The sequence below is a fragment of the Tachyglossus aculeatus genome, chromosome 10, assembly GCF_015852505.1.
Source record: "Tachyglossus aculeatus isolate mTacAcu1 chromosome 10, mTacAcu1.pri, whole genome shotgun sequence".
Lineage (NCBI taxonomy): Eukaryota > Metazoa > Chordata > Mammalia > Monotremata > Tachyglossidae > Tachyglossus > Tachyglossus aculeatus.
This window is the reverse complement of record NC_052075.1, coordinates 24,805,369-24,877,457: the sequence shown is the minus strand read 5'-3', so window position 1 is coordinate 24,877,457 and position 72,089 is coordinate 24,805,369. Positions and strand designations below refer to the sequence as shown.

The following is a 72,089-nucleotide window of genomic DNA, read 5'->3' as shown; positions in this document are numbered from 1 at the left end:
GCATCAGCTTGGCCACAGAATGAGAGTCATTCAATTTCGGTGGTATTATAAACTGAAAATCGGTACTGTTTTGCCTGCTTGTGTTTCAGCGGTTTCGGCTGTGTCCATGTTTCCAGAATCAAGTCTTAAATTGGGGGCTTTATAATCAGATGTGAAGGAGAGCTAGCTGGCTGTGCCTGCACTAGACTCTATAAGGAATTGGTGCCAGACTGACCCAAAAATGTTTTCCTGAAGGTTAATGACCTGTATTAGGTACTGGACTCAGGGGGGTTTGGAAGCATATCAGGAAAAGAGTTCTCTTCAGAGAAGTTCAGTTCTACATTCCTCATCTCAGAAGCCTTGAACAGTGACTTCATTAAGTGGCGTGATGTAATGGAAAGAGCACAAGGACTGGGAATCAAGAGACGTGTGCCTCAGTTTCTGACTCTGTAAGATGGGGATAAAATACCAGTTTCTCCCTCCCCCTTAGAAGGTGGACCCCACGTGGGACAGGGGCTGTGTCAGAGCTAATTGATTCAAATCTACCCCACTGCTTGACAAATAATAAGCACTTAACCAATGCCACAATTGTTATTATGAATGAAGACGAGTTGATGCCTCCACAAATGAGAAAAAAGTGAATTTAACACTCCCAGTTTGTGGAGGAGGAGTTGAGTGATCGATTTTGGCATTTCCTGGGGTTTTGTAGCAGATGCAATCAATTAATAAATAATAATAATAATAATGGCATTTATTAAGCACTTACTATGTGAAAGGCACTGTTCTAAGTGCTGGGGAGGTTACAAGGTGATCAGGTTTTCCCACGGAGGGCTCACAGTCTTAATCCCCATTTTGCAGATGAGGTAACTGAGGCCCAGAGAAGTTAAGTGACTAGCCCAAAGTCACACAGCTGATAATTGGTGGAGCTGGGATTTGAACCCATGACCTCTGACTCCAAAGCCCACGCTCTTTCCACTGAGCCACGCTGCTTCTCTCAATAAATGGCACTTATTGAGCATTTACTGTGTGCAGAGCACAATACTAAGCCCTTGAGAGAGTATGGGCCTAAGAGTCAGAGCACCTGGGACCTGGGAGCTGCTTATTATGTGCCAGGGACTGTACTAAGTGCTGGAGTAGATAGAAGCTAATCAGGTAGAACGCAGTCCATGTTCCACATGGGGCTCACTGTCTTAATCCCCATTTTACAGATGAGGTAACTGAGGCACAGGGAAGTGACTTGCTGAAGGTCACACAGCAGGGAAGTGGCAGAGCTGGGATTAGAATCCAGGCTCTTCTGATTTCCAAGCGCATGCTCTATCCACTAGGCCACGTTGACTGGTATCTACCCCACTGCTTAGAAGAGTGATGACCCATAGTAAGGACTTAACAAATAGAATACTCATATTAATACTAATAATGGTACATACAACCCCTGTCCTCAAGGAGTTTACACTCCAGAGGGAGAAATGTTCACCTCCATCATGGTAATATAATAGTCTACAATAGGGCCTTTCCCCCTTCTAGAACGTGAGCCCGCCGTTGGGTAGGGACTGTATATGTTGCCAACTTGTACTTCCCAAGCGCTTAGTAGAGTGCTCTGCACACAGTAACTGCTCAATAAATACGATTGAGTGAATGAATGAATGAATGAATGAATGAGGGCCCTCAGTGTAAGAGTGGCCCAAAGTTATCAGGGTGAGGGTGGCCAGGACCCAGACAGCTAGCTTTTGTTGTTCCACTCCCAATCCACCTGGTATTGCTGTTTTGGAGAAGGATGAGAATTTGGGGCATTGAAGATAGCTGCTGCTCCAGGAATGAGTCTCTCTGATATCAGAAGAGAGCAAAAGAGAAGCAGAATAATGATAATAATAATAATAATAATAATAATAAATAATGACATTTATTAAGCACTTACTACATGCAAAGCACTGTTCTAAGCACTGGGGAGGTTACAAGGTGATCAGGTTGTCCCATGGGGGGCTCAGTCTTAGTCCCCATTTTACAGATGAGGTAACTGAGGCACAGAGCAGTTGAGTGACTTGCCCAAAGTCACACAGCTGATAATTGGCAGAGCTGGGATTTGAACCCATGACCTCTGACTCTAAAGCCTGTGCTTTTTTCCACCGAACCATACTGCTTCTCATAATAATGTTGGTATTTGTTAAGTGCTTACTGCGTGCAAAGCACTATTCTAAGCACTGGGGAGTTACAAGGTGATCAGGTTGTCCCGTGGGGGGCTCAGTCTTCATCCCCATCTTACAGATGAGGTAACTGAGGCCCAGAGAAGTTAAGTGACTTGCCCAAGGTCACACAGCTGACAAATGGCAGAGGCGGGATTAGAACCCATGACCTCTGACTCCCAAACCCGTGCTCTTTCCACTAAGTCACACTCAAGCAGGTTGTTTCTCCACCACCACTTCAGGGATGGATGTTACATTCTGGAGAACCTGGGCAGAATAGGACCCAAAAAGAGAAATGGAAGGATATTTTTATGTTAGCAACACGATCATTCACGTGATTTGGTGTAGACAAGAATTGCATCTTCCTTAAAATGACCTACTCTGCCCTGAATACAATGCTCCATGGGCAGGATGTGGACCCTCAATAAATACTTGTTGACAGAGACATACATTCCACCTAAGCATGGGCTGAAAGCAAAGGAGCTGCTTGGCCTACTGGGTTCTAATCCTGGCATCATTACTTGGCTACTGTGTGACCTTGGGCAAGTCACTAGACTTGTCTGAGCTTCATTTTTCTCATCTGTAAAATGGGGATTAATTATCTCTTTTCTCACACTCTAACGCTGCAAACCCCATTTGGGATAGGGACTCTATTCAACCTGATTATTTTGTAACTACGTCCATACTTAATATAGTGCTTGACACACAGTAAGCACTTAATACCACAATACCACAAAAGCTGTCCCACCAGCTTCAGGAAACATTTCCCCAACTAGTTTATATTGCCCCAATTCATGTTTCCCCAATGTGTATCCTAGATGTGTATACATTCATTTGTGTACCTTACTCATTTAAGCGTTTACTTCATATTTCTATATGTCTATATGTGTTTGTCTTTTTCTTCCTGCTCTATGTGTGTGCATGAATACATTTTTAGATTATTTAGGTATTCTTGTCACCCCTGCTAGATCAGAAATCCTTGGAAGTAGGGGGGGTGTCTTTCAATTTTGTTGTACCCTCCCAAATATCCAGTGCAACGCTGTGCGTACAGTATGTGCTTGATAACTATTACTGAATGAATGAAGAGGATGATTGGGAGATTGGAGAAGAGTGGCAGTAACTGATTCAAATATATGTATGCTGGGATTCCTGTTCACTGATACTGCCAATCAACTAAGTGATTGAGAAGCAGTGTGGCCTAATGGATAGAGCGCAGGCCTGAGAGTCAGAAGGACCTGGGTTTGAATCCTGACTCTGTCACTTGTCTACTGTGTGACCTTGGACCAATCACTTCACTCCTCTGTGCCACAGTTACCTCATCTCCAAAATGGGCATTAAGGCTGTGAGCCCCATGGGGTACATGGATTGTGTCCATTTTTATTACCTTCTGTCAACCCCAGCTCTTAGTACAGTACCTGACTCATAGGAAGCACTTTACAAATACCACAATTATAATTATTATCAAACAAAACTCCTCACCATTGGTTTTAAAGTGCTTAATCACCTTGCCCCCTCCTACCTCACCTCACTACTCTCCTCCTGCAACCCAGCCTGCACATTTCATTCCTCTAATACTAATCTTCTTACTGTAGCTCAGTCTCACCTATCTCACAGCTGTCCTTTCTCCTACATCCTACCTCTGGTCTGGAATGCCTTCCCTCCTCATATCAGAAAGATCAGTGCTCTCCCTTATTGAAGCCTTATTCAAGGAAGACACATCTCCTCCAAGAAGCCTTCCCTGACTAAGCCCTCCTCTTCTCCCACTCTCTTCTGTGTTGCTCTGACTTGCTTCTTTCATTCATCCTCCCTCTCATTGCTCAAACACATATTATATGTATGTATATATATATATATATCTGTAATTTATTAATTTTTTTTATTTTAATGTCTGTATGTTGTGGGCAGGGAATATTTCTGTTGTTATACTCTCCCAAGCACCTAGTACAGTGCTTTGCACACAGTAAGCACTCAATAAATACAACTGAATGAATTATTATTCTTATTTAATGTTGAAGATGGAGGAGTCTCCCACTGTTATGTACAAAACCCATGTTATATTAAACATATCACAATTGTATTTATTTATTTATTTTATTTTGTTGGTATGTTTGGTTCTGTTGTCTGTCTCCCCCTTTTAGACTGTGAGCCCACTGTTGGGTAGGGACTGTCTCTATGTGTTGCCAATTTGTACTTCCCAAGCGCTTAGTACAGTGCTCTGCACATAGTAAGCGCTCAATAAATATGATTGATTGATTGATTGTCAGGATCATTCCCTAGGGACCAGCTACTGTCTTACTGGACCGTGTTAGCCAACTTTTTTCAGGATTGCTGCTGAGCCAGTCCAAAAGGCTATGAGGCATAGTAGGCATCACCTCTACTTTCTGCTGCTTCACCCATCCCCTGCAGTAATGGATTTGAGGTGATCCAGCCAATTACACGATGGCACCGAGAGCTTCCTTGCAAAACCAAGTCAGTATTGCTACTGCTCTGATACTAATTGCACGTATGAAACACAGATCAATCGTATTTAATGAGCACTTACAGTGTGCAGAGCTCTCGGGAGAGTATAATGTAACAGAGTTGGTAGACATGTCCTGCTCACAAGGAACTTCCCATCAAGAGAAATGCTTACTATGTGCCAAGCACTTTATTGAGCACTGGAGCAGATTCATTTCAATCAGATCAGACACAGTGTCTGTTCTACGTGAAACTCCCAAACTAAGGAGAAATTACTTAATCTCCACTTGGGAGATGAGGCAACAGAGGCACATAAAAGTTAAGTGACTTGCCCAAGGTCACACAGCAGGCAAGGGATGGGGCTGAAATTAGAACCTAGGATCCTGACTTCCAGTCCTGGGCTCTTTCCACTGACCACGCTGCGTCCCCCGGTTCTAGTTCATGGATGAATTGTCTAGCTCTCCGTGCCACATGATAGCATTGTAAAGCTCCACCATTTCTACACACAGAGGCCACGTTTCAGCAAACCAAGCCTTCATTTTTAGGCAAATTGATCAGAATTAGTATTAGTCTGATTAAGACTGAAGTTAATACATTTCAAACATTCTCATTTTGTTTTTTTCAAAATCCAATTAACTCATACAGCTGATTATCACTTGCTACTCTGTGATTATACAGCTGGCAAATTTCCCTCACTATTACCGTCACTTTAATTTTCTGTCTGTAATCCAAATATTATCCAGAGATTTGACAAATTATTTGAACATTATCCAGCTTATTCTCTGGAATTCCTTGTAGAGCTATCATTAGTTATGTTTCTGAGAGCTGAAAGACCGTCTTTAAAATAATCAGGAGAAACAAGGGATAAGAAAAGTAGCCAGTGGGATGTTCACTTGACTAAGTCAAAGGATCTGGGGAAAAGAAGAGATTTGTCTATTTCATAATGTCCCTATTTTATCCCCACAGTGACTAATGGAAAATGACAATTCGAATGATAAGTATGACCAACATAGGTCTCAATTGTCTCCTTTTTCTCTACCAGCATTTCTTCCTCCTGTGCACCTAGAAGGGAAACCTGTGGAGAGAAATTCTAGTAATTAAAAATTAAAAAGAACTTCACCTGATCCTGTACTCTCAAAGTGTCTACCTGGAAGGAACACTGGGGCCTACTGGATAAAACACTAGACTGGGTTCAGGAGATTTCAATCAATCAATCAGTTGGATTTATTGAGGGGTTACTGTGTGCAGAACACTGTACTAAGTGCTTGGGAGAGTACAGCACAGCAATATAACAGACACATTCCCTACCCACAGTGAGCTTACAGTCTAGAGATGTTCTAATCTTGGCTCTGCTGCTTGTCTGCTGTGTGACTTGGGTCAAATCACTGAACTTCTCTGAAGTTCAGTTTTCTCATCTGTAAAATGGGGATAAGATTCCCTACTCTCTCTCCCTTTAGATTGTGGAACTGTCTGATTTGTTTTTCTTGTTTCTACCCTCATTCGGCACACAGTAGATGCTTAACTAAAGCCACAGTTATTATTAGTGGGGGTTAAATACCTGTTCCTGGTCCTATTTTTTATGGTAGTAAGCATTTACTGTGTGCCCAGGAACTGCACTCTGATTATTATCATTGTCATCATTATTATTATTATTATTATCATCATGGTATTTGTTAAGTGCTTACTCTCTGCCAAGCACAGTTCTAAATGCTGGGGTAATCAGGTTGGACACAGTCCCTTTCCCTCATAGGGCTCAGTCTCTTAATCCCCATTTTACAGATGAGGTAACTGAGGCCCAGAGAATGTGAGACAGGGACCACCTGGTCAGGAAGAACTGACAGATTAGGCCAGGAAGCAAAGGTGGGCAGCAGAAACCACCACGTGCACCCCTCAGTCTCACCCCCACCCCTCCAGTCTCACCCCCACCTGCCCAGTGCAGGGTTGGGTTGGGGATTCCACAGCCCTGCCCTGGGGTCGGGGGTGATCAATCAGTCAATCAATCGATCGTATTTATTGAGCGCTTACTGTGTGCAGAGCACTGTACTAAGCGCTTGGGAAGTACAAGTTGGCAACATATAGAGACAGTCCCTACCCGACAATGGGCTCACAATCTAACAGGGGGAGACAGAGAACAAAACCAAACATACTAACAAAATAAAATAAATAGAATAGATATGTACAAGTAAAATAAATGAATAAATAAATAAATAAAGTAATAAATATGTACAAACATATGTACATATATACAGGTGCTGTGGGGAAGGGAAGAAGGTAAGATGGGGGGATGGAGAGGGGGACGAGGGGGAGAGGAAAGAAGGGGCTCAGTCTGGGAAGGCCTCCTGGAGGAGGTGAGCTCTCAGTAGGGCCTTGAAGGGAGGAAGAGAGCTAGCTAGGCGGATGGGCAGAGGGAGGGCATTCCAGGCCCGGGGGATGATGTGGGCCGGGGGTCGATGGCGGGACAGGCGAGAACGAGGCACGGTGAGGAGATTAGCGGCAGAGGAGCGGAAGGTGCGGGGTGGGCTGTAGAAGGAGAGAAGGGAGGTGAGGTAGAAGGGGGCGAGGTGATGGACAGCCTTGAAGCCCAGGGTGAGGAGTTTCTGCCTGATGCGCAGATTGATTGGTAGCCACATGCTTTGCATGCTTCAACTCTGCCCGGTAAACTATTTCTCCACTGTTATTGACACCCATCACCCTCGCCAGTTGTTCCATACATTTAACTGTCTCAGACCCAATGTCCCCCCTGCTTCCCTCATCCTTTGCCCCCAATGACCTGGCCATCCACGTAATTAAGAAAATTGATACCATCAGGTGTGAGCACCCTAAAATCTTCCCTGCCCTTCCTCAGTCCTTACCCCTTATTTCCCCCCCTTAACTCTCCCATTCTTCCCAGCAGTATCTCTAGACGAGATCCCCTGCCTCCTCTCAAATGCCACCCCCTCCACATACCCAACCCTACTCCTCAAAACTCTCAGCCCCTCCCTTCTTTCTTCTCTGACAGCCATTTTCAGCCATTTGCTCTCCAATGGCTTCTTCCCCACTGCTTTCAAAAATTTTCATGTCTTTCCTATCCTAAAAATGAGAAACAGTATGGTGTAGTGGTTAGAGCAAGGGCCTGGGAGTCGGAAGGTCATGGGTCCTAATCCTGGCTTTGCCACTCATCTGCTGTATGACCTTAGGGAAGTCACTTAATTTCTCTGGGCCTCAGATGCCTAATCTGTAAAATGGGAATTGAGGCTGTGAGTCCCACATGGGACAGGGACTATGTCCAACCCAATTTGCTGGTATCCACCCCAGATCTTAGTACAGTATCTGGCACATAGTAAGTGCTTAACAATATCACAATTATTATAATTATTATTAATAAACCCTGTTTTGACCCCACGGCTGCCTTCAGTTATTGCCCCATTTTCCTCCTACCTTTCCTCTCCTAACTCATTGCGTGAGTTGTCTAAATCTAATGTCTCACATTCTTCTCCTCCAATTCTCTCCTTGACCTCCTCCAATCTGGCTTCCATCCTCTTCACTCCACAGAAACCGCCCTCTCAAAGGTCACCAGTGATCTCCTTAATGTCAAATCCAACAGCCTCTACTCCATCGTAATCCTCCTCGACCTCTCAGCTGCCTTCCACACTGTGGACCACCCCCTTCTGGAAACGCTACCCAACCTTGGCTTCACTGACTCTGTCCTCTCCTGGTTCTCCTCTTATCTCTGTGACTGTTCATTCTCAGTCTCCTTCACAGGTTCCTCCTCTGCATCCCATCCTCTAGCTCTGGGCATCCATCAGGGTTCAGTTCTGGGTCCCGTTCTATTCTCCCTTGATACCCACTCCCTTGGAGAACACATTCATTCCCATGGCTTCAACTACCACCTCTACATGAATGATACCCAAATCTACATCTCCAGCTCTTGATCTCTCTCCCTCTCTCCAGTCTCGCAACGCCTCCTGCCTTCAAGACATCTCTACTTGGATGTCCTCCTATCACCTCAAACTTAATTCTGACAGTTTTGACACCTGTCTACATGTTTTGTTGTCTCTCTCCCCCTTCTAGACTGTGAGCCTGTTGTTCGGTAGGGACCTTGCTATATGTTGCCGACTTGTACTTCCCAAGTGCTTAGTACAGTGCTGTGCACACAATAAGAGCTCAATAAATATGATTGAATGAATGAATGAATGAAAGTCCAAAACAGAGCTCCTTATCTTCCCATCCAAACCCTGTCCTCCAACACTGTAGATAGGACCACCATCCTTCCTGTTTCACAAGCCCGTAACCTTGGCATTATCCTTGACTCCTCTCTCTCATTCATTCATTCATTCAATCGTATTTATAGAGCACTTACTGTGTGCAGAGCACTGTACTAAGTGCTTGGGAAGTACAAGTTGGCAACATAGAGAGATGGTCCCTAACCAACAGTGGGCTCACAGTCTAGAAGGGGGAGACAGAACAAAACAAAACATATTAACAAAATAAAATAAATAGAATAAATATGTACAAATAAAATAAATAAATAGAGTAATAGATTCCCTCCGTGGTGAATCTGTCCATCTCTGCCTTTACCTCATCTGCGAAATGGAGATGAAGACAGCGAGTCCCATGTGGGACCTGGACTGCGTCGAACCTGACTAGCTTGTATCTGCCCCAGTGCTTAGCACAGTGTTGAGCACATAGTAAGTGCTTAAATACCAAAAGACATAAGCTTGAGAGCCTACAGGGAAGTTCAGCACTGCCCTTGAAACAAAACTCTCAATCCCAGCCCCATAGATTTAAGGGGTACTTAAGTACTGAAGTGGTTGTTGGGGGGAATTGGAAAGACTTTGAAGATGGTGGTCAGGTGGGTATTGAGGTTTGGGTTGGAGTTGAGCCTGGTGTAGCTGGGGAACTTCATTCACTCAAGTCGTATTCATGAAGTGCTAACTGTGCAGAGCACTCAACCCACATATTCAATCTATCACTAAACACTGTCCATCCCACCTTCACAACATAGCTAAAATCGCTCTTTCCTCTCCATCCAAACTGCTACCATGTTAATACAATCACTCATGCTATCCCGCCTGGATTACTGCATCAGCCTCCTTGCTGACCTTCCAGCCTCTTGTCTCTCCCCACTCCAGTCCATAGTTCGCTCTGCTGTCCAGATCATTTTTCTACAGGAACATTCAGGGCCATTCACCCCATTCTTTGAAAAACTCCAGTGGTTGCCCATCCACCTCCGCATCAGACAAAAGCTCCTAACCATTGGCTTTAAAGCACTCCACCATTTTGTCCCCTCCTACCTCACCTTGCTTCTCTGCTTCTACAACCCAGCCCACGTACTTCACTCCTCTAGTGCTAACTTTCTCACTGAGTCTTGATCTCACTTGTCTTAATGCTGACCCCTAGCCCACATCCTTCCTCTGGCCTGGAACATCCTCCCTTCTCAAATCTGACAGACAATATCTCCCTGGCTTCAAAGTCTTACTGAAGGCACATCTCCTCCAAGAGGCCTTCTTGGACTAAACCCCACTTTTCCTTATCTCCCACTCCCTTCTGTGTCTCCAGGACTTGCTCCCTTTGCTCTTCTCTTCTCTGCTCTTAGAGAAGCAGCATGGCTAAGTGGAAAGAGCACGGGCTTTGGAGTCAGAGTTCATGGGTTCAAATCCCGCCTCCATCAATTGTTAGCTGTGTGACTTTGGGCAAGTCACTTAACTTCTCTGGGCCTCAGTTCCCTCATCTGCAAAATGGGGATTAAGACTGTGAGCCCCCTGTGGGGCAACCTGATCACCTTGTACCTCCCCAGCACTTAGAACAGTGCTTTGCACATAGTAAGCACTTACTAAATGCCATCGTGATTATTATTATTCTCCCCCACCCAGCTACACAGCACATATATGCATATCTGTAATTTTACTTATTTGTACTGATGTCTGTCTTCCCACCTCTAGACTGTAAGCTCATTGTGGGCAGGGAATGAGACAGTTTATTGTTGTACTGTACTCTCCCAAGCACTTAGTGCAGTGCTCTGCACACATTAAGCGCTCAATAAATATGACTGAATGAATGAGTGAAAGGAAAAGCTCAGGCAAACAAGCAGAGGAAGGAGGAGGAGAATTGGGGGGTGGAGGGGAGGGAGTCGGGGGGATGCAGACACATTTCATCTTGAAGGTGTTGAACTGAGATTGTTCTTCTTGCAAATAATAATAATAATGATAGCATTTGTTAAGCACTTACTATGTGCATAGTGCTGTTCTAAGCACTGGGAGGATACAAGATGATCAGGTTGTCCCACGTGGGGCTCACAGTCTTAATCCCCATTTTTACAGATGAGGTAACTGAGGCTCAGAGAAGTTAAGTGACTTGCCCAAGGTCACACAGCAGACATGTGGTGGAGTCAGGATTCAAACCCATGACCTCTGACTCCAAATAATAATAATAATGATGGCATTTACTAAGCACTCACTATGTGCAAAGCACTGTTCTAAGCGCTGGGGAGGTAACAAGGTGATCAGGTTGTCCCACAGGGGGCTCACAGTATTAATCCCCCTTTTACAGTTGAGGTAACTGAGGCACAGAGAAGTTAAGTGACTTGCCCAAAGTCACACAGCTGACAATTGGAAGACCCGGGACTTGAACCCATGACCTCTGACTCCAAAGCCCGGGCTCTTTCCACTGAGCCACGCTGCTTCTCTGCTGCTTCAGATCAACAACTCAGGCATTTTTCTTGCCTGCCCGGCACTGCGGAACAGGGAAAACTATCAGTCTCAGGGACCCTGCAAAGCCTCAGCCCCCTCCCCGATTGTGTCCAGTGGGGGAGGAAGGGAAGGGGAAGGGGGCAGAAAATGCCAGCAACCCAGCAGGGAACCAGCAGTAGCTCATTATGGGTAGGAAACAAGTCGTCTAATTCTGCTGTACTGTACTCTCCCAAGCAACTCTTGGACTTTAGCAACTGTACTAATCACTGTGGTAGATACAAGCTAACCAGGTTGGACACAGTCCATTTTCCACATGGGGTTCACAGTCTTAATCTCCATTTTACAGATGAGGTAACTGAGGCACAGTGAAATGAAATGGCTTGTCTCCCAGCAGACAGTTAGTGGAGTCAGGACAAGAACCTTCCAGACAGTAAGCCTGGTTTGGGCAGGGATTGTCTCTCTTTATTACTGAATTGTACTTTCCATACACTTAGTAGCTCTGCTCTGCCAATTGTCAGCTGTGTGACTTTGGGCAAGTCACTTAACTTCTTTGGGCCTCAGTTCCCTCATCTGTAAAATGGGGATTAAGACTGTGAGCCTCACGCGGGACAACATGATCACCTTCTAACCTCCCCAGAGCTTAGAACAGTGCTCTGCACATAGTAAGCACTTAATAAATGCCATCATTATTATTAGTAGTAGTAGTTGTACAGTGCTCTGCACACAGTAAGTACTCAAGAAATACGATCAAATTAATGAACGAATGAATGAATGTACCCCGGTCCTTCTGGTTTGTAGGCCAGTGCTTTATCCACTAAGCCATGTTACTTCTTCTCCGAAGTAGCGTGGCTTAGTGTCAAGAGCCTGGGCTTGGGAGTCAGCAGTCATGGGTTCTAATCCTGACTCCACCACTTGTCTGCTGTGTGACTTTGGGCAAGTCACTTCACTTCTCTGTGCCTCAGCTCCTTCATCTGTAAAATGGCGATTAAGACTGTGAACCCCGCGAGGGACATCCTATTTGCTTGTATCTCCCCCGGTGCTTGGAACAGTGCTTGGCACATAGTAAGAGCTTAACAAATGCCAACATTATTATTATTATTATTATTATTATTATTATTATTATTATTATTAGACTATGAGCTCCATGTGGGGCAGGGACCAGGTACTACCTGATTATCTTGTGTCTCCGCCAAGTGTTTGACACATAATAAATACTTAACAAATGCAATTATTTGCATTATTATTGTCATTTCTATCATTATCATTATATCATGCAATTATCATTATCATTATTGCCATTGTCATTATTATTATTACCCTCATAATTCTATCTGAGCTCCAGAGACAACATTCATAGAAAGCCATCCTACAGAGATAACGATTGAATTTGAACCACTGAACTAACTAGATAACTAAATATTCAGAATGCAGAGCATATTTTCCTGAAAATCTGAACAAAAAGTAAATTATTCACCCAAAGCATCTTGTTATCTCTGAGAAGAGGATGTTATTGATCTTTTTAATCTAAGCGGCAAGTCCTCTGTTGAACTTGCTACCATTTTAACATCTGCATCCGAATGCTATTAAGTTGAGTGACACCTCAGTGAAAAGAGTGATTGACAGAGATGACAATTTCTGGATTATACTAGATCGTGAAGGTAGTTGGAAATGGTCCCAGAGAACAGTTTGGAGTCTCTGAATACTCTACACCCAAAACCTGTTCCCTTTAACTGCTGAATTTAACCAAATCTAATGGAAGAATCTGACTGGAAAATCAAAGCAGTAAAATCTCTCATGGGAAGAGGCGTGATGCCATAAAAAAGGTGCCGGTAGAGACTCACAGAGCAATATCAGTCAGTCAGTCAAACAATCAATCATATTTACTGGGCACTCACTGTATGCAGATCTCTAATAACTCCCCTCCCCATCCCCCCCCGCCTTACCTCCTTCCCCTCCCCACAGCACCTGTATATATGTATATATGTTTGTACATATTTATTACTCTATTTATTTTGTACACATTTATTCTATTTATTTTATTTTGTTAATATATTTTGTTTTGTTGTCCGTCACCCCGTTCTAGACTGTGAACCCACTGTTGGGTAGGGACCGTTTCTATATGTTGCCAACTTGTACTTCCCAAGCACTTAGTACAGTGCTCTGCACACAGTAAGCGCTCAATATATACGATTGAATGAATGAATTAATAATAATCACTTGGAAGAGTACTATAGAACAGAGTTAGTAGATATAATCCCTGCCAACATGGAGCACACAGTCTTTGGCTCAGTGGAAAGAGCACGGGCTTGGGAGTCAGAGGTCATGGGTTCAAATCCCAGCTCTGCCAATTGTCAGCTGTGTGACCTTGGGCAAGTCACTTAACTTCTCTGTGCCTCAATTCCCTCCTCTGTAAAATGGGGATTAAGACTGTGAGCCCCGTGTGGGACAACCTGATCACCTTGCAACCTCCCCAGCGCTTAGAACAGTGCTTTGCACATAGTAAGCACTTAACAAATGCCATCACTATTATTATTATTACAAGGGGAGATGGGCATTATAATGAATTACGGATATAGTAATAGTAGAATATGGAAATAGTAGATGATAAGGACATGTATGAAATGTTATGTGACTGAGGTGAGTATCAAAGTGCTTAAAGGCAACAGAGCCAAGTGCACAGAGGACAAGGAGGGGAAATTGGATGGGAAACGAGGCCTTGTTCAGGGAAGACCTTTTGAAGAAACTAATTTTAGGAGGGTATTGAAGGTAGGGGGAGTGGCTAAATGTCAGATTTGAAGGAAGTAAGGGGGAGTTGCAGTCCTGAGGGAGGATATGGGAAAGGGGTCAGCAATGGGATAGACAAAAAGGTATGAAGCTTCTGTTTGGTGCTGAAATGGATGGGCAACCATTGGAGTCCCTTGAGGAGTGAGGGAACATGCACAGAACAATTATTTGGAAAAAATGACATGGGCAACAAAGTAAAGTCTGGGCTGGAGAGAAGAGAGGCTGGAGGCAGGGAGGTCAGTGAGGAGGCTAAATCAGTAGTCAAGGTGGGAAATAAGGAGTGCTTGGGCCAGCCAAGTAGCAGACTGGATGCAGAAAAAGAGGTGGATTTCGATTGTAACATTTTCAGAATTTGATTGTAGCATGTTTATTTGTTTTCATTGTGTTTGCACAGTATTTGTCCTATGTTTCTGTCCTCCTCTGCTTTGATGTGATTCTCTCTTCATTAGTCACAGTATTTCTAAGTACCTACATGAGTAAGGCACTGCCCTGGGAATGAATATAAGAAGAGAAAAAGTATCTTGGAAACCTTAGTCATGTGTCTTCGGTCATCCAAAAGGGTGAAACTGCACAAAATCTCTTTTTGGTCTTGTCCAGCTCCATTGGGGTGATTAGAGTTCAGCCACTTGGATTCATCTTCCAACTCCTTTCAGATTCAGTGTTCTCACATTCTTGTGGTTCTAGAGAGCTGAGGGTCCTGGAACAGTCATCTCCATCAAGAGATGATGGTGAAATTTTTGATGATGGTGAAATTTTTCAGGATGGATCATTATTTTTTCATCAGAATAGATGGCACTATCCCAGTGAATATCATTAATAAATAAATCGAACACGCTCTCCCACCCACAGCCCAGTGCAGTTAGGGAAGAGGGATAATTTCCAGGATGACTCTCTGGGCTAATTCTGGTGTTTGTGTGGTTTGCTTGTTTGTTTTATTGCATTTGTTATTGTACTTTTAGACTGTGAGCCCACTGTTGGGTAGGGACTGTCTCTATATGTTGCCAACTTGTACTTCCCAAGTGCTTAGTACAGTGCTCTGCGCACAGTAAGTGCTCAATAAATACGATTGATTGATTGATTGATTTGTTAAGCGCTTACCATGTGTCAAACACCTTTCTAATCCCTGACTTAGATTCAAGTTAGAGAAGAGAAACTTGTTCCTTCCCCAGTCTGCATGGATGGAAAGGCAAAAGCTAGACAAGCAGATGCTAAAACAATGTCTGGCACAGAAAGAAACCAACATAGTCCACCAAGCGGCAACTTTTGTGTGTGGGAATGCAACACATTCCCCATTCCCCATTTCCCGTAGTCTTGCCATCTTATCTATAAATAGATTTATTTATTCCATTTATTTATTCACATTTTTGCACTCATTTTTTTTGCTACTTTTTACAAATCCAGTAGACTGCAAGCTTCTCAAATTCAGAGACTTTTTCTATGATTCTCATGTGCTGAAGCATCAATTTCAGTGGTCTGCCACACAGTGGGCACCCAGATAGTGCTCTACAAACACTAAATCTCTGCCTATGGTAGAGGGATAGAGATGTGTCGCTTATACCCAAGAGGATGTGCCACTTATGTCTTCCTGGAAGCAAATTGAGCACGTGATTCACTTCTGCTCCAAAGACTTCTCTGATAAAGATTTTGTAGAAACGCCCAAGGAGCCTGAAGTCAGTACCAAGAAATACTCACACGTCTAAACTGATGGGACTACCTCACATTTTTAAGGAATCTATCAAATGCTCCAATTAACCAAATAATATAATCAATTTAGGAAAGCAGTAGCGAATAGTGGAAAGAGCATGAGACTGGGAGTGAGAGGTCCTGGGTTCTAATCCAGAATCTTCCCCTTGCTTGCTATGTGAACTTGGGCAAGTCATTTATGTGTCTGTGACTCTTTTCTCATTTGTAAAATAGAGATTCAATACCTGTTCTCCTTCCTTCAGATAGTTTGTCTCATATGAGACAGGAACTGTTTCCAACCTGTTTACCTTGCATCTATCCCAGCACTTAGTACATATTAGCACATAGTAAACACTTAAAAATACCAAAACTATTATGATTATTATTATTGTTAACTCTTCAGCCCACTGTTTATTCAAAGCATATAGGCACTTGTCTATGAGATGTCTTTTCCAAGCAAACAGATAATTAAGGCACAATAAACATAACCCTCCTGTCTGAACAACTAAATCCCAATCTGGGTCTTTGGCAATTGGCACATGATTTAAAAAAATTGAAAATAAAACTAAAGTTCCAAGGGCTCAATGCAGGTAGATGATAGCAGCATATGGACAATCCAAAGCATCCATTTGGGAATTGGTCTAAAACTCAGTAAGTTTGAATAATTTTTGAACCTATCTTTTATTAGGGAGGGGTTTCAACCAAAATCCTTCAAGAGGGCCTTAGATAGCCTGAGTGTCATTTACTTGATAGATGTTGTCAACAATTACAAAAAAGAAGAATAAAAAAGAATAAAACATCCTCAAGAATCTTAATATCTGAGTGGGAAGCCAGGCAAACACAAAAAAATAGAGGCAGTAAATTAGCATTAATTTTGACCCCAACAATCTGGAATTTATACTATTTAAGATGCTCTTCATATTCTCCCCTTCTTCCCTTTTTCCTTTCTAACAAGGATAAAGGAAGGAAGGTTTTGGTTTAAAGTGAGAAGCTTTGGATCAACCTTGTCAAGTTAATGAAATCACAATTACCAAAGCAGTAGATTATGCAGTGGGGGTGGGGACTAGAAGTGGGTGAGAGCACAAAACATTTCCTAGTGCACAAGTTGCCCCAGAGTCGAATTTAAAGAGAAAGCCAAAGAAAAAGATAGTACAATAGTAACAAAATGAAGGATTTCTAAGCTGTTGAGCACACAGAGAAACATATATAATAATAATAATGGCATTTGTTAAGTACTTACTATGTTCCAAGCACTGTTCTAAGTGCTGGGGGGATACAAGTTAATCAGGTTGTCCCACAAGGGGCTCACAGTCTTAATCCCCATTTTACAGATGAGATAACTGAGGGACAGAGAAGTTAAGTGACTTGCCCAAAGTCACACAGCTGACAAGTGGCAGAGCTGGGATTAGAACCCATGATCTCTGACTCCCAAGCCTGTGCTCTTTCCACTAGGCCACACTGCCTCTCTTATATGTGCACAATGCTACAAAAAACTCTTTCAAGAATCCTACAATTCAAACTTTTCATTAATTAAGACCAGAGCTCCCATTTGTCTGAATTATTGAAGCATAACTCTACAATTCAAAAAAGCAAGCATCTGGAAACATTCAAGTATTTGTATTTCTTTCTGCCAGATTCTCTAATAAATTATGAAAACAAAGCTAATGCTAGATAAGGAAGGAAACAAGAAGCTGAGAAAGGTCAAATTTAAATACAATCCAGTGTAGAATGGTACAGTTAAAACAGTCTGTCTCACATTTACCCTCACATGAAGAAGTGACACGTCAAGAACAAAAGGGAATAATTAGAATCTCAGAGCCATCACATAGCTGAGAACACGATTCACAGAAGCTTAGATGAATTTTGGGAACCTCAAATAACATTCTAATTTACAAAGGAAATGCTCTGTACTTTGTCTTCTTTGTGGTTTATATTTAAATGATATCATCTTTCTTTTTGTTGCCAACCCCCTCCCCATCTTATTCATAGATTATACACCCCAGTGCATAATAGGCACTTAAAAATACACTAATAATGATAATAACAACTGTATAATACAGGGCTTGGTTGCTTTTCTTACTCCTTATTTAACACCTTCAAAAACTTTTAAAATTTTCAATTTGCTTTAGAACCTTTGGACATTTTACCTTTCTACTCTAATTTTCATCCCTTCACATTTTTCTAAATGTTTGGAAAATGTTGGCTTTTAGTTTAAAGAGTAGCCAAGTACCTACAAAAAAGACAAGAGGTGAGTGAGTGAGTGTGTAGCAATTTGGGAGTAATTTTCCAGGGTAATGTTGAAATTTAGTTTGGGGAATGAGAGCAGAAATCTCTTCAGTTCTAGGTCAGTAGTTGAATTTTGAACCAAGGTCAGTAGGGACACAGTTTCTGTGCACTTTGATTGATGAATGGCTTGTGTAAATTCAGTTATTAGTTGATGCCAGCTGTACATCAGTCTTTTCAGCCACATCCGCAAATGTGGTTTGGATCTCATCAGTAGTATATTGTAAACAATGGTCAGCTATCTATGCATATATGAATGGACGTGGAGTTTTTTACACCAAGAAGTTTTACAGTGAGAACTTGGCACCATAGTGGAATTCTAAAATGCATAATTATGAGGTCTCAGCCTCTTCCACCACAACTTTGCATTGAAGAGGTGATGTTGGAGTCAAATATTTCTTATTTTGCTTCTAGTATCTTGTAGCATTAGTTAAGTTTCCCATTTATTCTGATATTCCTCCTTCCCTTCCCCCTTGCCCTACCTCCTTCCCCTCCCCACAGCACCTGCATATATGTTTGTACAGATTTATTACTCCATTTATGTTACTTGTACATATTTACTATTCTATTTATTTTGTTAATGATGTGCATCTAGCTTTATTTCTATATGTTCTGATGACTTGACACCTGTCCACATATTTTGTTGTCTGTCTCCCCCTTCTAGACTTTGAGCCCGTTGTTGGGTAGGGACCGTCTCTGTTGCCAACTTGTACTTCCCAAGCACTTAGTACAGTGCTCTGCACACAGTAAGCGCTCAATAAATATGAATGAATGAATGAACAAACTCCTGGAAGGCCAAGGACCAAGTCTAATTTTCATCATTTTTTCCCCAGCACTTAGTACACAATAGTCCCTTGTTAAATATTATCACTACCATTATGACTTCTATTACTGCTGCTACTACAATTACTACTACTTCTAATACTACTACAACAATGACGGCAATAATATAATCAAAGTCCAATTTAATAAGCGATTAGTCCCATGTAGTTTAAGAATAGTAGTAATTATGATATTTGTTAAGTGCTTACTATGTACAAAGCACAGTGCTAAGTGCTGAGGTAGAAATGTGATTATCAGTCCCTGGATTACAGTAGAAGCAAGGAGGAGAACAGTCTGCTGGGAAGATGAGAACCTATTCTTCTGTATTGGTCTTAATATTTGTGATTCTAACTATAGGCGTGACTCAAAAATGAACATGTCATTGTTAAATGCTTACTATGTGCTTACACTGTAGCACTAATAATAATGGCATTTATTAAGCACTTACTATGTGCAAAGCACTGTACTAAGCTCTAGGGGAGATGCAAGCTAATCAGATAGGACACACTCCATGTCCCTTATGAGGCACACAATATTAATCCCCATTTTACAGATGAGGCAACTGAGGCACAGAGAAGGTAAGTGACTTACCCAGGTTTACACAGCAGATAAGTGGCAAAACCGGGATTAGAACCAGGTCCTTCTAACTCCCAGGCCCATATTCTAACAACTAGGCCATGCTGCTCCTCCAATCTAATCCCAACTACATATTCTTTCCCAGAGCTAGTCCAGTGCTCTGCACACAGTAACACTTAATAAATGCTATTAACATTACTACCATTACCACTACCGGTACTACCACAACTGTCACTGCATAAATTGGAAACACTGAGGAAATTAAGGCACTCAATCAGCCTCCCTTCCCTCCTCCTACCTTACCTCAGGCTCTCCTCCTACAACTCAAGATGCACTAATGCTAATCTACTCCAACAAGGAATATTTGCTCTTCTAACGCTAACCTACCCTCTAAACCTTGACCCTAATCTGTCTCATTGTTGACCCCTGGCCCACAACCTCCCTCTGGCCTGGAACTTCCTCCCCCTTCATGTTCAACAGTCCACCACTCTCCCCATCTTCAAAATCCTGCTAAAATTACATCTTCTCCCAAAGACCTACCCTAACTAAACTGTAATTTCCCCCTACTTACTCTCCCTTATGTGTTACCTATGTATTTGGATCTTGTACACCTTAAACTCTTGATATCTACCTCTCCCTCATCCCCACAAGACTTACATACATATCATTTCCCTAACCTGTAATTCATTTTAATGTCTGTCTCTCCCTTTAGAGTTTAAGCTACTTGTGGGCAGCGAAACATGTCTACCAACTCTACTGTATTGTACTCTCCTAAATCTGCCTGAGTGACCCTGGGCAAGCCACTTAACTTCTCTGTGCCTCAGTTACCTTGTCTGTAAAGTGGGGATTAAGACTGTGAGCACCATGCGGGACAGGGACTGTGTCCAATCTGATTAGTTTATATTTATCCCAGTGCTTACAATAGTGCTTGACACAAAGTAAGCATTTAACAAATAATACTATTATCATCTAGTACAGTGTTCGGCACACTGTAACTGCTCAGTTAATACCACTGATTGATGATTGAAATGAGTCGTGGAGAAAAATGAGAAAATCTCCTTCCCCAGAAGTCTTTGAGATCGTGGCTCCATGCCAGAAAACACTTATCTGGGGAGGAAATAAATGAAGGAAATTCTGTGTAAACTGGAGTGTTGTATCCTGAGATCCACATATGGTATGGTTCCACCTTATATGGCTGCCACGACAGACATACTATGTGGCATTACAAAACAGAGAACAGAATTCGACCTGATCATACCTGGATCCACGGTCTTGATTTTAGTCAGATGAGAGAGAAACTGCTAACTGGTCTTTTCTGCCTTTTGAGACAGTCGGGTTGGGCTTGTGGAGAAAAACGGTGGGTTGTTGGAATGTGCCCCTGGTTCATCAGGTCGAGGTGCTGACATCCCAGTTCCTGTGGACTGGCTGCTCCAGTGTACCTCCGCTCCTATGATTTTTATCCAGCTGACATAACTTAAGCATGGCCCGCCAATGAGTTAGGGGCCATGCTTCCAGCTTCAAAATACTGTGAGGATCACATCCCCTCCAGGAAGCCTTCCCTGACTAAACTCTCATTTCCCCACTCTATTGCACCCCTTGCATTTGAGCCCTCATGTTCTAAGCATTTAGATGCTCCCTCCCTCCTCCCCGCAACCAGTATTTAGGGATATATCTTTAAACTCAGTTCCTTCCCATACCGCTAGTTTGTCTTAACGTTTAATCTGCCCAGCAAAACTCTAAACTCCTTGAGAACTGAGGTTGTCTACTGACTCTATTTCTTGCTCAAGTGCTATGTACAGAGCTCTACATAGAGTAAGGTCAATAAATGTGATAGATTGCTGACCATCAAGACTTCTCAGTGGGGCATTTTGCCTAAAACGGAGCCTTGTGAGGAAAACTTCAGGCATAAAATATACCTAGCTTGTATTAATTACACCATCTGTCTTTATCCTGCATGCTTGGAGCCAAGGAATTTGCCTAGATTCATTCAGTTGATAGTATTTATTGAGCGCTTACTGTGGGCAGAGCACTGTACTAAGCCCATGGGAGCATATTATACAACTATAAATAGACACATTCCCTGACCACAACAAGCTTACAGTCTAGAGAGAGGGAATATGGAGCACTTCACAAATTTGCGTCATTCTTGCACAGGGGCCATGCTAAATCTTCTCTTTATCATTCACAATTTTAGTATGTGTGCTGCCAAAGCTAGCACCCCTGGAGTTCCCTTCTAACTTTAGAATTCTATAAAAGTCATCCGCCACTAACACCTCCGTGCCCTTAATCTCAAGGAGTAAGTTTTTAGTCAAGAAAAACATAATTTTTTTAACTACCTTTTCAGAGTATGATTCTTTTTTTAATGGGTTGAAATACCTAATAATTTGACTGTACTTAGTGGAATCTGTACAATAAACAAATATAATTAAAGAAGTCCACCTCTCATATAGATTAAATGAAGAGAGTCCAGCAGTCAGTCATCGCAAGGATGCGTAGATGTAGTTTCCTCCTATGAGAACACTTCAAAATTAGAGAGAATGGAGGGAGAAAAACAACTTAGAAAAAGAAAACTCACAATGGATGCTGACAAAGGAAGTGCTCTAAGACTCAGCCTCTGAAAGGAACTCGAAAAGTAGATGAAAGGAACTTTCTGTTTCAGAGAACGGTACAAGAGAAGGAAGTCAAAGGGCAGTACAGGTCAATATACTTACAAAAGAACGGGATTTCAGTCTATATCAATGCAAATATATTTAAATTTTGAGATAAAATTAGAAAAAGAGTCTGGGGAGACTGAAAAAAATGACCTAAAAAGCTGGCAGGAGCTCTTTTTCAGAAGCGCTGAGGTTATTTCTGGCCTCAAGAGGGTACCATTTAACACCTTAACTCCCAGGATTCCTACCATCCCAGGGACCCATTTAACAACCCCCATTAGCACTCCACCTATTTCCCCAAATGGAACTCCTGGAACAAGGGGCCAATAAGATGGGAGGTGGTCCCAGAGAAAACTCTGGGAGAAGCCACGAGCTTCTTTTCGAGCCAGGAAACAATAAAATAACAGGAACCCAGTCAGAAGGTAAAGGTATTCTTGAAGTCTTCATGCTGAGAAAAAGGTATATGCCCAGATATATTCTTTGATTTTCTTTTGTTTTTCTTTCTTCCTTTCCATCTCTCAGGCCTGCTCAGAGCGTTTGTGTTCATTTTCTTTTTGACCGCCCAACCTCCTGCCTCTCCCCACTTCAGTCCATACTTCGCTCTTCTGCCTGAATTATTTTTCTACAGAAATGTTCATGGCATGTCACCCCCTCCTCAAAAATCTCCAGTGGTTGCCTATCTATCTCTTTATCAAATAAACTCCTCACAATTGGCTTCAAAGCTCTCCATCACCTTGTCCCTTCTTACCTCACCTCCCTTCTCTTCTTCTACATTCCAGCCTGCACACTCCTCTCCTCTGGTGCTAACCTTCTCAATGTGCCTTGATCTACCCTGTCCCACTGACGACCCCTGGCTCAAGTCCTACCTCTGATGTGGAATGCCTTCCCTCCTCAAATCCACCAAACAATCACTCTTCCCCACTTCAAAGCCCTACTTCAGGTGCACCTCCTCCAAGAAGTCTTCCAGACTAAGCCCCTCTTTTCCTCAGCTCCCCTAACTTCCGCTTCACCTCCACTCACTCCCTTTGCTCTCCCTCCCCTCAGAACTTACGCATATATGTATATATTTATAATTCTATTTATTTATATTGCTGCCTGTTTACTTGTTTTGATGTCTGTTCCCCGGCCCCCAACACCCACCACCCCCCCACCAGACTGTAAGTCAGGTGTGGGCAGGGATTGTCTCTTTATTGCTGAATTGTACTTTCCAAGCATTTAGTACAATGCTTTGCACACAGTAATCGCTCAATTAATACGATGGAAAAAATGAATGAATGAATAATTTGTGATTTATTCACTTGTGCTGATAGTGAATAACTATTCTTTTTCTCAAAATTGTATTCTTTTATTTAATTGATGTCTGTTGTTTCCCCTATCAGCCTGTAAATTCCTCAAGGGCAGAAATTGTGATTTTGAATTCTTTTGATTATACCTAAGTGATTAGTGCATTGCTCAGAGTAGGTGCTTAGTCAATTTTTTTTATAATGATACTTTCCCCCCACAACCCCCACCCCAACCTTCCCTTCTTTTGATGTTGCATCCCTTTTGGACCTCCAAGCCACTCTTTGGAGATTTGAAGTGCTTAGACCCTGAGTCCCATGTGGGACAGGAACTGTAACTGACCTGATTATCTTGTATTGACTCCAATATTTAGAACAGTGCTTGATGCTTAACAAAGACTATTGTACTAAGTACTGGGGTAGATTCAAGATAATCAAGTTGGACACAGTCCCTGTCCCACATGGAGCTCACAGTCTAAGTCGTCCAGGACCTAGGGACAGTTGAACCAGATCCCTGGGTTGCTGACCCAGCTTCCCTTCCCCATCACTGAGTCACTACTGATCTTATACAGAATTGAATCAGGATGTGGGAGGGGCTCTGAGCCCCTGCCCACTCTTTGCAGCAGACCAGAACCTGCACCCCCTTCCAGGGGTTGTACTGGTTATTTTTTTAAGTCATGTGAATGTGCTAGACACACATCCCGGGCACAGAGAGTATGGATGAAAAAAGGTCTGATGTCTTGCAGATGAGTAAACTGGAAAGAGGCCAAGCCGTGTCAGGGGCAGTCATCTCTGACTCAGTTATTCTGATATGCTGAAGCCAGCACTGCTGTTTGGAACATGGAGAGATCTGGGCTGTGCCCCAAGGACCACCAGGGGATTCAGGGGGCTCGGTTGTCAGTCCGTGCCTCTATGTGCACAGGGTCGGGGTGGGGGGCATTAAAGATAGCCTTGTGACCTCACAGGGGGTGAGGTGATGAGGGAGCAGATTGTAGAGAACCATCTCCAGGTGTAGAAGTTGACTAACGCTTTGGGAATTCAGAGGTACAAGAGGAGAGAGTTGAGACCTGAGACTTCGTAGAGAGGTTGAGAAGATGGATGTGAAGAGTGGCGGGGAGAGCAGGTGAAGTTGAGGATGTGGCAAGAGACCACTCCCAAAGCCTTACTGAAACCACATTTCTTCCAAGAGGCCTTCCCCAACTAAGCCCTTATTTCCTCTACTCCCTCTCCCTTCTGCGTCCCTTATGTACTTGGATAAGTACCCTTTAAGTGCTTGATAGTCACCCCACCCTCAGCCCCGCAGCCCTTAGATACATATGCATAATTTATTTTTAATGTCAGGCCCCCCCCCTGCCCCAGACTGTAAGATCCTCGTGGGCAGGAAACATGCCTACCAACTCTTTTGTATTAGACTCTCCCTAGGGCTTAGTACAGTGCTCTGCACTCACTAAGTTAAAAATAAATGCCAATCAATCAGTGGTATTTATCAAGCACTTACTAGAAAAGCAGCATGGCTAAGTGGAAAGAGCACGGGCTTTGGAGTCAGAGGTCATGGGTTCAAATCCTGGCTCCGCCAACTGTCAGCTGTGTGACTTTGGGCAAGTCACTTCACTTCTCTGGGTCTCAGTTACCTCATCCGTAAAATGGGAATTAAGACTGTGAGCCCCCAGTGGGACAACCTGATCACCTTGTAACCTCCCCAGAGCTTAGAACAGTGCTTTGCACATAGTAAGTGCTTAACAAATGCCATTATTATTATTATTATTATAACAATAATGATGATTAGTACAATGCTCAAGTGCACAGTCATTGCTCTGCAACCAGCAATTTTCAATTAATTTACTGATTGCTTGCCTCTATGCCTCCCCCAGCTAGATCAATCAATCAATCAATTAATTGTATTTATTGAGCGCTTACTGTGTCTAGAGCACTGTACTAAGCTCTTGGGAAGTACAAGTTGGCAACATATACAGTACCTACCCAACAGTGGGCTCACAGTCTAAAAGGGGGAGACAGAGAACAAAACCAAACATACTAGATGTTAGAAGGCTAATAATAATAATAATAATGATATCATTTATTAAGCGATTACTATGTGCAAAGCTCTGTTCTAAGCACTGGGGAGGTTACATGGTGATGAGGTTGCCCCTCGGGGGGTTCACAATCTTAATCTCCATTTTACAGATGAGGGAACTGAGGCCCAGAGAAGTTAAATGACTTGCCCAAAGTCACACAGCTGACAAATGGCAGAGCCGGGATTTGAACCCAGTACTTCTGACTCCAAAGCCTGTGCTCTTTCCACTGAGCCATGCTGCTTCTCTAGCAGTGGAGACAGTAGTAGTAGCAAAAGTAGTAGTTGATGCTATTGTAATGTTAGTAATAATAGTAATAATAATGGCATTTTTATTTAAGCACTTACTATGTGCAAAGCACTGTTCTAAGTGCTGGGGCGGTTACAAGGTGATCAGGTTGTCCCACGTGGGGCTCACAGTCTTAATCCCCATTTTACAGATGAGGTAACTGAGGCCCAGAGAAGTTAAATGACTTGCCCAGAGTCACACAGCTGACAAGTGGCAGAGCAGGGATTTGATCCCATGACCTCTGACTCCAAAGCCTGGGCTCTTTCCACTGAGCCATGCTGCTTCTCTGGCAGTGGAGAGAGTAGTAGTAGCAGAGGTAGTAGTTGATGTTATTGTAGTGTTAGTAGTTGTCGCAGTAGAAATAGTATTGAATTAGTGCTTACTATGGCCAAAGTCATCTACTAAATTTTGAGAAGACGTACATTCATGGGTATTAGACATGACCCCTGGCCCTCAAGTGGCTCACAGTGTCTAAGTGGGGAGACAGGACTTGTGACAAGTTCATAAGGAGAAATGAAACAATAAATCACTAAAACAACAAAACACTAAAAACAGAAGCAAACAAAAGCAGTAGGGTCTGTGTGGCTTATACGAGCAGAGGTACAGCCTTTACACAAAGTCCAACAGTCATAATCGCAGCTATGGTGACCACCAAAACAATAGCTGCTGCCACAGCCCACCCAATGTTCACAATCTTGTGGGGGTCATTCTACTGCTCACCCAATGTTCACAATCATGTAGGGGTCATGCTACTGCTCTCTGCCCTTCCCACCACAGAGGGGCAAGGCAAGAGGGGATTGCAGATCCAGCATAATAATAATAGAGGTACTTGTTAAGCCCTTATTTTGTGACAAGCACTGTGATACATACAAGATGGTCAGATCAGAGAGAGTCCTTGTAACACATGGGACTCTCAATTTAAGTAAGAGGGAAAACAAGCTTTGACTCCCCATTTTACAGATGAGGAAACTGAGGCAGAAAGAAATTAAGTGACTTGCCCAAAGTCCTACAGCATGCAAGTAACAGAGGCAGGATTAGAAGCCAGGTCCTCTGACTTCCAGCCCGGCACTCTTTCCACTAGGCCACATGGCTTCTCAGCTGCAGAGGGGCCTGGTGGAGAGACAACAATGTTGTAAGGTGGGCAATAAACTCTCATTTAATCATTCATATTTATTGATGGCTTACTGTGTGCAGGAAGTTGTACTAAGCACTTGGGAGAGTACAGTATAACAGAGTTGTTAGGCATGTGCCCTGACCACAACGAGCTTCCAGTCCAGAGGGAATGAGACTGAAACTGAGAATGAGACTCAAGGGACCCTGGTCTTGAGATGTGGAAATTTGTTAAACTGCACAGTTCATTATTTTGTTTTTTGTTCAAGTGAGAGTTAACAGTCGTGACGTCAAGCAAGTACCTTCTTCCCTCAAGGGCCCAAATCTCTCCTTGAAGTGACTCAAGAGATGCAGAGGAATCTTGAAGAGTTAAATCAAAATTCATGCACAGATTAATATTAAAAAGTCACCTAATGGAGGCTTAATCTCCCACTTTCAAGTGCCTTTGAGACATCTTCTTGATTGTTTCAATTCCAATCTACTAGACCTCCCATTACAGAAGCGATATTATTATTTGGCCAAGGAAATTTCATACTGTTTAACGAAAATGAATTGCATAATGTCTATAGAAAGTTTCCGGATGAGCTTTATTGGAGGCAAGAACTTGAAAGTAAAAATACTCAAGGTGATATTATATTGTAAATGTGAAATTCCAGAGCACTGAGGTGTGAATGAATGAGAGCTGACTGCTAAAAGGCAAGTGGCTTGGTGAGATCATTTGACAATTGCTATTTGATTTATAGGGAAAATTGTAAAGCCAAGTGAAATTATTTTTCTGGTAAAATAGAGCGCATGTCCTATCAGTTGCTAGCCAGGGGAAATTTGCATTTGCATTTTAATATTCAAATAAAAACAACTATGTCATCGGGAAAAGAGAAGATAAGGCAAGTGTCATTCAAAATTGTAAGTTAGTTGCGAAAGCTTGTCTTCAAAGGCTATAGAGGGGAGGGATATTAAGTCAAAAAATACTGCGCTCTTTACTACATGTGAATTCTCATTTATTATTTATTGCGAACATTTTTTTATTTATATTTTAATAATGAACACATGTCCCTTACTATGAGCATTGTCGCCAGGTGCTCTCCAGTCTCCCTGGCGAGGTATTATAAAGGTGAAGCGATCCTGACGTGGTTGGAGGTCCTCAGGTCTTCAATTCTGCTGGCTTCCCTCTTCAGGCAGAAATTATGCCTGCTCTCTCATGATGCTGAGCAGGAAGGGAAGTGACTGTGGCCGTCAGACTCCCCGGGATGGGGATTTGAGCTAGCAAGCTCAAGGAGGCTGCTGGAGTCTCTGCGGGTCTTCTGGCTGCGGCTGCAGCCCTTCCTTCCAGGGCCGAGGTCCTCAGATTTGGCTCCGTTCTGGATCGGTGTCTTCTGCGGCAATTGCACTTGCAACACTGCTGCGTCTTCCATAGCTGGACTTGGAGCTGTCGCTGCAGTAACCAGAGGATGACATACACGTCCCCCTTCACCTGCACATCATCCAAGTCCAGGTCGTCTTCGGGCCTGGGGGCCTTCGCACAGTCTTCTTCTATGCACTTCCATCTGGCTTTCAGTTGCCAACGGCAGAGCCTGGCCAGGACCACCGTAAGCAGTGACCAGATGACCAGGCTCCACGCTGCGTTCTCCTGAAGCTGGTTCAGAAACATGTCCCAGATCATTACTGGATCCAGTAGCTCGACCATCTCCAGAGTGGGGTCAGAAAGGGAAAAGATTTCCCAAATCATCGCTAATGCAAGTTCGGCTCTCTCTCTGAAATGAGGAGACGAGTTGCAACCACGACAATTCCTGCTGGGAATGAGGCGAGGCAAGGGATGCTGGTGTATAAAGGTTCAGATTACCTTGTGAGGTAACAGTTCCGTAACCAAGGCAACCGGCCCCACCCACCCCGTCCCCCCCACCCCGCTCTACCCCACCCTGAATCTCACACCCACACCCACCTCTTGAATCTCAATTTATTAACTGAGTTCAATCAAGGTTATTTAAGATTATTGTTTCCCCAGATTTATCCCAGAGAATTCATTTTTCAGCAGGTACATTCCCAGTCCATTACTATGGTAACTTTGACTCTTTTATATCCAGGGATTTTCTTTGGAAACACTCAGCATTCCTGAGGCACCTTAGTTTAGGATTGGGTACTATAGAGACTCCTGTCTTCAGGGAGCTAACACACCAAACCAGACTAACCAAAAATGATAGAGCCAATAATAACAATAATAATGATGGCATTTGTTAAGCACTTACTATGTGCAAAGCACTGTTCTAAGGGCAGGGGAAGATACAAGGTGATCAGGTTGTCCCACGTGAGGCTCACAGTCTTAATCCCCATTTTACAGATGAGGTAACTGAGGCACAGAGAAGCCAAATGACTTGCCCAAGGTCACACAGCTGACAATTGGTGGAGCTGGGATTTGAACCCATGACCTCTGACTCACAAGCCCATGCTCTTTCCACTGAGCCATGCTGCTTCGCCTACAGAAGGCAAACACAGATTAAATGCATTTTATAACACTAGCTCTTTGGTCAGAGGAGACATGGGGAGGCAGAGGAAGAGAGGTAAGGAGGTGCCAGAAGGAGAGAAATTCAGGGATGAGGAGAGAGGCTGAAGGGCAGATGGGGAGAATAAAGGAGACAGAAAAGAGTTGGGGTTGGAAATGGGATGTGAGGCTGAAGTCAAGAAAGTGAATGAAGAAACATGGAGCAGTTAGGAAGTAGGGGATAGGAGGAGAGAAAAGGGGAGGAGGCAGAGAAGGATCAGAGATCAATAATCTAACAATTTTTATCTACAATTGCTAAACTTGACCAGAACTCTGAATGGTCTGTGACAGATTCTCATTGTGTTTACGTAAGTCTCAGCTATCTGGGGATCACTCTGGCAGCATTTGTAACTATTTTTTATGTTACCTAATATGTTTCCTATCAATCACATTTATTGAGAGCTTATTGTATGCAGGGCACTCTACTAAGCACTTGGGAGAATATGATGTAACAATGCTGGTAAACAGGTTTCCTGCTCATAATGAGCTCTGAAGCCACCAGAGGTCCAGCTAACTGACATCTTTGAAAACCTTAGTCAAACATTATACTATGTAGACATTTCTCCTCTACCTTGTCTTTCTCTTCTCTCTTCAGAATCTGCAATCAAAACCCACCTTCTAATTTCTTGGAATAATTTTTAAAATGAATCTATTGTCTGCATCCTCGGGGTGATGCAATCTTCACGATGAATGGCACAAATAGTGAAGAATACACAGTGAATATAATTTGGCTTTAAATCAAGGTATATCATTGTGGTACAGTGTTCTGCACACAGTAGTCCTCAATAAATATGATTGATTGATTGTGGTATTTGTTAAGCACCTACTATGGGCCAACAACTGGGATACAGACGTAATAATCAGGTGAGACACAGTCTTTGCCCCACATCGGGATCACCGTCTAAGTATGAGGGAGAACAGATATATAATCCCCATTATACAGATGAGGACTACTCACACACTTCACAGCTCTAATGCCAACATAGCCACTATACCTTGATCTCATCTATCTCATCTCATCTAACTCGATTCATTTATTCATTCAGTTATATTTATTGAGCACTAACTAATAAGTATGGTGTATACATTACTGTGTACATAAATGCTAACAAAATGTTGGGCCTGGGAGTAAAGGGACCTGGGTTCCAGTCCCTGCTCTGCCAATTGCTTGCTATGTGACCTTGGGCAAGTCATTTAACTTCTCTGTACTTCAGGTTTCTCAACTTTAAAATGGGGATTAAATGTCTGTTATTCCTCCCTCTTACTTAGACTATGAGCCCCACTTGGGACAGGGACTGCATCCAAACCTGATTAACTTGCAACAGCACCTAGAACATTGCTTGACATTTATTAAGTGCTTAAATATACAATAATAATAATAATATAATAATTATAATAATGTTAAGTTGAAGCAGCCTGTGATAGAGGAGGGTAATTAAGAAATGGTTCTAAGGGAAGGTGTGATTTTGATAGGGGCTTTTAAAATGGGGAGAATTGTGGACTGTAGGATTTGAAGAGGGAGAGAGTTCCAGAGTCGGGAGAAGAAGGAAAAGGCACAATTCTGCCCTCAATAAGTTATTCTTAATGGGAAAGATGATCCAACATATATTCATAGAAAAAATGTGCAAATATCAATAAATAATAAACAAAAGTCAAAATCAATAAAGACACAGGGACTTACACTGATGTAATTCCACATGTTGGAGGAGGAAGCGTTAATTGGTGAAAGCCTTCTGGGGACTCAGTTCAATCTCTCTGTTCTTCAGGGTTGTGAGACTGAATGTACTGGTCAGGTTGGTATAGTGCTTTCTAATTCTAGGTGGAAAGAACAATGGACATATCAAATATTCACACTGCTTTTTTCTTTTATTTTCAACAGTTGCATCCTTTTTTCCCTACTCTGGAGAGCGTCCTCATGTCCCAGTGGGTGGTTGATTGACAGCACTTCATTCCTAGGTTCCCGCTGTTGGGGACAGGTACTTGTGTCATCAAGAAAAGAATCCTTATGCAAGTCTGAAGAAGGAAGCAGCAGGGTCCCCCGGAAAGTTAGCCCACAAAGAACAGGGAGATTTGAAAGTGAACTTAAAAATGCAATTGAACTGTGGGATCAAAATGTAGATAGCAGAAATGAGCTCTTCTATCCATTGTTGTCAAAAAGGTGATAGGGTAGAGGGTGAGGTGATAAGGTGAAGAGAAGACTGAGATTCCTGCAGGACTAAGGCAGTTTCCTGTAAGAATGAGGAATCAATGAGGAAAGCTGTGGATTGCTTGAAGGCTAAATGGTAAATAGATAGAAGGTGTGTAGTCTACTTGAAAGAGCGTGGGCCTGGGAATCAGAAGATCTGACTTCTAATTCTGGCTCTACCACTTGCCTACTTTGGTCCTGTCACTTCACTTCTCTGTGCCTCAGTTTCCTCATCTGTAAAATATGCATTCAGTACCCTCTCTCTCTTCTAATTACTCTGTGAAACCTCTGTGGGATAGGGACAGTCTGACCTGATTATTTTGTATCTACTCCAGTGCTTGGCATGCAGTAAGCACTGAACAAATACCACAGTGATGATGATTATGAGGCCAGGTGGCCACTAGAAGTAAGATGGATCTTTTGAGACAGAGATTTGTAGCAAATCAAGAATGCAGAGGAAAATCTGCACCAGATACTATATATGAATAGCAGCAATGGTGGCACAACAAAAGACAATATATAACTAACAAATTACATAACAAAATATATGAATTACCAAGTGGCTAAGGAATATCAATCCCGACTGCTCCACGCATATACACAGAATCACTTACAGAAACATCATCATCTAAGGCAAAGAAAAACTCTGCATGATATTTATTAGCAAAAATCTGGATAGTTTTGAGGTTTTGTTTGTGCTTGGTAAGCAGCTACTATGTGTCAGGCACTGTAGTAAGCACTGGAGCACACACAAGCTAATCAGGTTGGACTCAGTCCATGCCCACAATGAGCTCACAGTCTTAATCTCATTTTACAGATGAGACAATTCAGGCAGAAACAATCTAAGTGATTTCCCCAGGGTCACAGAGCAAAGTGGCAGAACCAGGATTAAAATTCAGGTACTCTGACTTCCAAGCTCATGCTCTATCTATTAGACCACATTGCCTCTATATAACTACCTCTATTTGTAGTTATGTTCTGCATCCCAACCAAGGAAAGAAAAAGAGAAAAAGTATCCAATTGCTTTATCAACCTATGGAGAGAGACAGGAAGGTTCAATGTAATGAGCTCATTACATTAGACCTTAGACAATATGCTATTGTGATGTCACATTCATTCATTCATTCAATTGCATTTATTGAGCACTTACTGTGTGCAGAGCACTGTACTAAGCACTTGGGAAGTACAAGTTGGCAACATATAGAGATGGTCCCTAGCCAACAATGGGCTCACATATCACTGACAATGGACTCAGTGGAAAGAGCCCGGGCTGTGGAGTCAGAGGTCATGGGTTCAAGTTTCAGCTCCACCAATTGTCAGCTGTGTAACTTTGGGCAAGTCACTTCACTTCTCTGGGCCTCAGTTACCTCATCTGTAAAATGGGGATAAAGACTGAGAGCCCCATGTGGGACAATCTGATCACCTTGTATCCCCCCCAGTACTTAGAACAGTGCTTTGCACATAGTAAGCGCCTAACAAATGCCATTATTATTATTATTATTATTATTATATCATGAAGATATTTATCCAGCCCCAATCATAACCCGCGGATTTATAGTGGTGGAGAGAAGATTGAAATAGTTGAAATATTGATGTATAATAAAAAATAAAGGAACTAGTTGTCAATAATTATGTCAATGATTAATGTTAGAAAGATTTGCTATTAAGAGCCTGGAAAAAAAAAGTCATGAAACATGCTGATGTAACAATTGCCACAAAAATATAAATTGTCAATCCTATGGTGTTTTCTGTGAGAGTGTATAGACCCGAAAGCTGGACAGTGAAAAAACAGGATAGAAAGAGCATTGATTGTTTTGAAATGTAGTGTTGGAGAGGCTTTTGAGAATACCATGGAGTGCCCAAAAAACAAACAGTGGGTTTTGGAGAAAATTAAGTCAGTGTGTTCTTTGGAAAGCCAAATGACTCGACTTAGATTGCATATTTAGGACACATCATCAGGAGGACTAATTCTCTGGAGAAGACACTAATGCTAGGAAAATTCCAGGGAAAACATGGAACAAGGAAGCGGCAGACCAACAGTTCTATGGATAGAAACCATAACAACGATAATGGAAGAACCTTTGCTCTTCTGATTTATTTCAGGAAATACACAAATGTCCCATAATTGGCTCTGTCCTAGGTATTCAGGTCAGCCTATTTTGCTCCTCCCCTTGCCAAAATCCTTCTCTTCTCCTTAAATACTTGGATTTACACTTTGGGCTGGAGTATGCTCCGTCTGTGTTCAATTTAGACATCACAGAGTCCTGGGGGTTGTAGAAGGTTATTCATTCATTCATTCAATTGCATTTATTGAGCACTTACTTTGTGCAGAGCACTGTACTAAGCGCTTGGGAAGTACAAGTCGGCAACATATAGAGACGGTCCCTACCCAACAGCGGGCTCACAGTCTAGAAGGGGGAGACAGACAACAAAACAAAACATATTAACAAAATAAAATAAATAGAATAAATATGCATAAGTAAAATAAATAGAGTAATAAATATGTACAAACGTATATACATATATACAGGTGCTCTGGGGAGGGGAAGGAGGTAAGTCGGGAGGGGGACAAGGGGGAGAGGAAGGAGGGGGCTCAGTCTGTGAAGGCCTCCTGGAGGAGGCAAGCTCTCAGTAGGGCTTTGAAGGGAGGAAGAGAGCTAGCTTGGCAGATGTGCGGAGGGAGGGTATTCCAGGCCAGGGGGAGGACGTGGGCCGGGGGTCAACAGCGGGACAGGTGAGAACGAGGCACAGTGAGGAGGTTAGTGGCTGAGGAGCGGAGGGTGCGGGCTGGGCTGTAGAAGGAAAGAAGGGAGGTGAAGTAGGAGGGGGCAAGGTGATGGAAGGCCTTGAAGCCGAGAGTGAGGAATTTTTGCCTGATGCATAGGTTGATTGGTAGCTATTGGAGATTTTTAAGGAGGGGAGTCACATGTCCAGAGCGTTTCTGCACAAAGATGATCCGGGCAGTAGTGTGAAGTATAGATTGAAGTGGGAAGAGACAGGAGGATGAGAGATCAGAGAGGAGGCTGATGCAGTAATCCAGTCGGGATAGGATGAGATTATGGATGGGTTACGGCAGAAGGTAGGATGTTCTGGAAAAAATATATCCATAGAGTAGCTATGAATCAGAAATGACTTGACTGCATTTGATAATAATAATGATCGTGACTGTGAGAGGAAGGGGGAACTCAAGAGGTTAAATTCAGTCAACATTCTGGGAAATAAGTTCTACAACCCCCAGAATTCTGTGATGTTTAAATTGAACATAGATTGAGCATACTCCAATCCAAAGTGTAAATCCAAATATTTAAGAAGAGGAGGATTTTGGCAGGGGGAGGAGTAAAATAGGTTGCCCTGATTACCTAGGACAGAGCCAATTATGGGACATTTATGTATTTCCTGAAATAAATCAGGAGAGCTAGCAAAATTCAAGGGCTTTCCTAGCAAACGTAAGGATTGTGATCAATTTAGGGTAGGCTTAGCGGATGCTAAACTAGGTTAATGCTGAGGTTGGGGAAGAGAAGCAGTCATTAGCCAAAGGGCTTCAGCACATTTTTTTTTCTGAGGCAGAGTGTTAGACTAGATGACCTCCTGAGGTTATACCAAACTTTAAGAAGTTTGATTGGGAAATTAGCTTCTTGTAACTGGCTCTGTATCAGCTTTTTTCAAAAACTTTGCCTTCTCCATGAGAAGCAGCATGGCTTAGGAGTTAGAGCACGGGCCTGGGAGCCAGAAAGTCATGGGTTCTAATCCCAGCTCCGTCACTTGTCTGTTATGTGACCTTGGGCAACTCACTTAACTTCTCTGTGCCTCAGTTACCTCAGCTGTAAAATGGGTATTAAGACAGTGATCCAAGTATGGGACAGGGTCTATGTCCAACCTGATTAGCTTGAATCTACCCCAGCGCTTAGTACAGTGCCTGGCAAATAGTAAGTGCTTAACAAGTGCCACTGAAACAAAAAAAAAAAGGGAAAATGGATTCCCAAGACTCCTTTGGAATCTCTCTGGAATTTTTTTTCACTAAAGTCTGCCTAAGGGAAAATATTTGGCAACCATTAACACTAAAGCCCATCTTTGAGAAAATGGACACATACTTTTGTTATCTGACTTTAAATTTGAATTATTTTATAGACACGGTCACTTCATATCTAATTCTTATTTATCACACATTCTCAGAGGACGGGGCATTGGCCTAACTCTGCCGTGTAATTAAACATAATTAATTATTCATGTATTAAAAATGAAAGCATAGGTTAGCAAAACCTCTTTCCACATGTTTCTATGATTCTTTGGCATTACTTTATTCTCACATTGCAAACTGTACTGAGCCCCACCCTTCTGTCTTCTGTCTTTCTTAGTAACATCTAAGATATTTTCTGATTTATCTTTTACCCAAATAGTCCCCATGATCCCCTGACTTTAGCTACGAAAGTAGCACCTTCTCAGAGCACCCGTCTGCTGATTCATTCATTCATTCACTTGTATTTATTGAGCAGTTACTGTGTGCAGAGCACTGTACTAAGCGCTTGGGAAGTACAAGTTGGTAACATATAGAGACGGTCCCTACCCAACAGTGGGCTCACGGTCTATAAGGGGGAGACAGAGAACAAAACAAAACATATTAACAAAATAAAATAGAATAGATATGTACAAGTAAAATAGAGTAATAAATACGTACAAACATATATACATATATGCAGGTGTTGAACGAGTTGTCTACACGCGCTGCCTAGAATTCCTCAACAACAACTCTCTCCTCGACCCCCTCCAGTCTGGCTTCCGTCCCCTTCATTCCACGGAAACTGCGCTCTCAAAGGTCACCAATGACCTCCTGCTTGCCAAATCCAACGGCTCATACTCTGTCCTAATCCTCCTCGACCTCTCAGCTGCCTTTGACACTGTGGACCACCCCCTTCTCCTCAACACGTTATCTGACCTTGGCTTCACAGACTCCGTCCTCTCCTGGTTCTCCTCTTATCTCTCCGGTCGTTCTTTCTCAGTCTCTTTTGCAGGCTCCTCCTCCCCCTCCCATCCTCTTACTGTGGGGGTTCCCCAAGGTTCAGTGCTTGGTCCCCTTCTGTTCTCAATCTACACTCACTCCCTTGGTGACCTCATTCGCTCCCACGGCTTCAACTATCATCTCTACGCTGATGACACCCAGATCTACATCTCTGCCCCTGCTCTCTCCCCCTCCCTCCAGGCTCGCATCTCCTCCTGCCTTCAGGACATCTCCATCTGGATGTCCGCCCGCCACCTAAAGCTCAACATGTCGAAGACTGAGCTCCTTGTCTTCCCTCCCAAACCTTGTCCTCTCCCTGACTTTCCCATCTCTGTTGACGGCACTACCATCCTTCCCGTCTCACAAGCCCGCAACCTTGGTGTCATCCTCGACTCCGCTCTCTCATTCACCCCTCACATCCAAGCCGTCACCAAAACCTGCCGGTCTCAGCTCCGCAACATTGCCAAGATCCGCCCTTTCCTCTCCATCCAAACCGCTACCCTGCTAATTCAAGCTCTCATCCTATCCCGTCTGGACTACTGCACTAGCCTTCTCTCTGATCTCCCATCCTCGTGTCTCTCTCCACTTCAATCCATACTTCATGCTGCTGCCCGGATTATCTTTGTCCAGAAACGCTCTGGACATATCACTCCCCTCCTCAAAAACCTCCAATGGCTACCGATCAATCTGCGCATCAAGCAGAAACTCCTCACCCTGGGCTTCAAAGCTCTCCATCACCTCGCCCCCTCCTACCTCACCTCCCTTCTCTCCTTCTACTGCCCAGCCTGCACCCTCCGCTCCTCCACCACTAATCTCCTCACTGTACCTCGCTCTCACCTGTCCCGCCATCGACCCCCGGCCCACGTCATCCCCCGGGCCTGGAATGCCCTCCCTCTGCCCATCCGCCAAGCTAGCTCTCTTCCCCCCTTCAAGGCCCTGCTGAGAGCTCACCTCCTCCAGGAGGCCTTCCCAGACTGAGCCCCTTCTTTCCTCTCCCCCTCGTCCCCCTCTCCATCCTCCCGTCTTACCTCCTTCCCTTCCCCACAGCACCTGTATATATGTATATATGGTTGTACATATTTATTACTCTATTTATCTATTTATTTATTTATTTTACTTGTACATTTCTATCCTACTTATTTTATTTTGTTGGTATGTTTGGTTCTGTTCTCTGTCTCCCCCTTTTAGACTGTGAGCCCACTGTTGGGTAGGGACTGTCTCTATGTGATGCCAATTTGTACTTCCCAAGCGCTTAGTACAGTGCTCTGCACATAGTAAGCGCTCAATAAATACGATTGATTGATTGATTGATTGATTGTGGGGAGGGGAAAGAGGGAAGGGGGGATGGGGAGGAGGGGGAGAGATTCAAAACCTTTTAACTCAGTCCTTCACAACTGTTAATCATTGAGCAGCACCTCCACTCATTTCCGTTTTAGTCCTACTTACCTCCTAATCTTGCTGAACCTCATGATTCCTTCGTATTTCATTGATCAAACAATCAATCATTCATATTTATTGAGCGCTTATTATGTGCAGAGCACTGTACTAAGCCCTTAGGAGAGTACAATAGAACAGAATTTGCAGAAATGTTCCATGCTGTTAATGAGCTTACAGCTTAGAGCGGGAGACAGACATTAACATGAATAAATAAGTAATTTGTAACACATAATTTAAAGATAAGTGCCGTGATATTGGGGTTGAGGAGTAATCAAATGTCCGAAGGTCACAGATTCAAGTTCATAGGCACATAGAGAAGCAGCGTGGCTCAGTGGAAAGAGCACGGGCTTGAGAGTCAGAGGTCATGGGTTCTAATTCCCACTTTGCCACTTGTCAGCTGTATGACTTTGGGCAAGTCACTTAGCTTCTCTGTGCCTCAGTTACCTCATCTGTAAAATGGGGATTAAGACTGTGAGCCCCATGTGGAACAACCTCATTACCTTGTTTCCCCCCAGTGCTTAGAACAGGGCTTGGCACATATGAAGCGCTTAACAAATGCCATCATTATTAGACAATGCAGAAGGCAGAGCAAGCTGGGGAAAGGAGAGTTTAATAGGGGAAGGCCTTTTGGAGAAGCTGTGAACTTAATAATGCCTTGAAGGTGGGGAGAGTGGTGGTCTGGAATATATAGAGAAGGAAGGAGTTCCAAATGAGGGAGAGAACATGGGAAAGTGGCTTGCATTAAGAAAGATGAGGTGGGACACAGTGAACAAACTGGTGCTAGAGGAATGGAGTGTGCAGGCTGGGCTGTAGTAGGAGATGAGTGGGGTGATTTAGTATGGGGCAAATTGATTGACAGGTTTATGATCTGTTGTATACATATGAAATGCAAGAAGTCTTTCCTGAAGCTTCAATATAGATTGGAAATAAATGTGATGGATCAATGGAAAGAGCCCGGGCTTTGGAGTCAGAGGCCATGGGTTCAAATCCCAGCTCCACCAATTGTCAGCTGTGTGACTTTGGGCAAGTCACTTCACTTCTCTGAGCCTCAGTTACCTCATCTGTCAAATGAGGATTAAAACTGTGAGCCCCCCGTGGGACAACCTGATCACCTTGTAACCTCCCCAGCGCTTAGAACAGTGCTTTGCACATAGTAAGTGCTTAATAAATGCCATTATTATTATGTTTTTCTGAGGGATCTGAAGCACAATTGAAAAGCCAGGGAAGAAACTCCCTTTCTAGAATAATTCAGAGGATCACCTTTACTATGAATCTATTTGCATTCTACGAACTCCAAATGGAATCTAACAAAAGCCAAATTATAATTAAACAATAATTTAAAAATTAATTACAGTCAGGTACTTGCTCCACTACAACGTTTAATGCAGGTGTTTTCTCAGACACTGGCTGGTACATTTTCTAGTTTATCACTGTTGAGCCTTGTGAGAATTTGGATTGCTTCATAATTACAATTCACTCTTTCAGTTTTACAGATGAAGAAACAGGCATGCAGGCATGCACTGATTTGGCAAGGATTATTAATGACAGAAATAAGACTGTAAACCCATTATGGGCAGGGAATGTTCCTGCTAATTCTGCTGTACTGTGCTCTCCCAAGGGCCTAGTACAGTGCTCTGCACATAGTAGTGCTCAGTAAATACCAATGATTGATTCACTGATACGTAAAAAATTGTAGAAACCTCCTCTGGTGTCCTGTTTTGGGGCTTAATTAACTTTAAACTCCTTCTTCAAATTGGTCAGGTGCATAAACAGTGTTCATATGGCTGTAATGCAGCATGCTTACAGCTGTAATGATAATAATAATAATTATGTTATTTGTTAAGCATTTACTATGTGCCAAGCACTGTTCTAAGTGCTGGGCGGGGGTTGGGGGGGTGGGAGGAATACAAGGTCATCAGGTTGTCCCAAGTGGGGCTCACAGTCTTAATCCCCATTTTACAATGAGGTAACTGAGGCACAGAGAAGTTAAGTGACTTGCCCAAGTTCACACAGCAGAAAAGTAGCAGAGCCAGGATTAGAACCCACATCCTCTGACTCCCAAGCCCATGCTGTTTCTACCGAACCACACTGCTTCTCTGTCTATAATGTCTCAGATTCTATTGCCTGGAAATTCTTTTGTCTTACATGTGGCCATTCATTAAATCATACTGAGTGCTTACTGTGTGCAGAGCACTATACTAAGTGCTCGGGCAAGTAAAATACAGTAATAAAGAAAGGTAATCCCTGCCCACAATGAGCTCACAGTCTAGAAGCGGGGGAGACAGACATCAGTACAAGTAAACAGACAACAATAAAAATTAAAAAATTACAGCTATATACATAAGTGCTGTCGAATGAGGAGGTGGGGAAGAGCAAACGGAGCAAGTAAGGGTGACACAGAAAGGAGTGGGAGATGAGGAAATCAATCAATCAATCAATCGTATTTATTGAGCGCTTACTGTGTGCAGAGCACTGTACTAAGCGCTTGGGAAGTACAAGTCGGCAACACATAGAGACAGTCCCTACCCAACAGCGGGCTCACAGTCTAGAAGGGGGAGAATAATGGCATTTATTAAGCGCTTACTATGTGCAAAGCACTATTCTAAGCACTGGGGAGGTTACAAGGTGATCAGATTGTCCCACGTGGGGCTCACAAAAAGTGGGAGGAAAAGTGGGGCTTACTCAATAAGACATTGCTCTCATGGACAGTCAGTTCTATAATGCATGGTTTTGCTCTATGTTTTCGGTAGAGCAGTGTCGGAGAATTGGAGAAGATGTGCCTTCAGTAAGGCTTTGATGTGAGGGAGAGTAATTGTCTGGCAGATTTGAGGAAGGAGGCCATTCCAGGCCAGAGGTAGGAAGTGGGTCAGGGGTCGGCAGCAAAACAGGTGACTTCGAGGCACAGTGAGAAGGTTAGCACCAGAGGAGCGACATGTGTGGGCTGGGTTGTAGAGGGAGAGAAGGGAGGTGAAGTAGGAGGGGGCAAGGTCATGGAGAGCTTTTAAGTTGATGGTGAGAAGTTTTTGTTTGATACAGAGTGGGATAGGCAACAACTGGAGATTTTTGAGGAGGGGGATGACATACCCTGAACGTTTCTGTAGAAAGATAATTTGGACAGTGGCGTGAAGTATGGACTGGAGTGGGGAGAGGCAGAAGGTTGGAAGGTCAGAGAGGAGGCTGATGCAGTAATCCAGGTGGGTTAAGATTAGTGATTGTACTAATGTGGTAGAGGTTTGGATGGAGAGGAAAAGGCAGATTTTAACAATGGTGTGAAGGTGAGACCGACAGGATTTGGTGGTGGATTGGATATGTGGGTTGTATCAGAGGGAAATGAAGGAAAAACAGCAAAAAACCAAAGTAGAATTGGCTTTCTGTTTTAGCTTTCAAATTGCTTGAGAAAACACTGTTATTAATTTAAAAGCACAGACAAAAAGGGAGAAAATTGTAGTGATCCATTTTTACAGACTAGGATGCTGAGGTCCAGAGAGGTTAAGTATTTATCCGCATACGATCGAGTACTTCATTCATTCATTATTTATCATTCATATTTATTGAGTTCCTTCTCTGCCTAGAGTGCTGTTCTAGGAACTTGAGGAAATGCAGAGAAGTTGAAATTAAACATAGTAGTAAGACATTGATCTCATGGACAGTCAGTTCTATAATGCATGAGTTCGCTATGTGTTTTGGGTAGAAAAATGTCGGAGAATTAAAGAGTATTCCTTCAACAACACACGTCTGATTGAGTAGAATGCAATACTATGTGGAGGGAAATGACTGCATGTGGGCATAGAATTGATTAAGGTGTTCATATGATAGTTCTGGATAGCTTTAATTCAGTGGTCATCAAGAACGTAGCCCCTGCATGACAGGATTGTAAGAAATGATGTTACATGTTGGCATTTCACTGTATCTGTAAAGACCCATCCGCAAGTGGCCATGGACACCAAACGAATAAGAGTTGGTAAAAGTAGACCTCTATCGTGATTCTAATGCTCCTTTGCATGATTTCTCCATAGGCAACAGAGTTTTTTTCTTGACCAGGGGTGAATATCACTTGTCTTTTATGTTATTTTTGTATTTATGTTGTCTTCAACTGTCCTATCATATCCTTTACCAAATCACTCCTTGACCTCATTCTCAGATTGTAAGGCCTTAGAAGCTAGGAACCCCGACATTTTTTTTCCCAGTATTTAATGCAGCACTTTGTACAAAACAATTGCTTATTAAATCCTATTACTCTAATTACTTCTTCTGCTGAACCAACCTAGATTTAGAGGAGTGGCCTGGTGACTATAACTCACCCTCAGACATTTCAAAGGCTTTCCATCAGTCAGAATCCGGGTCAACCCTGGCCTCCATAACAATACTCATAATAACAGTGATGATATTTACTCAGTGCTTATAGTAATTATGATATTTGTTAAGTGCATACTATGTGCTGAGCACTGTTTTAAGCACTGGGGTAGATACACTATAATCAGGTTGTGCCATGTGGGGCTCACAGTCTTAATCCCTATTTTACAGATGAGGTCACTGAGGCACAGAGAAGTTAAGTGGCTTGCCCAAGGTCACACAGCAGACAAGTGGTGGAGCCAGGATTAGAACCCACATCCTCTGACTCCCAAGCCTGTGCTCTTTACACTAAGCCATGCTGCTTCTCCTAATGTGCTCCTTTAGAAACAAGATAGATCCAACGCAGTGCAAATGAGAATCTTATTCCCAATTTACAGATGAGGAAGCTGAGTCACAGAGCAGGCAAGGGATTTTGCCTAGGGTCACACAGCCAGCAAGTGGTAGAGCTGGAACTGGAACCTAGGTCCCTCCACTTTGAACTTCGTGCGTTTTCTAAGTGCTTAGTACAGTACTCTGCACACAGTAAGTTCTCAATAAATACAATTGAATGACTATTAGATGTTTTGGATTTTGAGCCCCACAAGACACAGGGATCGTGACTAATGCCCACCTCTGCATCCTTTCCCAGAGTTCAGTACAGTGTTCTGCACACATTAAGCACTTAACAAACACTATCACTATCACTACTAGGCTACTCTTGAATAACTAGGCTTGGTTGCCCAGGAAAGAGAGCAGACAGAAGATTCAGGCCACTGACTTATTTCCATTAGGCGTACTCTGATATTTTGCAGGTTCATGGGGTGGTATGTATTTGCACAGTTTGATTAACATGGATGTTATTTCAACTACTAAAACTCAATCTATCAACCTAGAGAGTTCTCTGAAGGCCTCCTGAGTTGGTGGACACTGTCCATTCATTCATTCATTCAATCGTATTCATTGAGTGCATACTGTGTACTAAGCCCTTGGGAAGTGCAATTCAGCAACAAATAGAAACAATAGAAACAATCCCTGCCCACAAAGAGCTCATAGTCTAGAAGGGGGGAGACAGACATCAAAACAACAAGCATCGGTAGCATCATTATAAATGAATAGAATCATAGACACAACATTAATAAAAATGAATAGAATTATAATTATAAATATGTACATATATACACAAATGCTTTGGGACAGGGTGGGGGTAGAGCAAAGGGGGAGAGTTGGGGCTATGGGGAGGGGAGAGGGAGCAGAGGAAGGGAGAGCTTAGTCTGGGAAGGCCTCCTGGAGAAGGTGAGTTTTTAGCAGGGCTTTGAAGGGGAGAAGTGTGCTAGTTTGACAGATTTGAGGGAGGGCATTTCAGGCCAGAGGTAGGAAGTGGGCCAGAAATCGACAGCAGGACAGGTGAGAATGAAGCACAATGAGGAGGTTAGTGGCAGAGAAGCAGAGTGTGTTGGCTGGGATGTAGAAGGAGAGAAGGCAGGTGAGGTAAGAAGGGGCAAAGTGAAGGAGAGGTTTGAAGCCAGTAGTGAGGAGTTGCTTGATATTGTCCCACTCCAGTGAATACTTGAAGCTGGAATTTGAGGGGTCCTTGAATTGTCTGTCCACCAGCTGAAGACCAAATGCTCTGTTCTGCTCACATCACTGGCCCTGAGTGGCTGATGTAAGGAACTATGGCTTAGATTCCTTCTGACTAAACCCTAGAACCTTAAACTTGGAGACATTGTTCATTTCTACACAGGATCCCAAGAGTGTATTATTTGAGAGGTTCCATTTAATACATCTCCTTTGGCACAGGGATGGTAATAATAATAATAATAATAATAATAATAGTATTTATTAGGTGCTTACTATGTGCAAAACACTTTTCTAAATGCTGGGGTAGATACAAGGTTATCAGGTTGTCTCACGTGGGGCTCACAGTCTTAGTCCCCATTTTTACAGATGAGGTAACTGAAGCACAGAGAAGTTAAGTGACTTGCCCAAAGTCACACAGCTGACAACTGGTGGAGTCAGGATTCGAACCCATGCCTTCTGACTCCAAAGCCCGTGCTCTTTCCACTAAGCCACACTGCTTCTCTAGAATTGGTAGAATTTTTGCCATCTGCAGTCTGACATAGAGCCTAGCACTGGTGCTGATTCTTTCCAGAGATGAAGCTGTGAGGGCATGCAGACCACCAACCATCCCTAATTTGGTATCCCAGGTAACAGATTAAGCAGGGCCTTCAAACACCTTGAAGAGAGTTCAGTAGGGCCATCTGCCACATTCCGCTTGATGTCAACACATTGTCCTTTTTGTGCATCCAATACACCTCACTGACATCCCATGCAATATTTTGCCGAGAGATAGAGTCTCCTTCATCCACTTCAAGACTGAAACTTACTCCCCGCTAATGATTCACTTCCTTCTCACTGTGATTTTGACTATCATCTTGGGAAAATTCCGCTCATCCCCAATCCCCCAATTTCTAGGCCATTCACTGAGGCTATGATGTATCCTGCTTGCGGTAGGAAAATGGTTCAGCTATATGGCAGAGTCCTGTTTCTTCATATGATCTGTCAAGTAATTTGCAAAGTCAGTTGTTTACCAAATAATGAGTCCAGCAGTCAGGTCAGAACAAGCATCTGGGCACTTAATTCCTCAAAATCAAATTACCATAAATAATACATTATTTATTCCAATAAATAAATGAATAGCTGAGTAATGCAAATATCTGAAACAATTTACACGATAATTCACCTCTCCTTCCAATATCTACAAAACTGATAAAAATCAAGTAAAGAGAGAAGCATAATTGCCCTAAATATTTTTCTCTCATTTTTCTATTTTAACGTAGAAAGGACCATACATGGTTTACATTTCAATTAATTGACAAAGAGCAGACTAGCTATCCTTTTTAATTTGTGTGATGTTAACTATTTCCTATAGTAAACGGATAGCATATTGATATAAAGTTTCATATATTTAGGATTCCAGTGGGAATAGCTAGTATTAAACCCATGCTGATCCATTCAAAATTCTTTCATGGGCTATATTTTCCCCCAGGATTCTATCATTAGTATTAGGCAACTTCAGTATATAATGATAATAATAATAATAGTAATAATAATTGTGGTATTTGTTAAGTGCTTACTGTATGCCAGTCACTGTACTAAGCACTGGGGCAGATATGAGCAAATTGGATTGGACCCAACCTCTGTCCTGCATGGGGCTCACAGTTTCAATCCCCATTTTAGAGTTGAGGTAACTGAGGTACAGAGAAGTCAAGTGACTTGCCCAAGGTCAGATAGTAGACAGGTGGCAGTGCTGGGATTTAGTTTGGTCCTGAACTTCAGCCCACACATTCCGTTCCTCTGCCGCTAACCTCCTCACTGTGCCTCGTTCTCGCCTGTCCCACCATTGACTCCTGGCCCATGTCATTCATTCATTCATTCAATAGTATTTATTGCGCGCTTACTGTGTGCAGAGCACTGTACTAAGCGATTGGGAAGTACAAGTTTGCAATATGTAGAGACAGTCCCTACCCAACAGTGGAATCACAGTCTAGAAGGGGGAGACAGACAACAAAACAAAACATATAAACCAAATAAAATAAACAGAATAAAATAAACAGAACAGAATGTCCTTCCTCTGGCCTGGAATGCCCTCCCTCCACACATCTGCCAAATTAGCTCTCTTCCTCCCTTCAAAGCCCTACTGAGAGCTCACCTCCTCCAGGAGACCTTCCCAGACTGACCCCCATTTTTCCTCTCCTCATCCCCTCCCCATCACCCCCCCACCCTCCCTCTGCCCTACCCCCTTTCCCTCTCCACAGCCCTTGCATGTATCTGTACATATTTATTACTCTGTTTTATTTGTACATATTTACTATATTTTATTAATGATGTGCATATTGCTATAATTCTATTTATTCTGATGGTATTAACACTGTCTACTTGTTTTGTTGTCTGTCTCCCCCTTATAGACTGTGAGCCCGTTGTTGGGTAGGGACTGTCTCTATATGTTGCTGATTTGTGCTTCCCAAGCGCTTAGTACAGTGCTCTGCACACAGTAAGTGCTCAATAAATACTATTGAATGAATGAATAAATAAGTGTCCATCCTAACCTCTTCTGATCTAAGCAGAGCCTTTCAAATTACCCAATCACAGTCAACATTTTAACAAGAGCAGCGATCAATCTAGTAATACGTTAAAACCACAGATCTGAGACCCTTTCTAATGAATGAGCTTCAGTGGGTCCCTCTACAATGAAAGGACTTTAGCTGGTGTTCAAAAAATGTAAATAAATGGCTGTAATGTAATCTCCAAGCTTAGCAAGGAACTGTCCAGGCACATAGTATTTTTAACTGTGTCTGTATCTCCAAAGTGAAATGGAGGATTGCATTGCTGAGAAATCTGGGACTGACTTCAAAATCAATCAGGATAGTCCCCGCTAAATTTGCATTACGTTGCCAGGATTGTAGCTGCCTTACTTTATGCTTATACAGCACCAGACATGGTTAACAAAGGAAGATCATTCCTTGTGCCCACAAAAGAAGGGATTGTAGAGGTAACAGCTGCACCCATGGTTTATACTTCATCATAAGTGGCACCATCTTCAGTGTGAAGCATAGCTTCACACAACGGAAACAAGACAAAAGAGAGCAGATTGTTCTTGATCTTAGATGACTGGTCTCTGTGACAACTTTGAAACATCACCCATGATTCTTAAATTGAAAATGGGCTAGCCCATCAACTGCTAGGTCTTTGATAGGCAAGCAATAGACTTTGTAGTGGTATTTGATTGTCAAACACCACTCCAGACCATGTTCCAATTCAATATTTGCAGGAAGCAGCCTCTGAAGACAAAGAGAATATTTCTGAACCTATATTCTATACCACCATCATCATTATCTGAACCTATTATGGACAGAATACTGTATAAAACACTAGGAAGAGTCAAAAAAAGAAGACAGAGTCTACTGTTTTAAGTCTTTAAACTTAAAAGAGCACTAGGCGTCAGAAGAACTGGGCTTGAATCCGGTTCTGCCACTTGCCTGTTGTGTGACTTTAGGTAATCACTTAGCTTCTCTGGGAGTTTTCTCGTTTGTAAAATGGGAATGCAAAACCTGTACTCCCTCATATTTAGACTGTGAGGACCATATGGGACAGGGACTTTGTCTGACCTGATTTTCTTGTTTCTACTCCAGTGCTTCGTTCAGTGCTTGTCAGTTAACAAATACCACTATTATTAGTACTATTAGTATTAGTGCCAACAGTTGGAGCAACATCGACCTTTTGGGATAGAAGACAACAATATGAGGAAAGGACAAAACAAATGCATCATAAATTACATCTCCCTTCCTTTTCTAAAGATGGAAAGCAGAATCAGACAGTTGCTTGGCCAATCAGAAGGTACTCAGGAGAATGCAAGCACTCAAGAAAATGCAATCACTGTTATGGACAGGGGTCTGTCCATAATAAGTACTGATGAAGATGATGATAATGTCGACTATGGGTTCAGAAATATTATCTTTGTCTTCAGGGGCTGCTTCCTGTAAATACTGAATCGGAGCAGGGCCTGGCATGGTGTTTGGCAATCCAGGCCATAAAGGAAAATGACATTATAAAAACCCACTTCAAAGTCTATTGCTTGCATGTTGAAGACCTAGCAGCTGATGATAATAATAATGATGTCATTTGTTAAATGCTTATTATGTGCCAAGCACTATTCTAAGCACTGGGGGAAATACACGGTAATCAAGTTGTCCCACATTGGGCTCACAGTCTTAATCCTCACTTTACAAATGTGGTAACTCAGGCTCAGAGAAGTGAAGTGATTTGCCCAAAGTCACACAGCTGACAAGTGGCGGAGCTGGGATTAGAACCCATGACTTCTGATTCCCAAGCCCGTGCTGGTTCCACTGAGCCACGCTGCTTCTCATGGTGAAGGCAAGGACAGACCAGCCCATCTTAAATTCAAGGATCATGGGTAGTGTTCAAAGCTGTCACAAAAACCAGTCATCAGAAATGAAGAATAACCTGCTTCCTTCTATCTGGTGTCCATTATGTGAAGCCACCCTTCATGATGAAGATGGTGCCTCTGATGGTGAGAGTTTATCCATGAGTGCAGCTGTTACCTCTACAATCCCTTCTTTCATGGGCATGAGAAATGATATTCCTTTGCTATTTGTGTCTAGTGGTTCATAGGGCAAACGCAATGGCTGTGGACTGACAATATACCATTGTAATAACATGCCCCATTGTCCAGCCAGATAAATCACCAAGTACCATAAAATAATTCTCTTTTTCAGGCTCCCCAGAGATGGCTATAGTTCCGAAGGATCCACAGAGGAACTGTCTAAATTACTGCAAGGATGGGAATGGATTGGAATGGCAGGAACTCTATTCTCCTTCCATTCTGATGTCAACAGTCGAGGACCTGGAAGTTAGTTCCTTTTGGCCTTCTTCTCTTTGTGCTTCATCAGGCTGGGCTTTTATGAAATATTGGCCAGAAATCAGTGCCTTCACCAAACCATCAGTCTTTATTTTCCCTTCTCCTGTTAGCACATGCTTGGAAAAGTATTTCTGTTTGCTAAAATCTATCCTAAAAAAAGAGTCCATTTTGTAGCTATCTCCTTTATAGTTCCTCACCATTTAACTTCTTCTGTTCCTCTATTTTCCAGAAGGGAGGCTTTGGATCTTAAATAAAAGATAGCTTTGGTGACCTCAATAGGTTTGTGTGGTGGAGTATCACATCTGATAAATAATGGATACTTACAGTATCCATTATTAATTCCTGCAATCAGCAGTAAACAATATGAGCTGTTTGTCGGCACCATCATAAGAACCCCAGGGGACTGTTAGTTTTATCTGTACGGTGGTTTTCTGAACTTCATCCATGTGTTTGTCTGTGGCTTCTGAGTGAATGTGATCGGGAACTTCATCACAAAATGTTTTGCATCAGGCCCTAATGGAAGTCTCAGCATGCTGTTTATTTCCCCAGAATAGAGTTTGTTAAGATACATTGTACTGCAACTCATTGGACAGTGTTCACAGAGCACCAGAATTAGCAATAAACCACAGAGTACAAAACTATGGACAAATTACATCGCTCTAAAATACCGGTATTCAACTGAACCTGTCAAATCCTTGAAACAGTTGCAGAAGAAATAACGCTTATGGACACTTTTTTGTTTTTTTTTTTTAAGAAGAGTCCTCAAATGACTTACCTTTTTTAAAAAATACTTGATTTAGTCCTCCTGCTTTCCAATTTTCCTTCCATATGACTGTGCTTAGCTATTTGTTTTGATGAAATGTAATAAGGAGATCAGATCCCATTCAGGGCATAGAAGTAATGCCACTATATCTCTCTTGGATACTGAAAATCTACTTCTTGACAGAGAAACTGAAAAGAGCATCACCCAAATGGTCATTCCTTAAGGACAAGATCGGTTTGTTCAATTATGGTCGCTATTACATAAGCAGCATCATTGGCTACCAGAATTTCTGGGTGTTATGTGGTGCTTCTATAATCAGTCAGTGGTGTTTACTGAGCATCTACTGTGTGCAGAGCATTCTACTAAGTGCGTGGAAGAGTACAATAGCAAAGCAGCATGGCCTAGTGGATAGAGAACAGGCCTGGGGTTCAGAAAGACGTGCGTTCAAATCCCATCTTTGCCGCTAATCCATTGTATGACTTCGGGTAAGTCACTTCACTTCTCTGTGCCTCAGTGACGTCATCTGTAAAATGGGGATTAAGATTATGAGCTCTATGTGAGACAGGGACTGTGTCCAACCCAATTAGCTTGTGTCCACCCCAATGTTTAGTACAGTGCCTGGCACATAGTAAGCACTTAATAAATGCCACAATTATTATTATTATTATTACTATTATTATTACAATAGATTGTGTGGACATGATCCCTGTCTTTGAAGAATTTCCAATCTAGTGGATCTTAGAATTGATCAATCCTGGCCTCATAGAGTTACAGCCCACACCAATCAATACAATTCAAGAATGAAACAGATCCAGGGATAAAGTCCAAGTTGCTGTGAATTGTCTCTTAATTTTTAATTTTAGAAACTTCAAGCAAAATCAATTCCCAAAAGGTCAAATAGGTCTATGAAAAGGCTGGGAAGAAAGAGTGAGCTTGCAGGATAAAATCCAGTGCTTTGGTGACAATGGGCTGTAGTAGTTTGAATGGGTTTGGATGGGAGAGGGCAGAGCTTCTGGCCTTTGTCGCTCAGTAGAACACTTTTCCACATACTGAAATGAACTTCACACTCTACCTATGGGCAGAGTTTCCCAATCAATCAATCAGTCAATGGTATTTATTGAGAACTTACTGCGTGCAGAGCACTGCACTAAGCACTTCGGAGGGTACAATACAAAAGAATTGGGGTATACACGATCCCCTCCCACAGTGAGCCAGCAGTCTAGAGGGTGAGACAGACACTGATATAAAGCTATAATTTGTAGTATTTAACTTATAGATATATACATAAGTGCTTTGGTGTTGAGGGTGGGGAAATACCAAATGTCACAGATCCAAGAGCAACCTCAGCAAACTGTGGGGAAGGGGCTGCTCACACAGCAGCAGGATTAACAGGACCACATGAAAGATTATCTTGGAACTGGGGCCATATGGGTGATGTTGCACAAATTATTGCAACCGTATGGGGAGGTCTCATGACACCCCACATAGAAAGCATTAAACTAGAGTAAAAGAAACCTTTCAAAAACTCTAAAATGTCTCGTTTGGCTTTGCTCTCTTTGTAAACTCCTTGAGGGAAGGGATCGCGGCTGTTAACTCTGTGCTACTCTCAAAAATGCTTAGTACAGTGACCCAGTGTAAGTGCCCAACAAATCCTAACACCTGATTCTACCTGACCAAAGGGAGTTATTCAATATCAAGGGGAATCATCATAAAAATTGAATTTTTATTTCCCAATGGGAGGATTAACTGTTGCCCACTAGATTACAAGATCCTTGAGAAGCAGCATGGCCTAATGGCTACAGCACAGTCCTGGGAGTCAGAAGGTCATGGATTCTAATACCGATTTCACCACTTGTCTGCTGTGAGTCCTCATTCATTCATTCATTCAATTGCATTTATTATTATTATTAATAATAATAATGGCATTTATTAAGCACTTATTATGTGCCAAGCACTGTTCTCAGCACTGGGGAGGTTACAAGGTGATCAGGTTGTCCCACGGGGGGCTCACAGTATTACTCCCCATTTTACAGATGAGGTAACTGAGGCCCAGAGAAGTGAAGTGACTTGCCCAAAGTCACGCAGCTGACAATTGGTGGACCCGGGATTTGAACTCATGACCTCTGACTCCAAAGCCCGGGCTCTTTCCACTGAGCCACGCTGCATTTATTGAGCACTTACTGTGTACAGAGCACTGTACTAAGTGCTTGGAAAGTACAAATCAGCAACATATAGAGACAGTCCCTACCCAACAATGGGCTCGCAGTCTAGAAGGGGATGACAGAAAACAAAACTAGTAGACAGGTGTCAATACTATCAGAATAAATAGAACTATAGCTATATACACAGAAGCAGCGTGGCTTAGGTCATGGGTTCTAATCTCAGCTTCACCACTTGTCAGCTGTGTGACCTTGGGCAAGTCACTTAATGTCTCTGGGCCTCAGTTACCTCATCCGTAAAGTGGGGATTAAGACTGTGATCCCCACGTGGGACAACCTGATTACCTTGTATCTACCCCAGTGCTTAGAACAGTGCATGGCACATAGTAAGTCTTTAACAAATACCATTATTATTATTATTAATAATAATAATAAAAAGAATATAGTAAATATGTACAAATAAAATAGAGTAATAAATATTTAGAAATATATACAAGTGCTGTGGGGAGGGGAAGGGGATAGGGCAGAGGGAGGGAGGGGGGTGATGGGGAGGGGAGAAAGAGGAGGGGAGGGAAAAGGGGTGGCAAGTCACTTAAATTTTCTGGGACACAGTTCCCTCAACTGTACAGTTGACTGTAGTCATACACAGTGACCTCCTCCATCAAGGGGGGTTAAATTCACTCATTCATTCAATCGTATTTATTGAGCACTTACTGTGTGCAGAGCACTGTACTAAGCACTTGGGAAATACAAATCGGCAGCGTGACTCAGTGGAAAGAGCACAGGCTTTGGAGTCAGAGGTCATGAGTTCAAATCCCGGCTCCACCAACTGTCAGCTGTGTGACTTTGGGTAAGTCACTTAACTTCTCTGTGCCTCAGTTACCTCATCTGTAAAATGGAGATTAAGACTGTGGGCCTCCCGTGGGACAACCTGATCACCTTGTAACCTCCCCAGCATTTAGAACAGTGCTTTGCACATAGTAAACACTTAACAAATACCATAATTAATTAATTAATTAACATTTGGAGATGGTCCCTACCCAACAACGGGCTCACAGTTTAAAAGGGGGAGACAGACAACAAAACAAAATAAGTAGACAGGTGTCAATACCACCAGAATAAATAGAATTATAGCTATATACACATCATAAATAAAATGAATAGAGTAATAAATATGTACAAATATACACAAGTGCTGTGGGGCGGAGAAGGGGTTAGGGCAAAGGAATAAATCAAATCAATCCAGACTATTAAATTATTTTCCTAAGTACATCCAAAACAAATGCATTATAATAATAATAATAATAATGTTGGTATTTGTTAAGCACTTACTATGTGCCAAGCACTGTTCTAAGCACTGGGGAGTTTAAAAGGTAATCAAGGTTGTCCCACGTGGGGCTCACAATCTTAATCCCCATTTTACAGATGAGGAAACAGAAGCACCGAGAAGTTAGGTGACTTGCCCAAAGTCACATAGCTGACAGGTGGTGGTGCCAGGACCCATGACCTCTGACTCCCAAGCCTGGGCTCTTTCCACTGAGCCACGCTGCTTCTCATATAGTCCCAACTTGTGGGAAGATCTCCCCCATTGTGGATAAAGGTCATGAATCAGCTTTGGTGAACCAACCTACTGAAAGCTCAACTTCTCCAGGAGGCCTTCCCATCACCCCTACTCCCTCCCTCTGCTCTACCCCCTCCCTGCCCCACAGCACTTGTGTATATATGTATGAATTTATAATTCTATTTATTTTATTAATGATGTGTGTATATCTATAATTCTATTTATTTTTATTGATGCTATTCATTCATTAATTCATTCAATCGTATTTATTGAGTGCTTACTGTGTGCAGAGCTATTCATGCCTGTCTACTTGTTTTGTTTTGTTGTCTGTCTCCCCACTTCTAGACTGTGAGCCCGTTGTTGGGTAGGGATTGTCTAAGTTGCCGAATTGTGCTTTCCAAGTGCTTAGTACAGTGCTCTGCACACAGTAAGCGCTCAATAAATGCCATTAAATGAATGAATAAATATGACTACTGAATGAATGCATGAACTTTTTAAAGGAACCAGAACCATAAATTAGAGGAAATGTGTGATTAGCATTAAGATACCAAAACAGTGGACTCTGGAAACCTGGAACAATACAAAATTGCAGACTACATCTAGGGGTATCCTCAGTAATTTCTCAGCTCCCTTGCTTCTACTGCCTCCGTAAAAGCCATCAATATAGTGATAGACAAAAGTTATAAATCTGTAGCTTAGCAACCAGGACAAAGCTAATGAACAAAGATTCAGGACTGCATCCTTTATAAATAAAATCCAAGCAACATCATAGCTGAATATATTTTTTCATTTTATTGCAGTTTTGACACAAATGAAACCAAGATTTATTTTCCACACTTTGTTTTTGTCTGTTTATGTCCTACATTATGGTGCAGTGGGAGAAAAGAGTGTGATTGTAAAGAAGTCCATAAATTGGAACAAACCTATTTTACTGTAAATACCTCCACTCATTTATACTGCCTCAGTTTAATATATCCAGCCACTAGGTAAAACAGAATTATGCTTAGCATTTGTATTCCTTTGTAGTTTTCAATATTCGGAAGGCCTAATTTCTTAGTCCAGGTAGAAGAAACCAGAAGAAAATGGGCTGGACATAGCAATACAGATTACTGCAAGAAAAAAAAAAGCCAAGTTAGCATAAATAGCAGTGCACATTTTGTATAATGAAATCCAACTATTTTCAAACTGAGATTAAACTATCAGAAATTTAAGCATTTTCTTTCCACTTATAATTTGAAAGACACTATCACATCTGTTGCACTGTTGTTGTTTTTTTCTTTTCTGGCCTAAGTAGTCTTTTAATGTCCTATGGAAATTTTTTGCCCTGCAGGGACTAGCCAGCATGTGAATCTCTAGTTTAAAAATCTGGGGTGGATTTGGTACCATTGAATTAGACCAACTATGAAACTAAGCACTGGCGTAAGTGTTCCCGGAACAATCAAGACCAGTCAGATAAAATCATTTAGTAAACTCTACCTCCTCTTTACTTTTGCTTTGGTTTGGGTTGTACAGGATTTCGTGTTGCTGGGGAAACTTTCAAGTGTGCTTACTGTCAGGACCAGCTTGGACTTTCTTTCTAGTGATATGGAAAGCAGTAGAAGATGGAGGGATAGTAAAGGGGATAAGGGAAGGTCAGGCTTTAGGAAATATGGGTGAGGCCTCTGTAGAATATTTCGTAGGTGAAACAAGATTGTGGTCCCGGTCCTTTTTGGAAATGAATTGCAAATTGAATTTGATCAAAATTTCAGCACGAAGCACTGGCAAAATCTTCTTTCAGCAGATGAATGCTGTGAAATCCTTGATATGAGCATGGACTTGTAAGAAGAGCCAAAGCATTAAACAAGTGGCATGGCCTAGTGGAAAGAGTATGGGTCTGGGGTCAGAGGACATAGGCTCTGATGTCCCACCACTTTGCCTGCTGTGTGACCTAAAGCAAGTCACTTAACTTCTCTGAGCCTCAATATCCTTACACTTCTACTTCGAAGTGAGCCCCTTGTGGGACAGGGACTGTATCTCATCTGATTAACTTCTATCTATCCCAATACTTACAAGTGTGCTTGACACACGGTAAATGTTTAACAAATATCCATTCATTCATTCAATCATATTTACTGAGTATTTACTGTGTGCAAAACACCTTACTTAGTTCTAGAGAGAGTACAATATAACAATAAGCAAGCACATTCTCTGCCCACAGTGAGCTTACAGTCTAAAGGGGGAGACAGACCTGAATAAAAATAAGGAAATAAATAAATTGCGGATATGTAGATGAGTGTTGAGGGTCTGGGATGTCATAATACCAAACACTGTAAAAAAAGTGAAAAAAATCAATCCTGTATTCTTTTGTGATCTCTTAGATCCAGTTACCCTTTTCAGATATTCTACTCCCCTATCCTAATCCAGCCACCAAAACTATGGTCTCCATTTATTTGTTGAATTTACAAATGACTCATAATGTTCAGCTATTGCTGGAATGGGGCAGATGTAAAGAGCACAGACAGCTGAAGTATATCAATAATCCCCAGTCACTTCAATCTTCTCCTCCCCTTGAGTGATACCATTCATTGACTGACCAGAACTGCTAACAAGGAGGAAAATTGGCAGGTTTGAATCTTGTATTCTTGTCTCAAAGGAGCTCATGATGTAATGCAAGCATGCTGAGAGAAGGAGGATTCCTCTCTGTTCCCAGCTACATCTGTTTGGGGACATGGGGGAGAAGAAAAAAGAGGTTATGAGGAGAAATTACCCCTTTTCTTCATTTCCTATAAGCAAATCACTGATCTCACACCAGGTGGGGTCATTAGGAGCTGCAAAAACAAACAATTTAGAGATGCTGTGAAGCACTGCTGCAAACACCCCTGCAGGGCTAACACTTCAGCACACTGACCAGCCTGGCAGGAAGCAATAGGGTGAGGTGTTACTTCTTGGACCAGAGATTTTTGTGAAAAATGGTTTACCAAGGGGCAGGTTTGAAAACAGAAACATGACAGGAATTCAGTCAGGATCCATTTTTCTTTTTTGGTGAATGAATTGAAGAAGGGAATGTTTGGTTACACATCATTCTTTTCAATACCATTTACTCTTGGTTGAAAACACAGGCAAGCTAAATATATGTCCAGTGGCTACCAATCTGCACATCAGGCAGAAACTCCTCACCCTGGGCTTCAAGGCTGTTCATCACCTCGCCCCCTCCTACCTCACCTCCCTTCTCTCCTTCTACAGCCCAGCCCGCACCCTCCACTCCTCTGCCTCTAATCTCCTCACCCTACCTCGTTCTCGCCTGTCCCGCCATCGACCCCCGGCCCACGTCATCCCCTGGGCCTGGAATGCCCTCCCTCTGCCCATCCGCCAAGCTAGCTCTCTTTCTCCCTTCAAGGCTCTACTGAGAGCTCACCTACTCCAGGAGGCCTTCCCAGACTGAGCCCCTTCTTTCCTCTCCCCCTCGTCCCCCTCTCCATCCCCCATCTTACCTCCTTCCCTTCCCCACAGCACCTGTATATATGTTTGTACATATTTATTACTCTATTTATTTATTTTACTTGTACATATCTATTCTATTTATTTTATTTTGTTAGTATGTTTGGTTTTGTCTCCCCCTTTTAGACTGTGAGCCCACTGTTGGGTAGGGACTGTCTCTATATGTTGCCAATTTGTACTTCCCAAGTGCTTAGTACAGTGCTCTGCACACAGTAAGCGCTCAATAAATACAATTGATGATGATGATGATATGTCCTGAATGGAGGTTGGCAGGTGGGTAGGGAGGGTGGGTTATCACTGCTTCTTGGGACCACTTGTCTCCTTTTGTCTCCCTTGTTCCACAAATACAAAAGAAGTCTACTCTATCCTCTGCCTCCCTTCTATCCCTCACAGATACTGTTGAACATGTGAAATTCACTGTCAAAGTGTTACAGCCCCAGCCCTAGCCTAGAACACTAAGGTTTGGTCTTTTAAGAACAGACAGGGGTTCCCAATCTGTGTGGAAATGCAGGCATTAGGCATTATGTCAAGCTACTTTCTGTCTCTTTCTGGTTACAGGATGTCCTCTGGAAATTTGGCCAACTGAACACTTCCTTTCCAAATGTCCTTCCTGACTCAGACAGTCGACACACTAAGAATATTATGCAGTCCGCAGACAAGCACCCAGCATATTGATTCCACCCCTTTAGCAAAGCAATTATATTTTCCACTAAAAAAAAAATCCCATCAACTCCTAAAAAAGCCAATATCATGCTGGTCATCTCAGCCAACCTCATATCATAGAGGAACTGGCAGACCAAGTAAATACCTCCTAAACATTCTGAACACAAATTGAGTGGACGTTTTATTGATTGTGGATAAAATTATCCCACTGTCAGTTACATCTTTCAGTCATGTGTCTGTTTAGTCCCTTTGTCTGTATAGTGATCCAAGCTAATGAACACTTCATTTTAGCAAGACTTGATTCATTACATGAAATAATAATTCAACTGCATTTGTCTATTCGTCTCTAAATCTAGGAGAATAACCATAAGAAACAAAAGACCTGGATTTTCTGATAAATTCTTCTTGCCTAGAAGAAGATGATTTTTGAAGGTTATCACGTATACACATACATTTGCTCAATTTAATAATTTTGATCCCACTAGCTGTAAATGTTTTTATGTTGTCTCCTGCTAGGTGCTGAACTCTTTGAATAATAATAATTGTGGTATATGCTAAGCACTTACTATGTGCCAGGCACTGTACTAAGCTCTGGGGTGACTACAAGCAGATCGACTGGCTACAGTCCCTGTTTCACATGGGGCTCCCAGTCTTAATCCCCATTTTACAGATGAGGGAACCAGGACACCAAGAAGTGAAGTGACTTGCTCAAGGTCACACAACTAACAAGTGACAGAGGTGGGATTAGAACACAGGTCTTTCTGACTCCCAAGCCTGTCCTCTTTCCACTAGCCCATGTTGCTTCTTTGGGAACTGTGGTGAGCCCACACCAAGCTGACTTTTTATTCATTCAGTCATATTTATTGAGTGCTTACTGGGTGCTGAGCACTGTACTGAGCGCTTAGTGACTGTTTGTGATCCTGTGAACCTATTTGAGGCAGGTGATTGTGGGCCTGTTGTCCGGGGGAGCATGGAGGGTGGAGTGGCTTTCTCTCCCTTTTCTCCCCCGGGCCTGGACCAATCAATGACTGCAACGTAGTGCCCCAGCTGTGATGCCTAAGGCAGATAAAAGGCGGTTGCTTTGAATCTCACTGGCAAATGCAGAGCAGAAGTGTGAGGAGAAGCAACACCCTGAAGCAGCAGTAAGAAGAAGCAGTGCACTTCTTTGGCTACCGACTGGTATTGGATCCTTAGTGGAGTAAGTGTGTGTATGTGTTATTCCCTTGCATGCTGGTAAAGCTAAGTAAAAAACTTTTCATACTAAATTTGGTGATCAGAGGTGTGGTTTGACTTCAAGTATGTGTCTCTGAGGCTCCCCCAGGTCCAGAAAGGTCCTGGTTGGTATGGACAAGGGGTTTGTGACAGGAACAGGTCATGTTGCTAGTCTATACTCTGCAAATGCCTAATCCAGTGCAGCACCCCAAGTAGCAATTCAGTAAATGCTGCTATTATTACTACTCCTATTTATCCCTTTCCTGAAAGCTTTCACAAATATAAAGACATCTTCTCCACCCTCCTTGCTTTCAAATCAACCAAGGTGAAGCTTTTGTTGAACTACTAGGAGAGATTTGTGTTTTCTTTTTAAACTGTTTGTTTTCTTATCTGTTCTTGACAAGAGCCTAACGTTTGAGATAGTGGACTGGGAGGGTTGGGCAAAGCCGAGGAGAGATGAACAGCCCCTAGAATGAGAAAGTAGCCAAAGCGGCAGAAGAGGAAAAATCTCAATGCCAAATGGAAGATACAGAGCAGGTGTGAGGGTTAGGAGCAGGTGTATGGTTGGAAGTGATGTTTCAAAAGACATGACCATGCGTCAAGATTAAAGCACCTGTATGGGATAAAAGCAAGATGGTACAGAGAGAATCCAGAAAGAGGGAGAACAAGATCTAAAACAAAAATAAGCAAAAGCCCACCTTCTCATTTGTAAAAGGAGTTAGGGTGGCTCTAACAAGAATCCGGAAGGATACTTAAAGGCAACAAATTTATCTTCTCCCCCTCCTCTTTTCAAATAGATGGGAGACAATCACTAACATTCTTGCATATTTTGCATGTGGAAATACAATAGTGTGCCTTTTCTGGCCTTCTTGACTTTGGGATAGCATTCTCCACCTACTAATGGTTGAGGGAATATAAATATCCTTCCATTAGCAGGAAATGCACTGGAGTTGACTTTGAGTAGTTTGCACTAAATTTGCACTAAGCCATTCACGCTCTCTCCTGAATTCCCTTTCTGTTCAGTGGTATGTATTGTTGGGTGGCTAATTATAAATGATAATCAAAATTGAAGTATTTAAGTGCTTCCTATGTTTCATTCGATTGCATTTATTAAGTGTTTGCTGTGTGCAGAGCACAGTACTAAGCACTAGGAAAGTACAATTCAGCAACAGATAGACAATCCCTACCCAATAAAGGGCTCATAGTCTAGAAGGAGCTGTATTGAGAGCTGGAATGGACACGATTGGATTGGACATAGTCCCTATCCCATGAGGGGCTCAGGCTTAATCCCCATTTTACAGGTAAATTAACTGAGGGTCACAAGCCACTAGCCCAAGGGCACTTAGAACAGTGCTTTGCACATAGTAAGCACTTAAATACCATTCTTCTTCTTCTTATTATTATTATTACAGCAGACAAGTGCCAAGATGGGATTAGCACTTGGGTCCTTCTGACTCCCAGACTGTGCTCTATTTACTAGACCCTGCTGCTTTTCTAACATAGAGGGGAAAAGATTCAGTTCATGATTATAGATAAGAATCTCTTTGTGACCTCGGAAGCAATCCCAGCTCCCCTAACTGTCAGCTGTGTGACTTTGGGCAAGTCACTTCACTTCTCTGTGCCTCAGTTACCTCATCTGTAAAATGGGGATGAAAACTGTGAGCCCCCCGTGGGATAACCTGATCACCTTGTAACCTCCCCAGCGCTTAGAACAGTGCTTTGCACATAGTAAGTGCTTAACAAATGCCAAAAAAAAAAAAGCAACAGGCTCCAATATACCCTCACCCTGTGAGGTAAAGCACGCCAAAGCGCAAGCTATTGATCAGTTACCTCTAAATTGGAATAAAGACCCTTTTCTATCACCCTATTCCTTAGAGAAGCAGCATGGCTCAGTGGAAAGCGCTCGGGCTTGGGAGTCAGAGGTCATGGATTCTAATCCTGCCTCTACCACTTGTCAGCTGTGTGACTTTGGGCATGTCACTTAACTTCTCTGTGCCTCATCTCCCTCATCTGTAAAATGGGGATTAAGACTGTGGGACAACCTTGATTACCTTGTATCCCCCCCCCCCCAGTGCTTAGAACAGTGTTTGGCACATAGTAAACACTTACCAAATACCATCATTATTATTAGAAAGATCCATTCACTTCCTCCATCACGGCAAATTCCACTTCCTGTCTTTCTCTGCCTCCAGTGCTTTGTGGCCATGATATTTCCTATCATCCTCTCAATTTCTCCCTTCCCTATCTCTCTACAAAAATGATTGCCCTGAAACAGCAGGCTCTGACCAAACTGTACAGTGGAAACAGTCCCATGCAGAAACAGAATTTGGGAATTTCATATTAAAGGAACTTCCCTATGCTCATGACTGTCCAAAGCAATAATAATAACTGTGGTATTCATAAAGTGCTTACTACGCAGCATTGTCTTGTGGATAGAGGATGACCTTGGGAGTCAGAAGGTTGTGAGTTCTAATCCCAGCTCTGCCATTTGTCCGCTGTGTGACCTTGGGAAAGTCACTTAACTTCTCTATGCCTCAGTTCCCCCATCTATAAAATGGGGATTAAGATGGTGAGCCCTATGTGGGACAGGGACTGCGTGCTACCCGATTATCTTGTCTGTATCCCAGCACTATGTGCAGTGTTTGGCACACAGTAAGCACTTAACAAATGCTAGTTGTTGTTAATGTGACAAGCACTGCCTTAAGAGCTGGGGTAGATACTAGATAAATTGGCCAGACACAGTCTCTGTTCCTCATGGGATTCACAGTCTGAGGAGGAAGAGCAGGTATTTAATTTACATTATACAGGTGAGGAAACTGAGGCCCAGAGAAATTTAGAAGACTTGATCTAGGTATCACAGCTGGAAAACGGCAAAGTTAGGATCCAAACCCAGATCTTTGCTCCCTTTTTTTTTTTTTTTTAAAAAGGTGTTAAGCACCTCAGGCACTGCACAAAGTGCTGGAATAGATACAAGCTAATTAAATGGGACATAGGCCATGTCTCACAGGTGGATCAGAGTCTTAATCTCCATTTTACAGATGAGGTAACTGAGGCACAGAGAAGTGAAATGACTTGCCCAAGGTTACACAGTAGACAAATGGCAGAGCCAGGATTAACACCCAGAACTGAGGCCCGCACTCTTTCCACCAGGCCACACTGTTTTCCAGTTGGTCCAGCTGTGAATGCTGACATACTCAGACACAAACATCAGAATAACAGGGTCTGTTTATGAGGCACTGTGGATGACCCCAACAGAAACTGCTTCTCTCTAAGCAAGGAAACATTTTCTAAGGCACCCCTGACCCTGGAAAGGAAGGGGAAGGTCTAATGTTAAGTTATGCAGCTGGCTCTCCATCTCTGGTCTCCGGTCATGCTGAGTTGCGGTCCTGCAGTTTTACTTAGCTGAAATTCTGCCAGTGGCCCCGAGGAAACTAAAATATTAGATGTGTTGTTGGAGTGTCATTATTCTGAAGGCAATTTGCTCATTAATGGTACACACCTGTGAAACTCAGATACACAAAGTGGGGAAATGGCTAGTGTTAAATGTGGATATTTAGATGCTCGTGCATTTTTTTTTATTAGAGTTTTTATTCCACCTCCTGATCTGTGCTGGGTGGGTGGCGGCCGGGGGTGCGGTGGGGTGGGGAGATGGCATGGAGTTCTGTGAATATAAATGAACAGATTTAGGAGGATGGGAACAGCAGCCAAGCCATTGGCAATGTCTGGTTCCTGTAGAGCGTTTGCTCATATTAATCACTTACCCAGCACCTCTGTGTGCTTCTGCCTCTGGCAGTTAATTAGGATATACTCAAAAATGAATCAAATCTGATCCCAAAATGTATATGTATTTTCCTAATGTTCCCACTGCATGTTTACTAGTTACATCTGCCTGTCTGTCTCATTAGATTGCAAATAGCTTGAGCATAGGGAGACCACCTTTCGCTTTAATTGCATATTCACAAACACCTACAACAGCGTTCTGCCCACAGTCAGAGCTCATTACAGTGTTCTGTTTGTAGTAGGCACTCAACAAACTGTGGTGAATGAATGAGAGGGAAGGTAAGATATAGAGAAGCAGCGTGGCTCAGTGGAAAGAGCACGGGCTTTGGAGTCAGAGGTCATGGGTTCAAATCCCAACTCTGCCAATTGTCAGCTGTGTGACTTTGGGCAAGTCCCTTAACTTCTCTGTGCCTCAGTTCCCTTATCTGTAAAATGGAGATTAAGACTGTGAGGCCCATGTAGGACAACCTGATCACCTTGTATCCCCCTCAGCACTTAGAACAGTGCTTTGCACATAGTAAGCACTTAAATACTATTATTATTATTATTATATACCCAGGCTAAGGAACTGCTTGCTCGTCTGAAGACACCAGGAAGTGGCCATCAGTTGATGGAAGCAGGGAGATGGCTGATAAGGGACCAAAGAAGTTACACGTCCCATGCCACGGCAGGTACTGTCTCCATCTTGCCCCGTTCTGGCAGTGCATTATGGGGCTTTGTTCTAATTGATGACAACAGCAACATATTATTACCAACAGAATAACAATAACTGCCCATCTCTGGTGTTGCCTCAAGTCTTCATTTATCAACCAGCACCTAAGAGAGGATAAGGGAATGGGAGGAGAGATTCAGCCTTTCCACTGATTTCTCTTTGATTATAATAATAACTGTAGTATTTGAGCACTTACCATATGCTAGGCACTGTACTAAATGGTGAGAGGGGCAATACAAGCAAATCAGGTTGGACACAGTCCCTGTCCCATGAAGGGACATGTCCCATGTTTAACTTCATTAATAAAATTAAATCCATCAGGTCTGACCTCCCAACATCACTCCCCCACCTTCTCCAACCCCCCGGCTCTCAATACTCTCTGCTACTCTCCCATCCTTCCCAGCAGTATTCTCAGAGGAGCTCTTCTCCCTCCTCAAGTGCTACTCCAGCCACCTGTGCTTCTGACCCCATTCCCTTTCATCTCATGAAATCTCTCGCTCCGTCCCTTCTCTCCTCCTTAACTTCCATCTTCGACCACTCACTCTCCACTGGTTCCTTCCCCTCTGCCTTCAAACATGCCCATGTCTCTCCCATCCTAAAAAAAAAACCCTCTTGACCCCACCTCACCTTCTAGTTATTGCCCCGTCTCCCTCCTACCATTCCTTTCCAAACTCCTTGAATGAGTCATCTACACACGCTGCCTCGAACTCCTCAACACCAACTCTCTCCTCGACCCCCTCCAGTCTGGCTTCTGTCCCCTACATTCCACAGAAACTGCCCTCTCAAAGATCACCAATGACCTCCTGCTTGCCCAATCCAACGGCTCATACCCTATCCTAATCCTCCTCAACCTCTCAGCTGCCTTGGACACTGTGAACCTTCTCAACACGCTATCCAACCTTGGCTACACAGACTCCGTCCTCTCCTGGTTCTTCTCTTATCTCTCCGGTCGTTCATTCTCAGTCTCTTTTGCAGGCTCCTCCTCCCCCTCCCATCCCCTTACTGTGGGGGTTTCTCAAGGTTCAGTTCTTGGTCCCCTTCTGTTCTCGATCTACACTCACTCCCTTGGTGACCTCATTCACTCCTATGGCTTCAACTATCATCTCTATGCTGATGACACCCAAATCTTCATCTCTTCCCCTGCTCTCTCCCCCTCCCTCCAGGCTTGCATCTCTGTCTGCCTTCAGGCCATCTCCATCTGGATGTCTGCCCACCACCTAAACATGTCCAAGACTGAACTCCTTGTCTTCCATCCCAAACCCTGCCCTCTCCCTGACTTTCCCATCACTGTTGACGGCACTACCATCCTTCCCTTCTCACAAGCCCGCAACCTCGACTCTGCTCTCTCGTTCACCCCTCACATCCAATCCGTCATCAAAACCTGCCGGTCTCACCTCCACAGCATCACCAAGATCCACCCTTTCCTCTACATTCAAACTGCTACCCTGTTCGTTCAATCTCTCATCCTATCCCGACTGTATTACTGCATCAGCCTCCTCTCTGATCTCCCATCCTCCTGTCTCTCCCCACTTCAATCTATACTTCACACTGCTGCCCGGATCGTCTTTGTCCAGAAACACTCTGGGCATGTTACTCCCCTTCTCAAAAGTCCCCAGTGGCTACCAATCAACTTACGCATCAGGCAGAAACTCCTCACCCTCGGCTTTAAGAATCTCCATCACCTCGCCCCCTCCTACCTACCTCCCTTCTCTCCTTCTCCAGCCCAGCCCGCACCCTCCGCTCCTTTGCCACTAATCTCCTCACCGTACCTCGTTCTCGCCTGTCCCGCCGTCGACCCCCGGCCCACGTCCTCCCCCTGGCCTGGAATGCCCTCCCTCTGCCCATCCACCAAGCTAATTCTGTTCCTCTCTTCAAGACCCTACTGAGAGCTCACCTCCTCCAGGAGGCCTTCCTGGACTGAGCCCCCTCCTCCCCCTCTCCACCCGCCCCCGCCTTACCTCCTTCCCTTCCCCACAGCACCTGCATATATGTTTGTACGCATTTATTACTCAATTTATTTTACTTGTACATATCTATTCTATTTTATTTTGTTAATATGTTTCGTTTTGTTCTCTGTCTCCCCCTTCTAGACTGTGAGCCCACTGTTGGGTAGGGACTGTCTCTATATGTTGTCAACTTGTACTTCCCAAGTGCTTAGTACAGTGCTCTGCACACATTAAGCGCTCAAATACGATTGTTTGATTGAAGGCCTCATTGTCTCAATCCCCCTTTTACAGATGAGGTCACTAAGGCAGAGAGAAGTAAAGTGACTTGCCCAAGGTCATAAAGCAGACAAGTGGCAGTGACGGGGTTAGAACCCATGACCAGAAGTTAATGATTCCCAGGCCCATGCGCTATCCACTATGTAATTCCCACCCGTATATGTTTTTCCCAGTCTTAGAGTGTTCTGCACAGAATAAACACTTAGCAGAGAATAATAATAACAATAATGGTACTTGTTAAGTGATCAGTCTGTGTCAAGCAGTGTTCTAAGCATTTGGGTAGATATAAGCAAACCAGGTTGAACACAGTCCCTGTCCCACATGAGGCTCACAGTCTTAATCTCCATTTTACAGATGAGGTAACTAAGGCACAGGGAAGTTAAGCAGCTTGCCCACGATCACACAGCAGGCAAGTGGCAGAGTAGAGATTAGAACCCAAGTCCTGCTAAAACCCAGGTCTGTGCACGATCCACTAGGCCACGCTGCTTCTCTACTACTACTACTATTGTCTTTTTGAGGAACCTGACTCTTTTAACAGTGACGGATGGAGCCCTGCTGAAATAGTTGCCTGTTTCACGAAGCAGTTCAGCTGAAATTTGCTGACTCGTGTAATAAACAAGCAAAGTAGGAAATAAGAAGTGTTCTACCTTAAATTGGCAATCACTTGAAATGCGCAAAACAGGGTTCATTTTGAAAATAAATGGCGATTTTCCTCTTCCATGAAGTGGGAAGAAATCGTGTTCAGAAGCATCAACACTGAGTAAGAATGGAAAATACCTGTAAGGACTGTGGATTATAGTGCAGAGAGTTACACCTATCTCGATCCCTTAGCACACATTGGCAGGGGTTGGCAACTTTGTCTTTTACCTGAAGAACCAAGAAAAATGTAACCTATGGGGGGGTGGGGGTGTGTGTGTGTGTGTGTGTGTGTGTGTGTGTGTGTGTGTGTGTGTGTGTGTGTGTGTGTGTGTGTGTGTGTGTGTGTGTGTGTGTGTGTGTCTTCAAAGAGAAGCAGCCTGGCTCAGGGGAAAGAGCAAGGGCTTTGGAGTCAGAGGCCATGGGTTCAAATCCTGGCTCCGCCACTTGTCAGCTGTGTGACTTTTTAGGCAAGTCACTTCTCTGTGCCTCAGTTCCCTCATTTGTAAAATGGAGATTAAGACTGTGAGCCCCTGGTGGGACAACCTGTTCACCTTGTAACCTCCCCAGTGCTTAGAATAGTGCTTTGCACATTAGTAAGTGTGTAATAAATGCCATTTTTTTTTAAAAAAAGGGCACAGGTTTAGGAGTCAGAGGTCATGGGTTCTAATCACGGCTCCCCCACATGTCTGCTGTGTGACCTTAGGCAAGTCGCTTCACTTCTCTGGGCCTCAGCTGCCTCATCTGTAAAATGGGGATTAAGACTGTGAGCCCTAGGTGGGACAACCTGATCACCTGGTAACCCCCCAGCACTTAGAATAGTGCTTTGCACATAGTAAGCGCTTAACAAATGCCATAAAAAAAGTTATAAAATTGATTCCTCTCTGAGATGTGATATTACATAATGCTGTGCCCATTGTAATGTGGTGGCATCATTGCTCCATGCCGTTGTTTCACAGCAACAGCTCTGTTTTGATGGTTCTTGTTACGTGCTGCTTGCTAGGTGCTGTACTAAGTTCAGGGATCATGCTTGAAATTCTACCGTACTCTCTCAAGTGCTTGGTACAGCACTTTTCACCCACTAGGTGTTCAAGAAATGACTGAATGATTCTCCCTTGGGAGAAGAACAAAGAGGGAGTTTGGGTGGAAAACCAGGATGGAGGAAGAAGCAGATGGGTGGAATAAATTCAAATTTTTTAGGCACATAGAACATTTGTGGATCTAGTCCTTTTGCTAAACCAGTGGAAGAGGTAGTGGTGACCCAAAACACAGATCATAGCAAACTCTAAGGTCATGAGCAAAGCAGAAAAGATTTAAAAACATAAAACCAGGAGGTCCAATCTACCCTCAAAACAGCAGCAATCCAGTCAAAATTATACTGTAACCTTTCTTCATAGGATGAGCCCATAGTTTATTTCTCGTATTGTTTCTCAGGAAAAAAGAGTGACTGAAATTCAGGAAGTGTAACAACAAAAGCAAGAACTTTATTCACAAAGGGGAACTGAGCTAATAAGTTACAGGCTAATAAGAAACAGCATGGTCTACTGGAAAGATGACAGTACTGGGAGTCAAAGGGCCTGGATTCTAATTTTAGCTCTGCCACATACCTGCTGTGTGACGTTGGTCAAGTCACTTTACTTCTCTGTGCTTCAGTTGCCTCATCAGCAAAATGGGGATTAATTATTTGTTATCCCTTCTACTTAAAGTGTGAGCCCCATGAGGGACAGAGATTGGGTCCCACCCTTCATTAACTTGTATCTGCCCCAGCCCTTAGAATGATCTCTGACATATAGTAAGCACTTAAATACCATATTAACAGTTACAATAATGATAATTATCATTATCCTCATCATCACGCAATTCTGTCTAAATAAAACCCGAAAAATCCAAAAATCTTCAGGAATACTAGAAGCTTTTTGCTCAAGTGGGCATTCAGAGGGAAAAGGCAGACAGTGAGAGAAAAATAAAAGCATTTTGAGAAACAGTGGGGTGGGAGGAAGCAGGGCTGGAAAGTGGAGTAGCCCAACATCTTGTCTTCAGGTGTAGGAGTAAAATTCATCATCAATGAAACAATCGAGATGTCTGCAAGTCACCGAGTTGCAACTTAAACCCCACTGGTATTTGATAAGTTGGGCAAGGTGGAGAGCAGCAAAGCACCAACTAATCAGAACTCTTATTATGTTCAAACACACATAGAAGCCTAGGGAAAATTAAAAAACAAAATCTATGAAGCCTGAGCAGCCTAATAATGCTTAATGTAGTTTATCATCTGCTTCTTTCTCCACCCTGGTGTGACTTCTAAATTATGAAGCTCAAGCACTGATGGAGATTAGTGGTGTTAGAAATCACAAACTAGGGACAGAGAATGAAAAGCAAAAACTGGAAATATGCATCTTAGCTCTTTTTAAAAGAGATACAGGACATATTTCACTCAGACATTTGGGTAGAGGGAGCCTACCTGTGGTGTGACTAGGTGTATGTATATACATAGAAAGACAGAGATAGATACAGAGAGGAGCACTTATGTATCTATAATTTATTTTAATGTTTATTCCTCCATCCAAACTATAAACTCCTTGCGGGCAGGGAACATGCCTACTAACTGTTGTGTTCTCCCAACCACTTAATACAGTGCTCTGACACAGTAAAAATTTGCAGCATGGCTCAGTGGAAAGAGCCCTGGCTTGGGATTCAGAGGTCATGGGTTCTAATCGTGGCTCTGCCACATGTCTGCTGTTTGACCTTGGGCAAGTCACTTCAGTTCTCCGAGCCTCATTTCCTTCATCTGTAAAGTGGGGATGAAGACTGTGAGCCCTACATGGGACAACCTGATCACCTTGTATCCCCCCCCCCCAGTGTTTAGAACAGTGCTTTGCACATTGTAAGTGCTTAACAAATGACATTATCATTATTATTATTATTTATGTACAGGGACCCTGGAGAAGGACAAAGCAGCTCTGGACACAGGGAATGGGGCAAGAAGTCTCCTGAAAACATTCTCTTGGTACTGCAGATTTCTACAAAGAACCTAGTCACATGTCCTTCTGAAACCATTTTTCATGCGTCATTTATGGTGCATATTACTCTTCTGTTGCTTTAGATCAGCAACGGGATAAATAATTGTTGGGGAATGTCAAGGGTTTATTTATGTTTGATAAACCCAAGCAGTAAGGGAAGTGACTTGTCCAAGGTCACACAGTAGGCAAGTGATGGAGCTGGGATTACAACCCAGATCTTCTGACTCCCAGGCCTGAGCTCCTTCATGCGAGTGGACAAGTCAGGCTAAAGGAAGGAAAAAAAAGAATGGTGGGAAAAATATGATTTTTTTTTTTTTACTTGAAACACTTCTCATCTTTCTACTTTGTGGAGTATCCATGGGAAAGAATTTTGGACTGTGTGTGTGCTATTTAAGTGTTCACCATGTGTCAGACACTGTACTAAATGCTGGGGTGGTTACAAAATAATCAGATTGGAGAGAGTCCATGGTTCTCACATCCTTGTTTTATGCTGTGGAGTCACCTCTGACCCACAGTAACTCCATGGACACATCTCTCCCAAAATGCCCCACCTCCATCTGCCATCATTCTAGTAGTGCATCCATAGAGTTTTCTTGGTAAAAATATGGAAATTGTTTACCATCGCCTTTTTCTGCACAGTAAATTTGAGTCTCCACCCTTGACTCTCTCCCATACCACTACTGCCCAGTACAGCTGAGTTTAGACTTGTAGCAGATTGCTTTCCACTCGCTAGCCACTGGCCAAGCTAGGAATGGAATGGGTAGGCCTCTGCTTGACTCTCCCACCTGTAGCTGAGACTGATAGAGTACTGGAAACTCTCCAGGTACAATCCTGAGAGGGGAGGTTCTCACCATATTAACCCTCATTTTACTGATGAGGTAACTGAGGCACAGAGAAATGATATGACTTCCCCAAGGTTACACAACAGACAAGTGGAGGAACCAGGATTAGAGCCCAGATCCTTTCGATTCCCAGTCCTGTGCTCTCTCCACTAGGCGAAACTGCTTTTGCAATTTTTTTTTAAATCTGTATGTAATCCCTCTAAGGTTGTATAGCTTTTGCCAATATTTTGCATTAAACCTTTACCATCAAAACCCTTAATTAATCCTCCCATCACATTATTTTGCAGACAAATGTGACCTAGAATTTTATTTTTCAGAGCAAGCTGAGTGATTTGAGCTTATGAAGCAGGCACAAAGCAGACTGAGAATTTCTCAGGGACTGAATTTCAGGTCCAAAAGGCCAGCAACCAACTTCCTTTCATCATCACTAAAAGCTAGTGTTCAAATGCCAGAATAACTAATCATTCCCTCCACACCCCTCCTAGTACAAGGTTCTTCTGGGCCCTGGACATTTGCAGTAAGGAAGCAGACTGCCTATCTTCCAATTTTGCAGACTGGCTTGGTAAATCTGTTTAATACTTTTATGATGTGTGCAGATGTATTGACTGTCCCACCTTAATCTGAACTAAAAACAGCAACAGTTAAACAGCAACTCTTTGTTGCTGAATTGTACTTTCCAAGTGCTTGGTACAATGCTGTGCACACAGTAAGCGCTCAATAAATATGATTGAATGAACTAAATATTGCATGAATCTGAAATCAGTTCATGGTGGTGGTCCTCCTATGACTTGGTGCATTAGGATCTGGAGGTGAATCTTGTGTCAAGTGACAGCCTCACATGGGGATTTTATTGCTTTTGCCAGTTTCATTTAGCCCTCGTAGGTCCATTTTCAACTCTGCTTATGGGAATCTAATTCCAGGTCTTCCTTCTCAAACTCAGAAATGCCCCTTGAGACAACATCCTTTATCCAACGTCTTGATTATATTCACTTTGCATCAGTTTATGTCTGCTTGCCTTGTCAATTCAACTGTAAGCATTTTGAAGACCTTAAGTTCTACTCCTAGGTCCAACCCTTGCCTGCTGTTTGACTTTGCACAAGTCACTTAACTTTTCAGTGTCTGTTTCCTCACTTGTAAAATGGAATTTAAACACCCATTCTCTCAGACTTTGAGCCCCATGTCGGATCCAGTGCATAGTACAGAGCTAGATGTATAGTAAAGCACATAAGGAAACTATATTTGAGGGTAAGGAGCTCATTTTGTATATTTGGAGGTATCCCAGCCACCAAATGCAATGCTGTCTATACCCTAACTTACAATTAAGGAGAAGAAAAAATCATCCCTTTTATAAGGTATGTACCAGATGCTGTGCTAAGCCCTGGGATAGATACAAGGTAATTATTTTGAACACAACCCATGTCCCAGGTGGGACTCATAGTATTAATCCCCATTTTACAGATGAGGTAACTGAGGCACATTGAAGTTGAATGACTTGCCCAAGGTCACACAACAGACAAGTGGTGGAGCTGGGATTAGAACCCAGGTCCTTCTGGCTCCCAGGCCTGTGCTCTATCCACTCGGCCACACTGCTTCTTGGGTTGCATGAATTTGTATGAAAAGAGCTTGAGCTTGGGAATCAGCAGGCCTGGATTGTAATCCTGGCTCCATTACTTGCCTACTGTGTGACTGTGGGCAAATCACTTCTCATCTCTGTGCCTCAGTTTCCTTGTCTATAAAATGGGGACTAAATCCTACTCTGTCCCACTTAGACTGTGAGCCCCTATGGAGGATATGGATTGCATCCAACCTAATTATCTTTTATGTAGTGTAATGCTTAGTACAGTGCTTGGTACAAAGTAAGCACTTAACAAGTACCTTAAAAATCAAACTACAAATTAGAGGAGGAGAAAGTCATAGTATGGTGAACAATTAAGCCATCTCTGCCCCTCTTCCAGGATCCTATGCATGTAATCAATATAGAGCTCTCAGGAGTTCCCTGCAGGATTCTCCCAATGGTTCCACTCTTAGCTTGGATTAAGCCAGAAAGGGAGATAGAAATGTCACCAGGTGGGAAAGGAGGTGCATTACACCTTCATCAATGAAGCAATCCACCATATTTATTGAGTGATTACTGTGTGCATAGCACTGTACTAAGTGCTTAGTAGTACCACGAATTTCATTGCTAGATGGAGATGGAATAGACTGTCATTACCAAAAATGCATACATTTCATCAAAATAGTCCAGATGAACCCATTCAGCAATAATAGTCCCAATTAGTGTTTTAACTTC

At 42.9% G+C, this 72,089-nt stretch overlaps 1 long non-coding RNA gene and 2 other non-coding genes across 3 annotated transcripts; 1 reads left to right on the top strand and 2 right to left on the bottom strand.

Annotated features, from left to right (window-relative positions):
• Window positions 1–21,543: 21,543 nt before the first annotated feature.
• On the bottom strand, window positions 21,544–21,650 carry LOC119933871. The gene has a single exon (XR_005452740.1). It is a non-coding gene; the product is annotated as a U6 spliceosomal RNA (small nuclear RNA).
• A 2,762-nt stretch (window positions 21,651–24,412) lies between these two features.
• On the top strand, window positions 24,413–68,953 carry LOC119933621. The gene is made up of 3 exons (XR_005452580.1): window positions 24,413–24,486; window positions 62,930–63,041; window positions 68,872–68,953. It is a non-coding gene; the product is annotated as an uncharacterized LOC119933621 (long non-coding RNA).
• A 707-nt stretch (window positions 68,954–69,660) lies between these two features.
• Window positions 69,661–69,798, bottom strand: LOC119933946. Its single transcript, XR_005452813.1, has one exon. It is a non-coding gene; the product is annotated as a small nucleolar RNA SNORA7 (small nucleolar RNA).
• Between the last annotated feature and the right edge of the window lie 2,291 nt (window positions 69,799–72,089).